Source organism: Ambystoma mexicanum, chromosome 8, assembly GCF_040938575.1.
Source record: "Ambystoma mexicanum isolate Mex_15411 chromosome 8, UKY_AmexF1_1, whole genome shotgun sequence".
NCBI lineage: Eukaryota > Metazoa > Chordata > Amphibia > Caudata > Ambystomatidae > Ambystoma > Ambystoma mexicanum.
The window spans coordinates 1532705108-1532777196 of NC_090929.1; positions in this window are offsets into that span (position 1 = coordinate 1532705108).

Genomic DNA, 72089 nt, shown 5'->3' on the forward strand with positions numbered 1-72089 from the left:
AAGAGCCCTCCCTGAGTCATGGGTAAACTCGGTGGTGGTGCCGATTTTCAAACGAGGGAGCCGAGAAGAACCGAGCAATAACAGACCCATCGCCTTACTCGACATAATAGGCAAAATCTTCGCAACGCTCCTTCTGATACATTTTCGAAACTGGGCCTGATCATCACCGGCTAATGACCCGTTCCAAATGGGTTTCCTAAAGAAGGGAAGCACAACAGTTAACATCTTTATTCTCAACCTGATAAAAGCTAAGGTCAAGCAAGGGTCGCCGACTGTGTTCATGGCATTTGTGGATCTGTCACAAGCTTTTGACAGAGTTGATAGGCGGATCCTCTGGAACAAACTGGAAAAATGGAATTTCCCTGGGGAACTGTTGGACCCTGTGATGGCTCTACATACTGACACCAAACTAAGAGTTTGCTTAAACAATCAAGGCCTTCTGTCGCAAGAGATACCAGTGGAGCAGGGAGTAAAGCAAGGCTGCCCTCTGGCCCCGGCTTTGTTCATTTCTTTTTTGGGGGACCTCAAAGAGTCGGAAGAAGCAGTAAGAGCCTTTCCACCAAAGTTGGGTAAGGTCAACATATCACGCCTACTGTATGCAGACAACTTAATATTACTAGATCAACCCAAATCGGCCTACAACGCCAACTTGCCAACCTGGCGCAATTTATGGAGCAGAACAACTTAAAAATAAACAAATCGAAAACCAAAATACTGATTTTTGGAAAAAGTGCGAAGAAGCCCCAGGCTGGCTACAATTGGACGTTGGACAAAGTAGAAATTGAAGTGGTCCAAAGTTTTAAATACTTAGGAGTCCACATTGATCACTCGGCAAAGGAAGTAACAATGCAGAGGATCTTATGGGAAAAAACAAAAAATCTTGCGGTCCAAATGAAAACCGTAGACCGAAAATATGGCAAATACTCCTTAGTCCCAACGATAAAGTTCTATAAAGGGAAGGTGGTGCCAACCTTGATCTATGGCATGGGAGCTACTCTGAGCATGCCAAAGGACATCTGGCGGAAACTAGAGAGCCATATTTGGAAAATGGTTCCAGGATAGCCCAACACAACCTCAATGGTGCTGATCAGAAGAGATTTGGGCCTACTCTCCCTAGAAGTGACGGTGGGGCTAAACGCTATGCAACTCTGGAGGAACACTCTTATACAGGACAGCTTGCCTATTTATAAGATAGTCGCCGATGAAATAACAAACCGTCACCTAGATATCTTAAATTAATGGACAGATAAACGAGAGAAAAGCTTACTGAGATTGCTTGCAGTGAAGAGGATCTAAAAAACAACCCAACGAGAGTGAAATCAAAATTGGAATCACAGGACTGGATAGAAACTTTGGAAAAAGCCCAGGTGAATAAATTGACCAAAGATCTTCCACCAAACTTCAACGAACTAAAGGAACCAATGGGATAATGTATTACATTTCCAAATAAGCAACTAAGAAAATTGTTTATGAGAGCGCGCTTTAATATCCGCCCAAGCCGTGAAATTCAGGCTAGCAGGAGACAAACAAATGAGAAGGCCTGTCGACTCTGCAACCAACTAAACAAGCCAGAAACGATAAAACATCTGCTGTTATACTGTCCAGAGTTAAGAAAAGCAAGAGCCACATACCTGACTAGCCTGTGTACAGATCTTCCGGGAACATTAGAAGATGCAGACATACCGTGGTGGAACAGGATGATGTCAGAGAGAAAACAAAATGGACCATAGCGACTGTAAAAATCCTGTGCATTTGACACAAGCACTTTAACAAGGAAGAGCGGCTATTCAGGGAGGAATTTTCCCTGTCAGATCTTCAACTGTTTGACTGTTGTATTCTTCTTTTCATTGTGTGGCTCTTGTAAGATGACCAGCATCAGTTTTGTAAAAATTGCAAATGCAATTACACACGAATAAAAATAAAAAAAATATATATATATATGTTAGATCTAGATAGGTTTTGCAAAGTTTGGTGGGATTTTGTCGAGAAGGGGATACATTAGAGGGGCTTTGGGGTATCAACATTTTTGGAAGGATTATAATTTTGGTGCAGTTTGACGAATGTGAACAAATGTTTTCAGAAAGATTAGAGACCCAACCTTCAATGTTTGTGCAAAGTCTTAATGGATTTTGTCAAGTGGATGTTAAGTTATATGACTATTGTATGTACGTACCTTTGAACGCTTTTAAAAAAATAAAACATGGGCGGGTGTCCAGCAAACTTGTGTAAGGAGCATTGGCGAGGCCCTGAAAGCATGGTTTTGCAAATGTGACTGTGGTTGTTTTTGTTGACAAGTATCATAATGTAAGTACAAAAAAATAGTGATATACCTTTGGTGACTGGGGTAATGCCTGTGGCCATGGGCAGAGGCCAGATTGTCCGGGTCATGGTATTAGGTCATGACCAGGAGAATCTGGCTACTGGCCATGACCATGAGGGACGAACAATGGGGATAAAGTGGCCATGTCCATCAGGGACCAGCTATGTGGTAAGGTTTTTCAAAATTGGGATAGGTAATATGATCACAGGGTTCTCTATTCGCCTTCTGCACGCGGCCATGGAAAGGGGAGAGGGGCGCTGTACAGAGCCCTTCTGCACGCCGCCATGGAAAGGGGAGAGGGGCTCTGTACAGAGCCTCGCCTTCCCTTTCCATGGTGGCCATCTTGCAAAAGGATTTTCCTTCCTACAGTGGGAGGGTGCGCGTCCAAGCTGTAGGAAGAAAACATCTTTTTTATTAGCACGCTGGGTTACCACTTTGGCAACACAGGGTGCTAATGGCCTTCATCCCCCATTGCAGGGGCTGGAATGGGGATAATGGTCCAGGGCCCTCGTTATCCACTCTTGCTTTGCCTGGGCTGATAACTTGGGCTGGCGGGCCATTATCCCCTGTTCCATTCTCTAGAATGGGGGATGAACGCCACATTATTCCCATGAGCATGACACAAAATACTAATGGAAATGTTTGGAGGTAACCATGGAGAAATTTGCTACATGGCTGCCTCCAAACCGGGCTCCATTACCGGGTTCCTGCAATGGGGACTTACCGGGTCATTCCGACATAGATGGACCCGGTAAGTGCTCCTTGCAGGAACCATTCCCCATTCCCATTTGAGCCCCCGTAGGGCTCAATGGGAATGGGGAGGGAGGTAACAACGGGCACATTACAGGTGTCCTGTTGTTACCTCCCTCTTCCCCTCGCGGGACCCGGAAAAGACGTCTGGTTTTTGGTTTTACGAGACGTCTGATCCAGGTCCCGCAAAAGGAACCTCGTAATCAGCCCTGATGGAATGAAGGGGGCCGGTCCCGTACCGGCCCCCTTCATTCCGTCAGCGCAAGGGTCATAATGAGGCCCTATATACTTTACTGAGAAATGTAAAGTAGATGGAGTCTATAAGATTTTTTTTAGTTCTATTGTTTAACTGTGAAAGGTGATTCCTAAAAGAACCTTTTTTTCGTTGTTTTTTTATAAAAAAAAATTATTTTGCAGGCGAGGTTAGAAAGTAAGGTGGTGTGGGACATGAAGCAAGAGGCACCAAACACTAATATGGAAGGGCAGGTGGACAGGGGAAGATGTTGCTCGTGTGTTACATCTAAGGTAGGGGGCAGTGTTTCTAAGGTTCCTTGATTAAAGCTTCAAAAACACTTCTATTGCTCCCACTGCAGAGTGGTGTGGTGCGGTATATTCAGAAGACTCTTGTCTTCAAAAGATATGGATCAACAGACTCTTTTATTGCCTGCAAGGTAGCTGCTGGGATGTTGCGTCGAACCGAAGTAGGCTGTGTGTTTACAGTATTTGTTGAGGAAGATGAGGTGGAGGAAGACAGCCTACTACTTGCTGCTACTGCAAATAAATCCCTTCCTCTCCCTGATTTACCTTCCCCCTTTGGAGAGCCTTAAGTCTGTGGACATTCCCTCTCCAATAGAAATTTCTCATATCAAGAGCAGACCATCCCCTTCATCCATTTCTCAAAACCACATTGTAATGTATCCTGAAACACATATGTTGTTCATGTTTACACTTCAGAACATAAGATCCACTCCGAAGCATAGTTACCTGTCTAGATGCATAGATATGGATTGGATACTAGGATCTCAGCTGAAACCAATGACCAGAAGCCATTTTCAACATAATACATTAAACACTAGTTATAACTCCCGAGAAGCAGCTTGAACAAACCTTGCTTTATACTCACTCCACAACCCCTCACTCTGACTATGACCCAATGGTCCAGATCTGCTGTGTTTCCATGTAATGGGGACCACAATAATGCCAGTATCCACTGTTCCTGCCAGATTTTGGGATCCACGCTGATGGGCAAAAAGCAGTTCCTCATTACAAAGTATTTGGCACCGTGTTGGGTTTTACTTATTTTGGTCTTTCCCTGTTATGTGTGTGTGGGCTTGTAGTGTGGAATATAGAGTGTTGACTGTGGAATGTTATTGTGTGAAGCTGCTCTGATTCCACAGAGAGAGAGTTGAGAACTGAAGCCTAAGAGAAAGGGGACCGGTGGATGCTTCTATCCTTTGAACTTGTTCTGCATTATACTTAATGTACTTACCCATGTTCCTGTGGACTTACTAAAGATACCTAAACCTAACAAGGCTCCTGAGTGGTTATTTATAACCCCAACCCACAGCCTAACACACTGCAGCAAACTCCTCTAAAACAAAGTGAGAATCCTTACACAAATGTGTCTGCTCTAGGGTCATGGACCATGAGAGCAAGATTAACACCTACAAATTACCTTTCTATGAGTGGGACTGCTGTTTGACCATAAGGACACTCTCAAGTGGTGATGGGCTGTATTTGCGAAATGTTGACCTGAGGGTAGTACCCACTGCATGTTCTCATCACAGACCTTGTACTAACCATTTTCCTTCAAAAGATTAGTTTGTAGAAACTGTGAAGAAATCAAATAAAAACAAACAAGCACATTTATAGATGAATTTATTTATTTATAACATGTGTGTAGTGCCCACAAACAGAGGTATCACAACATATGTACCAGGAAAAGATGTAAAGACAAGACACAACAAAACAGTAATTAAAAGCATATTAGTGAAAAGTCATGCATCAGAAGTTAAGGTCTGGTGGAAGATAGGCACACAAATGATAGGTCAGAAGGGATCGCAGAAATGCAGCACGGCTGGAAAGGTTACTCGTATGTATCAAATAACCAGGTTTTTAGCAGTCTGTTGAATGTAGCATGGGAAGGTTAATTGCTAATGGTTGATGGTAAGGATTTCCAAAGGGTGGGTGATGTGACACTGAAACACACACCACCTGCTCTGACATGTTTAAAGCATGGAGTGGACAGTGAGATGCTGCAGGAGGATCAGAGGAGTTGCTTCTGTTGTTGCCTTGTAATGGTGTTTTTCCTTTGATCCATCTATGCACCAACGTCAGAGCCTTGAAGTGGACCCTGTCTTCGATTTTTAACCAGTGTAGCTCTTTTCTGGCTTCACTGATGTGCTGGGTTCTGTTTTTTTTTGTTTAATGATCCTCACTGCATTGTTCTGAACAACTTGATAGCTATGGAGACATTTCTTATTAGATCCTAGAATGAGTGCATTACCATAGTGAAGGGGCGATAAGATAAGATAGAGGGCCTCATCATGAGTTCCACGGTAACCCTTAAATGCGGCGGTAGTGCTATTACCACCAAATTTAAGGGTCCGCCAGATCATGGACTTGGCGGATTTGGGGGAAATCCGCAGCAAATTCGCTGATTTTCGGCGCTATTACCGCCGGCAGGAAATCCACCGGCGGTAATAGCACAAATTTTCCCCATTAGGCCCACTGGGGAGTGAGGAATTCACAAATGGGCCCAAAGGGGAATGGGCACTAACCGTTCAGCCAAACCCGCTATCTGGCGCTAATAGTGCTGGGGATTTGGCGGTAGGACTAATAGCACCGGCGGTAATAGCGCCGGTGTTACCGCCCAACTCGTGATGAGGCCCAGTGGCTCTTGCAATTGTAGTGCAGTTATTTTCTGATATATACAAAGCTTCCAAAACATCACAAGAAGCGAACGAGAAGCCATATCCTCTCTGAAAAACAACCAGCAAATTATCCTGAGACAAGCGGACAAAGGAGGAACAATAGTGATCCTCAACAGACAAGATTACATAAATGAATGTGAATGTTAACTCAGTGATAATTCTTTTTATCAACCCATCGATATTGATCCCACTAAGAAATTACAACTCTCAATCAACTGCAAAGTCACCAAAGCACTTGAGAGACAGTGGATCTCTAAACAAGAGGTTGAATACTTGATGTCACCTAACCCCAATATCCCCAAATTCTACAGTCTGCCCAAAATACATAAGACATTAACAAATCTCCCAGGCAGACCCATTGTGTCAGACATAGGCTCATTGTTAGAACCGTTATCTAAATTTGCTGTCCGCTTCTTGAGCCTGTATGTTAAAACCATGGACTCTTATATTCAAGATACTACACAGGTCATCAGATTGATTGAGGGTTTTCCAATCAATGAGGATGACCTCCTTGTCAGCCTTGATATCGTGGCATTGTATACTAAGATCCCACAAAAGGCCACTCTCAACATGGTTGAGGAAAAACTATTCAGAACAAAAGGTAGAACTCCAAATTCCTTTATACTATGGTGCATCGAGTTAGCATTGTGTGAAAATTACTTTTCATTTAACAACCAGTTATACAAACAGATTCATGGCATAGCCATGGGCTCTTCAGTGGCACCGACACTGGCGAATCTGTATGTAGAAACAGTTGAGGCTCACAAAATTCTGACTGACACTAATCCATATAAACACCACATTAGACTGTTGAAGAGATTTATTGACAAGATCTTGTTGATTTGGTCTGGTTATGTAACCTCATTTGAATCCTTTTTCATCTGGCTGAATGATCAGAATCCTTTCTTGAAATTCACCAATACCTACAACAAACATACGATAACTTTTTGGGATGTGACAATCTATGTTGATACAATAGATGCAGTACTGAAGGTTAAACTTTATCATAAGATCACTGATAAGAATGCATTACTACATTTTTCAAGTCATCACCCAAAACACACGAGACAAAACTTGCCTTTTGGCCAGTTCCTACGTTTAAAGAGGAACGGTACCACCAAGAAAGATTTTGATCATGAGGCACAGATTTTGAAACAACATCTGGTTGATCAAGGATACCCAGCTAAAACTGTAAAGAAATCATACAAGCGAGCATCGAAAACCCACAGGGAAACCCTACTAGAATACAGATCCAAGAACACTGAAGACGATGGGTTAGTTTTTGTTAGTTCCTATAGTCCGTTGTCCAATGATATCACGAGAATAATTAAACATAATTGGCATATTTTGAAGGAGGGTGAGAGCCCACTAAAAGATCTGAGGTGCTCCTTCCGTAGAAGCAGAAATATCAAAGAAATGACAACATGGAATGAAATTACCAGCAAATGCGACTTGCAGAGAACACTAACTGAACAATGGAGATTCACTAAACCTACTGGATATAGCCCTTGTGGACAGTGCAGTTGCTGTCCACAAACCAGCAGATGCAAGACAATTGATTTAGGACACCAGAAACTGTGGGAATCGAGGGGCCTAACCAACTGCAACACAGCAATGGTTGTTTATGCAATCTGGTGCCCGTGCCAACGTCTATACATTGGCAAAACGCAAAGGAAAGTAAAGATCAGAATAGGAGAACACAAGAGCGGTATCCGCAATCACACATTAAGTGCTCATTTAGTGGTCCATTTCAATTCCTTGGGCCACAAACCAGAAGATCTGAGATGGACAGTCATAATGAAGATTGGACCTACTTATAATAGCGCGAACGACAAACATTATTGAGTGTTAACAAACAAAAACGTATTTTCTTGACAAAGAGTTACCCCCATGGCCTAAATGAGGAAATTGATTGGAGTGTGTTCATAAGTTAACTATGAGGAACCATGCCATATATCGTTCATAGCAATATTCATTGAATATCCCATTTACATTTGGGACGCAAGCCTTTTAGTTATACTACCCGCTCCATTGCACTTGATTTTGGATTATTTAACTATGCACCCCAGTCTTTCTATGCAGTATTCTGTTGACATACAGTTATTAGATCTTGGTTCACCCTTTTGCCCAGTGATTTATCACCAGCCCACTCTGTTACCGTAGTTGTCTATTGACACATTCAATTGTCACAATTTGTCACAACATTAACACAATATATATGAGCTATTGCGATTAATACACGATGTTTGGTATATACTTCCACAACCTAGTTCTTTACGAATATTGTTAATGTGGTCCCTGCAATTGTTATTCATATAAGAGGAATAGTTCCACCCATTAGGAACCCAACATAGATTCTATTCATGTTTCTATAGTTTAAGATGGCCAACACCTTTTCCGGGCCCGGTTCCACTCCTCCATTAGTCCATCATTTCTCGCAATGTATGTACTCACGGAGAAACTTAAACACTAGTCTGTGCCAGACCGCCTTCTCGTGAGAGTTTCCCGGGCGAAATTGATTGCAGCAGCACCAAGGGCACTTACAGCGACCACAGTAAGAATACACACTGAACACAAGTGTATTGCTTTTCTATTCTACACCTGTGTCAGTTGGTGGAAGAACGCGATTACACCAGTACGTCCATTTGATTGCCGACAGGTCGGGTTATGCAAAGCATTCACTTACACTGCATGTGCGATTATGTACCATTGAGGATGATGTGGATACATATAGCATTTTCCAGACCCCATACTTTAATGTAGGCCACTGATGTGGGCTAATTTTTACATCTATACTGTTGGTGAAACTCCCGAGCCGGACACGTTACAGTGCAACTCTGCGGGCACTTACTATTCTGTCTCAATATCCGATTCACTCTCCGTGGTTACTTTCCCCATTTATGTTTGGGGCATGTAAACACCATGCTTTATCACAGATATTCTTGTTATCTACGAGGCATGCAGAATTGTGGCACAATTTGTACACCTGCTTCATGTCTGACTGACAACTAAATTGGCGAGGTATATAACATTGGTTTACATATACGTTGTATGACTTCCTTTGAATTTTTGACACACAACTACAGAATTTGTGGTGTGGATCTGCCTCTACAATTATCATGAATACACAACGTTAGAGTAAGTTTCATTTCTTTTCTTTTTTGGAACACTCCAGTCATCAACACCAGCCATTGTAAGCTCCATTAGAGACTTTTATGTAGAACACTGATATGAGCTGTATTTTTATGCTTCTAGAGATACACTACCTGCTGCACTACGAGCAATACAGATTGTGCAGATGCATTTCAGTTTACTAGGAATGGTAAGCATTCTTGATACCCTTTATGCATATAAATCATTAAGTATGCATTTAGGATGCAAGCCCCTTAAACTAATTAGGTCCCTTAAGGTTTGGTCTAGGATCACACCTAGTACGGTTAAAGGTGTGACCGAAGCAGGACGCTAACAAGATTACTTCTATGGACACCTACTGAAAGATACATCACACTACTTAACAAGTCTTGAATTATAGAGACTGTTAAGCACAATTGCAGAGCTAACGCACGCCAGCTTGCTGCTTAGACAGCCCTTTCCTATTTAGTTCTTCCCCCGAAGAAGTTCCCACAGTAAACTGACCAATTACACTATAGAGGAATGAAACATGTAGGGATGTTAATCAACACAAGAATAAGATTTGTGTTAGGCTACAACAAGATGCCTTGTGTTCTATAGGTATTTGTACCATCACATAATCACCAGAGGGATTACCTCTACTGAAACCCTGTCGTTTACAACAGTTGCGGTTGTTTGCTGTTTTGCTGTATCAACAAATTGTGCTTCTTTATTGTTGGTATATTGTCTTTCACATTTTTGTTCTTATCAATGTACTGTATGATGTATGCACTTTACTAACAATTGCGAGATACCCTAGACGGGAGTTGTTGATTTATGAATTGTTTGTCCCGTATTATGTTTTTTAGTGGTTTTAATGTATTTTTTAACTAGCATTAAAATATTCTTATATTGTTATTTATGTTGTGGTATAGGTTTATACAGTGACAAGTTTAATTTCCTTGTACATTTTGATTGCCTATTAACATTCATGGTGAGGTATCACCAATATGTCCTGTCCCCTTCTCCTAGTTATTGACTCTTCCAAACTCCTTCAGCGAACATGAGTTCTTTTTTTGTTCTGATATATATGGCCTAATTGTTTTTAACAGGCTGAGATGATATGCACAATTTTTGTTGTATAAATTAAGCTTGTGCTTCTGTCCCCAGGGAGGCTTCCAGCATCATTCCAAGGGTTTTGACCTTACTCAGAACTTGTATCTGCATGTCTTTTATCGCAAATGAACTGTATGTTGTAGGTAGCATCATTCTAGCCGAGTGAGAACCGAAAACCAAAAGCTCTGTTTTTTTGCCGGTAAGGCACGTCCAGTTCGTATCCATCCATTATTCTACCATTTGTAGACCATGGATAGCTGCTCACTGTCTTTCTGAAAATCCCCACTTAGTTTGATCACCAGCTGAGTGTCATCAGCGTAATTGATGAAAAAGGTGTTGATATGGTCGAGGACTAGGCAGAGGTATCTCAGGTACAGATTGAATAAGAGTGGTGACATGCTGGCCCCCTGTGGTACACCACAGATAATTTCTTTTTCCAAGGAGAACTTGTCCCCCCAGTGTACTCTAGACATCCTGTTTTTGAGGAAAGACATTATCCAGCCAATAGCTTCTTCTGAGCAGTTGGTAGTTTTCTTTAGTGCGGTTTTGAGTAGATTATGATCGAGCAGATCGAATGCTGCGCTCAGATCAAGAAGGATGAGGAGGCCTGCTGTCCCCTTGTCTGTAATGCTAAGCATTAAGTGTAGCCAAGGGAGTCAACAAAGTGAAAGGGTGGTTTGGTGTAGGTGTTGTAATGAGTGGGAGAGAGGCAAGAGCCTTGTGGGACATCAAGGGTCAGCGGCAGCATTGTTTATGGAAACTCTAGAGGTGCCCTCACTAAGAAAGGATCTGATACTTCCATGGAGAAGTGGAAGTGGGAGCTGAGGTGTTGACAGAGTTTGTCGTGGTCTATAAGATCAAAGGCTAATGAGAGGTTGAGGAGGAGGAGGAGGAGAGCTAGGTTACCAGTGTCTCAAATCCTGTCAAGCTGGATTTCAAGGTTCAGTAGGGCAGTTTCGGTGCTGTGCTTGGGTCGGAAGCCAGACTGTCTGACTCCATGTAGTAGGTTATGTTCTAGGAATTGGTTTACTTGTGAGTAAGCAATGCAGTCTAGTATCTTGAGAAGGATGGGCACAGTAGTGCTTGGGCAATAGGTGGTAGGTATTGCGGGGTCCAGAGAATTTTTTTTAAGGAGTGTTTTGACCCAGGCTGATTTGATACTACTGGGGACAGACAGTACAAGCTATGAAGAAGGCGTTTACAAGTCTGTAATGATGGGGGTCACGGTCTGGGCACAGGGTGTAATGATGTACGCAGGGTATACATCTCCTTTGCCGTTTGATTGTTTTAGAGTTTGGGTGCTCTCTAGTACTGTGATTAGGGACACTTGGGTGAAGGAGAAGGTTGGTGGAGTGGTCATGGTAGTAAGGGTGACTGGGGCTGAACGTACATCAACGCCAGAGTGATGGTTTTGACAGAAAGTTGAGGTTTGTTTAAGGTTAATTTTGTTGCAAAGCAAATCAACTTTGTTGGCTATAGCATCTTGAATGGTAGGGTACCAATGTTTGCCAGCCCTAGTGTGGGTTAGGGGTAGGATAGTTGTCTCCAATTCTCTAAGAATAGCAAAGAGTTCTTTACGAACTTGAGTCAGATTTTCTGTTGTCATAAGAGGTGGCTTTGTTGGAAATGACTGCTTTCTTATAGGCAGTGATGGCATTGGCTAGGATGAGTGAGTTGCCCGGGGACGGATGTCTCTTAGCGAGGTGCTCTAATGATCTTTTGGTTCTGCAGAGGGTGAGGTGCTTATCTGAGAACTAGACAATTGTGGGCTTGTGAGGTTTGGATCGACCTACATGCCCGTCAGTTTTAGACTATCACCTGTAATCTTCCGACCCCTCTGCCCGCCAAAAAAAAAAAAAGAAAGTAATTATTATCCTGCCCATTTAGGCATACCATCAGGTTCTCGCTAGGTAGCCCTAGACCAACTTGGCAACGTCTATATGTCCCGCCCTTGTATCCTCAAATGCTCTTGATTCCAAAAATGCAAGGCAACACCCATTCTGAATTCCATACCTCTAGCAGTGATATATAGAGGAGATGAGTGTCCAAATTCTAATTTAAGTGTGTATTCCCAACTGTTACAGCAGCTGCAAATGATATTATTGTTTGACTTAATTACGTCTCATCTGTGTATTCTTAATGGGTCAGCTGTGGAGACGAAGTGCAATGAAACTTTTAATTATGAACTGTTGAGATATTAATTAATACACGTTTTAGTCATAACCACTTCTGGGATTTGGGGACGTTGCTGTTCATTTTAGCACTCTTTTTAAAATGTGAAATGGTTTGACACGTTTGACTCAAAGCAGAATGTCTTTTCGATAATGAAAGATTGTTCCAGTGCTGCAAGATAATTAAATAGCACATGCCCTGTTCTTCGAAAATAGAGTTTCAAGTGGAACATTTAACTGTTACTGAAGTATAGTTAATTTTAGCATAAATTGCAATTTTAAGTAAAGACTGGTCTAATACCAAATGAACAAGGCAGTGAAGTGATGTTGCCCTCAGTTTCACTGTAAAATGAGTTTATGAACAGTTGAACAGTCTTGTAAGGCAAGAACATTTCTCTGTGTTTCTAGCATTGGCATGTACTGGGCACTTTATTTACATTATACTAAACATAAAATGAGTGTTCAATTAACTACTTGATGATGCCTGGCAGAGTTTCTGAAACAATGTTCAGAGCCGGAATTTTAGCCGTGGTGCCTACTAATAGTTGGGACATTAAAGAGGTTATGTGCTGGGGTCCTGTCAGCTGAGTTCATGGCTAACACACTCTCAGCTCGGGGAAGTTGGCAGTCTGGGGAACGCAACACAGACGTGGCTTTCCTGACCCCATTCCCCAGGGCTTCCTATGGCAAAGAGGGGAGTACATTGTTGCTACTCCTGGCAGCGGCATTGAATCCCCAGAGTGACAACCTGGAGTGTGCGCATTGCTATTTGCCTGAGACATGCATGGCCTGATTTGCTAAACGGTTGTCAATGGAATTGCATCATTGATAAAAATGCTTTTGTGAATAAGGCCATGTGGCAGTGTGTAACAATGCACAGCTATCTTACTAAAGCTTCGAGCAGGCCCTGTAGAAACCAGGGGTCAGATTACAGAAACTTTGCACCAGTGCAAGTGCAAAGTTTGCATGGTATTAGCACAAGGGCAAAGTTTGCCCTATTTTTAAAAACCTTGGGACATATTAGAACACTATTGCACCATGACAAGTGCAGTTTGGCATGGTATGAGGACCAGGGCAAAAATTGCCCCAGTGCAAAACCGAAACAATTAAGAATTGGGGCATTCAGAAATTTAGTATTAGTACATTGTTTAATTAATTATTTGATTACATGTAGTAAGAAGGAAGATTCATTTTGATGAAAGTAAATTTAGTTTTTTTTAGATTTTGATAGATGATGATGATGTATCTGAATTTGGGAGTAAGGTCATTTGAATTATGTATGTACCCACGTTCGTAATTTGAATTCTGTATGTACCCATGTTTATATCAAGGTTTATGGCTGGTTTGTGGAACAAATAGGCTACCACAAAGGTCTACAGCCCTTCAATATGATATGAGGTAAGGCTAGTGATATCCCTTACCTCTCTCAATCTTCTTCTTTACACTCTTAAGTGGGTGTAGTTATTGCACCCTTTCCCTCAATGTATTAGTGCTGCTGTTAAAGGCAGACCACACTAAATAAAATATGTATATGCAGAATGGCTGATAAGCAAGCATTGGCTCATTTAAAATGATTGTAAATTACATTGTAAAGTAATTCTGGTAATTGCACATATGGAGGACAACTATTTTTGAAAGGCCATTGCGTTTCAATATTAGATTATCCATTAATGAGGTAGCTGCAGCACATCTGAGATGCTTATGGCATATCTTGATTTGTTGCAGTTCAAATATTTGTGATTCTGAACCTGTGTCCCCAAGTAGAAATGTCACATTTTCTTTTAATCCGCAGCACTGACATTGGAGCCTGATTCTTTTATTGTGCCCTACTTCACACACATATCATGCCCCTTGGATTCCTCCTCCTCCTCTTAAAAGGAGCCAAGAACCAGGCCCCCTTGTAGAGGAAATATATTTGTATTTATTTACATTAAAAGTAATGGAAATCACACTGAACTGCATGCACGACCTTCTATGTGGCTCACCATTAACTTCCTGTGACTCAAATCAATTACACACATTATTTTCTTTAAACCACAAATCACAATTATTTACTTTCTACAAATTTCACTTTAAGAAATAATTAAAAAACTGATCAATAACCAAAACAATTATAAATGGAGTGTTGTGCAATTTTGATTGTCCTGGGTGCTTAAAAGGCTAGCAGTAAGGTTTCAAAAATGGTACTAATACATATGGCAATTATGATTTCACCCACACTTTTGGTTTAAAATGAACACAGGAGGATTTAGCAGTTTGTGTTTCAGACCCCGCCCCTCCTACTTTGGCCCGTGTTGGGGAAGTCGGACATAAAGATGGGAATGATTTGGGATTTCTGACCCCCCCTCCACTAAAAGGCCTGTGTTAGGGGAATGTTGGACAATAAGATTGGAGTGATTTAAATACAAAGACACCCCTCTTCCTTAAAGATGTCCGGGTCAACAGGGCAAAAAGGATTACCCAATTAGATTTCAGGCTATAGTATTTCAGCACACACTGGGAAGTGAGCTTTGTTAATTTCGAATTTTAACAAAAATCTCCCCATAGTACCACCAAATGGGGAATTAATTAAATTAATCTTTTTAGTTAAATTGGCTAAGGATCTATACAGTTTTGCCCCCACCCTCTATAAAGGGAAAGGATTTAAGGCAAGCAGACTCCCCACCTTTTCGTTTCCATGGCTCAGTTCTACTTACATAGAAAGGCTCTGTTTAAAGTTCCGGACAACCAGCTGCATGTCAGGACCCTCTGGAAAGATAGGGCAGGGGTCTGGTCAATCCACTCTCAAAGATGGCCTCCCGCTCTCCACCATAGGACCCAGTCAGTGTCTAGGCCTTCCTCGAATATACAGGCTCCACCCAGAAGCACTCTCAGCAATCTCCTCTAGTGTTTCGTTGCAGCTGTCAGATGTTAAGTTTTATCAATGCTATTTGGTGGTAAATTTCAGCAGCTCTTTCCCCTCCTCTAATCCAGTCCCCCTTATATAGAAGTGATGACACCACCAGTTTTACAATCTTGGGAAGTACCCTGCAAGAAGTCACCCAAATAGGATTGGGCAGATACACTTCTCTCTCCTCCCAAACACAGCTTCCTAGTCAGGATTGGTTGAGTGGTCTGGAGCAGACATATGACAGCTTAATTTACAAGCCCCATGTGTTCTCATGTCCAATTGTTGCCAAATCTAGTTATGTGGCAAAACTTTCTAATTTTACTAAGAACTGCCATAATATTCATATTTTCAGATTTTGCTAATAATGGGGTCTGCACCATTTTGAACGGCTGTATGGAACTTTTGTGCCCTTTTACCAAAAATGTAACAGTTATGAATATGTACCTTATTACCCATATTCCCAATTTCACCCTCCACATGTTCCCCAACTCTCACATTTGGAACATTTTCAGATCATCCCAAAACATATCTTAGACGGCCATTACAGTTCCTGAAGTCACAGGAGAATGACTTTTATATCTCCAAAATCACCTGGAAATTACCTAATAAATGATAGATAAATGAAGAAAAATCTTCTTATGGTTGCTAGAAAAAAAATGCCTAAGTTACAATAGTCATTTTAAATCAATTGGAAATCTTCATGTGGGAGAAATGGTAATTCTTTTGCCTTCAGGCCATATGGTCTGACTGGGTCAACCTGTAACCAGAGTTGTTATTATTCACTTTGTGTTTGCAGCTTGCAAACACAAATTTTAAAGTTTAAAGTTGGTTCCCTGTTAGAAGTTGTAGCCCCCAGTCTTCACACCTTTTAGTCATGCTCCAGCCAAGGGGAACTTGCCCTGCAGTAACTGCCTTCAGAGAAAGCAATGCTTGGGAACACTGGGCTTTTCACATCTTTAGCAGGACACACTTTATTGCAGTTGTAATTAGATGGGGGATGACACTTTCCAGTGGGTGAGTTTATGGTGACATGTGCCCAACAGTCAGGAAAAGGGTTTTCCTAGAGACCCTTTTTCATGAAAACAAAGGGGCTGTTCAAATATCACTGGTATTTTGTATGTGAAACATAATATTCAAAGCTTTTTGTCAACACACCCCTTGTCTTTTTCCCTGACATTTGTTTTGTTAGCAGTGGTGTATTTTCATATTTAAACTGCAGATACACATGTCAAGCAGTTCTTGGTGTCAGTGTTTAAAAATCCTGCTTTTCAGGTCAAGGGGACCTTTAGTTTTCACTTGCAGCCACAAGCAAAGCGATTTTGTGTCAGTGTTGAAGCATCCTGCTTTTCATGTGAAAGGGACTTCTGTTTGCGGCCTTTGAATGTACCACACAAAGGCAAGTCAGCCAAGGTACTGCTTTCAGATTTAAAATGCCATATTTTAGGCATTTTTAATATTTTATATACTTTATGTTCTGAAAAGGTGCTTTTTCAACATGTTTCCTTCCTGGTTTTCTGCAATTCTATCTGACAATTTCTTATTCGGCTCATTGTATACTTTCCATCATCGCAAGGTGGCCAGAAAGGGAGAAGAACGGGATGGTGAAAATGGTAAAGTGATGGAATCATTTTAGAAACAACAAGCCAAGCAAGAACAATAAGACCAAGGAATGTTGAAGAATGTTTGGGAGGCACAGTGACAAAAGCCAGAGTAGAGCAGAAAGAGGAGGGGCAGGAGCAAATTCCATGTTAAAGGTCACATGTATTATGGGTTTGACAAAATACAGCTCTGGCTCAGGAAAAGCAGAATGACTAAATCTGGGATGGGGCAGTAATATCCATAAAGGAGGCAGAAAAATGAGGACATAATTCACAAAGTGCAAGCATTAGGCCAAAGGGCAAATGTCAGCATCCATGAAAGGAAGTGTACCGTAGTATATTAAGGTGCACATACAATGGTTCTAGTGCAAAAAAAAGACAAGCTGTGATACCAGCTGTATTCTGTAAGATTACTCTGCTGTATACTGTGATTGTGGTGTGATGAGCCAATCATAAGACAAAGGGACTGGGGCAGTAAGACCTCTAGGGCTGGGGAAGTTTGCATGGAATGCCTAGATTGTAGACATCAAGGACAGGGTAGGCCGTATGAAAGCACAGGAATCACAGGTATAAATGTGCAATATAGGGCTGGGAATATATCCAACTGCAGCATGTGACTTTCAATGGCAATGGTGAAGAATGATCCAGTGTTTGCTAAACTATTCAAAGTGCAAGGCTTTAGCATCCTTTTCATGAGATGGAACCACAGTTGTCACATAATAATATTTCCCTCTCCCCACACCACATATCGCAAGGCACCTCCTGCTCCTCTTCCTCTGGTGTGCTACATTTTATTCCCCTCTGACCACCATCTTCAGGGATGCTACCTTCCTGTCCACAGGTTCTGAGGGATAATAACTCAGTCGACATGCTGAGTAGCGAGGTGCGTGAGTAGGTGTTTATGGCGGCAGTGGTAAGGAAACATGATGGCATGGTTGCATGTGCACTCTAAACTGCTGGTGATATGCCCGACTGGCTAGTGTGCCATTGGCTTTATCATTTTCCTGCAATTGCATCACAACACACAAATGGGAAGTAGGAAGTGAGTGGGCAGAGAAAAAGCTGAATGGCCAGAGGCAGGGGTCACCTATGCACTCCATACATACACCATTGCTCCGGTGACCTTGAAATATGAGGGTTTAATCCATCTCTTGTGTTAGATTTTGAAATGTCCACAATGATATTGTTGGGGCGTGGCATACAAAAGACAATGGCCCTCATTACGAGTTTGGCTGTAGTCATGCCGCTATTGGCGGCATGGCTGCCGCCGAAATCGCGTCCGGTTCCGGGTCCTCAGAATGAGGAATAACCAGGCCATTCTGAATTCGGAAGGCCCGGTAATTCCTCCCTCCAAGGACCCGGACCCAGTCCTTCCCCATTCCCATTTCAGCCCCCATAGTGACCAATGATCTTGACGGCCTGGGTATCACCTACACTAACTATGCAGATGATACCCAGATCCTCATAGCACTGATGGGAGATTATGACAAGGATTTGGCCTTGGTGAACAGGATGTATCTCATCATTCAGGCATGGATGGCCTCACATGGTCTATGCCTGAAAGATGACAAGTCTGAGCTTATCATCCTTGGCACAACCCCCAACATTAACAAGATAGGCCACACTTACTCCAGCTTCTCTATCAACAGAAACACTATTGAGGTAGCCAAGGAAGTAAAAACACTAGGCCTCTATCTAGATTCAACCCTCTACTTTAGAAAACAGGTTAGCTCCCTGGCCTCTTCTACCTCCTACATGTGCAAACTAATCAGAGCAGCTAAACCTTTCCTCTCCTCCAACAGCTGTACGACCCTTGCCAGAGCCCTTAATCTAAGTTAGATTATTGTAACACCCTCTACCTAGGAGCCAATAAATACATCATAAAAAAAGATTCAGATCCTACAAAATGACACGCTCAGAGCTGCATCGAGCTTTCCAAAAAAAAGAGCATATATCTAATTTAAGAACAGCTCACAACTGGCTTTCAACCAAAGACAAAATTGCTCTAAAAGTTGCATCACTCACCCACAAATGACTCAATAAAGCCGCTCCACGCTACCTCACCGACAGATTCATCAGATACTCCTCCAACCGACTCACTAGAACATCCAACTCCAACACCCTCATAGTGCCCAGATACAAACGCTCTAAAACCGGAGGCACCAGATGTCAAGTACAAGCTGCACAACACTGGAACTCCCTCCCTTCTTCCTTAAGAGCCACCCAACCCTACCCACTCTTCAGGCGCAACTATATCCAGTGGATCAAGGAAAATGACATCTAACTTTCCAAACCCACCATGTCTCTCTCCAGCTTACCTCACAGCACAGTACCTAGCCCCTGATTACACGTGTTACATCAACACTGCACCCTGCACCCTGTACATATGACCCATACTCCCTGTATATATTATATAATCAACTGTATATATGTCCCTCTGTACGTTTATGTATATTCCTCATTGCCCCCTTTATTATTATTTCCCGTAGTTTCTTAATTGTATATTAATGTACATCAATGTAACCAAGCTGAGAATATTCTTTTCTGCCTTTTCTGCGCCCTGATACCCTGGTGTCTGGTGAGCACTAAAAATATTAAAACACACAAAACAAAAACACAAACAAACATCATGGCTCTGGGCCTTTGAAGAGTTTTAACAATCGTACACAAGCATGAAGGTTACTGAGTGCCCTATTGAATCAGCATTGCTAAACGGCAGTATGAAAAGACCTGGGGTGGTCATATTAGTGCTCTTTCACGCTTTGGCAGTCATAGCAGCTCACAGTGCAGACCAAGACAAGATGGCCGCTCTCCCATGTCCCTGCTGCTCATGATACAATAAGCTCTGTTCTTCTAATACCTCTAAATCCCTCTTAGCTTTATCTCCTGCCAGCAGCTCTTGTTCCTCCCTGTCCTCCGCCGCCATGGGCACAGATTAGCACACTCTATTTACTTGGTGCATTCATTAAGTCCTGGCGTAAGTGTGACATTTGTGTTTTACATTATTTACACATTGCTGTGCCTCTATTAGGAGCAGAGCCAAGCATCTGGACTGCAAGAAGCCTCCAGTGCGCCTCCCCTTTTATTTACCGAACGCAGAGTTGACAAAATGTCAACAAAATACTGTTTGCGAAATGTTGAGATAATTGTCATAAATATTCACAGCGGAAACATGTTTATTCATTCATTTAATTTGTAATAAAGTCTGCCATTATTAGCATATTGTTTGCGTCTCTTTTACATTGAGCCTGGCTTCTGACCAATCGAAATGATGCCCTACTTATACGTGTCAGCAAATGACTCTAGTTTGAATTCTTAGCGGAGCTGTGCGCATTAGCATCCAGCTTGTGTTGTAAACTAGACGCTAATGAGAATGTTGTACATGCCAAGGGATTGATTATTTGTTAAGGCAAACACGGGTTGCATCTTTATTACCCAATTGTTATCGTTAGATGATCAGATGAAAACAAAACAAAAAAGTTCAGGCTCCATGAGAAATTTCTCCATTCCTCGCCCCTGAAGGCAACATCATTTTCAGCTGACAAGTGACATTTTGCACAGTCACAGCCGAAAAATGATTGAGCTCCCAAGAGCACAAAAGGGCTCCCGACTGTATTTGAAGTCAATTCATTTTTTTTTAAAGGGCATTGACAAATTCCCTTTGACTGACCCGGTAAAATAGGAACATAAAGGCAGCCGATTGTGTAGTCATTTGCGGTTCTTGTCAGAAATGTACGTGTGGCACATATATTTTGGCAATGTCGAGAGTCTGTAAGCAAGGCATGTGCATATAACGTATGGAGCGCAAGGAGAACCAGGCGAAAACCATACATAGGAAGAGCAACAGCCGAAATATGCTGCTTTGTAACATTTTAACAGTTTTTTTCTGATCTGTTTATTTTGTATCACATCATTATTCGGTTCGAACCACCACGACCTATTTTGGTGGACCATTTTGCCCACATTGCTTGGGTGATGTATAAGCGTGATGCAGAGGCGTTGCTAGGGGGGGTGGGCTAAGGGGGCTATAGCCCCTGTTCTTTTGGTTGTAGCCCTGAATATAAGCTCAGGTGCTACAACCAAAAGGCTAGCTAGCCCCCAGTCCTGACAGTTCCGACATTAGCATAGCCCCGGGTTTTTTCCAGACCTAGCAACACCCCTGCTGACAAGGCACACATGGGTCATGGTCAGTACAACAGCTTTATTCCAGTGCGCCTTGAAACACCTTTTGCCGTACAGGCGCATTATATATACCCAATAAATAAAATTAAAATAAAAAAACGACTTTTCGACAATGGCCCCACTGCTCCATTCCCCTCGTTTGTGCTGTCTGCTCCTCTTCAAACATCCACCCTCACGTGCCAGGACCACTCATGTCACTTGTTTAAAACAGCACCGATATCCCTTTTATGGACAAAAACAGTCAACTGCATCTTTGAATCCATCACAAATTTGTATAACGTCAGTGCCCTTGCAGCCACTTGCTTAAGGCCTTCTTCAGACACACCAGGCATGTCCTTACACCCGTCATTTACACATCCCTCAAAAATGCTGTGTGAAAAGTTGGGTATACGTCAGGCATAACATTGAACTAACCACAGAAAAGACATCAGCTGGTCTTTGGCCTCCGGTTCGTTCATGTTGACATTCAATGTGACCAGCTCTGGTTTGAGATGAAGATGTGACCTAGGTATGCAACTTGTGGTACTTTGAATTTGCATTGCTCTTTCTTTGAACTCAGAGCTACTTCACTCAAAACACACATCACGAATTGGCCCCATTCTTACTCATCAGACACAATCACTATGATGTCATCCTTGAAACGCTGGATCAGTTAATTGCCCGTAAGATTCTCCATCAATCTTCAGAATACCAGACTAGCGGATACTAATCCGAAAGGCATGTGATCATACCTGTACGCGCACATGGGGGCTATGAAAAAAGTAATGTATCATGAATTATGGAGATAGTCTGTCAGGTGTTTAGCCCAGGCTACATCAATTGTGGAATACCAGCAAGTCAATACAAACCCTGATTCTTCTGTTTGGCTTCTGTGTGACAACCAGGTGCTAGATTCAGTAGGCTTAGTGCTACCCTCCATGCACAATCTTTGGAATTGAGACTTCAGTGCATCTCTTACACTAATGGGAACTTGGCACACCGTGATAACCACATGTTTGGCACCATAGCTCAATTTATTCTGACTAAAATCATTAAAGTTCCCTATTTGGTTGCTGGGAAATTCAGGAAATGACACAAACAAACTTTGCTGTGCTTAAAACTTGGGATGTCTCTTGTATCCGAGACCCTGAACTGGTTTGAGCTCTACATTCAATTATCCCTGCTGATGCCACCCTACGTTTCTCAGTTACATATGCATCCCTGTGATTTTAATCTATAATGCATTGTTCCATGTGTACCCTATTATGTGTATTGGGACACACCCCAGTGCAAAGGGGTTGTTATGATTTCCATCATAGCCTGTATGCCATAGCCTATGACCCTCCTAAAAGGAAATCCACATACCCATCTGTGGCAGTGGCACAGGCTGGACTAATGTTGTACCCAAAACAAGGCTCTGGAAAAGTTTGGTCTCAGTGTTTAGATCCAGAGAAACTACTACCCCTGAACATTGGACAGGCTTATTATTATTATAAGGCAATATGATCATGGGATTACCTCTGGAACATGTTGGAACCAATGCTTGTTATCATTGGGTGTATGATAAACATTACATGTTGTAAATATGTTCGATACAGTTTCATCACAAAACCGTAAGTATTTTCAGTTGATGTAAATTGCCTTTTATATTCATGAATGGAAGCACATTAAGAAAGTTCTCACTCTCTTGTTTAGCATTTGTGTTTATTCTCTTGTAGAGATAATAGATGAGCATTGAAAATACGATACCCAACATTCTCCTCTTCTACAATGTTAAAAATACTAAAACACAATCAGATCAGCAATTTCTGTGTAGTTTGTGTGTGATAGTAAAACTTAAACTCATGCTCGCAATTGAAATGCTGTGGATTGGTAAGCCAGGGGGTGAGTGATGATACACAGACCAATGCCTAAATAATCGGTTAGGTTGCAAAGGATAAACATGTGTCAAAAACGCCTGGCTACTATGGACAGTTAACTAAGGACAACCTAAAAGCAATCTACAGCCATAGATGAAAATTAATAGCTAGATCCTTTTAAATCCACCAGCAATTATTCCTCCCTCCCATTTAATGTGCTTTGATTGAATCACTTATCCTCGCAATAGAAGGAATCAGGGCAACACAGGCTTCCTTTGGATACAGTTCTGAAACACACACTGAGCTAAACTCAGTGTTTTACCAGCACAGGGAAAGATAAAAAGCTTACCTAACTTAAATGTATCATGGTCCCTCTTAATTGTGTAATCATGGAAAAGAAAAATACATGTTGCAAATATGGTTAAACATGGTTTATCCCAGCCAGCAACATAGGGAAACAATCAATTCGAATTTGGAAATACTCGCAATGTGCCAGGTTTTTGTTTGCTCCAGTAACAGTATAATCACACAGGGAGAAAGCATTGTGTTATCAAAGCAGTTCAGCTCTGTAATTTATGTTTGGCTTGAAATTATGGAAGCAAGCATTGAAATCAGATTTTTGAATAATTGGCCAATTTCTGAGTCATTACATGAGCTGCTTGATTGCTTACCTAGGCAGTCATGTCCTGTGGAATGTGCTGGTCCTCCAAGTTTTCACTATATCAAGATATAAAGCGATGTATCCTCTGGCCTGTTCTGTGAAGTGAATCCTTGATGACTGATAAGCCGGTTTATAAAAGATTGGGACCTCTGATTCAGACCATTTGTTTCATTCATGTTTCTGCTCTTCCAATACTAACAAAATGGATGTCATTCATTCAATTAGTTACACACGTCATCCTGTTTGTTTCCATTGACATTAAGCCAATGGTACTCTTTCAGCTGTGCACATATACCTTAGTGTTTGACTGAGATAACTATGTATGTTCGACTTTCAACAAGGATACACAAGACCAGTTTTGCCCATTATAGCCTCTCAGCAACTGTCCTTGAAAAAAGAACTGCTGCTTTTCCTATAGAATCATAATTTCTGCCTGCATTAGCTGTTTAAAAAACACATTTGTGCCTTTTCAGATTTAATTCTCATTAACTAATTTAGATTAACTAAAAAGGCAAATTTAGATTAGGACATGTAAAACCCCCCATTATAGTTGCAACCCAATAGCATCTGCTTCTTATAACTGACAGTGCGTGATGTATTCTCCTTGCATGACTCCACATTTAAATTTGGCACGGGTGTAATCTGGAAAAAAGGCAATTCTGGCTCTGTTATGTCATTGACCCTTTGGTACGGGCCGTTTGTAGGATGGCGTCTGTCGCGGTAATTAAGCAGCTTTGCGATGATTGTTCTCGGGGGAAAACTAAATATTTTAGTTTTTTATAACATGGATCTTGAAGAAAAAATGATTTAAACTACCTATTTTACAAATTATAAAGCCATGTTATGAATGAGAATATATATGCATTCTGTTGCAGTGTAATTAAGTCTTTAAAAATACACTTCCCAAGTTTAACGAATAACTGTATTTTGTTTAGAATTGCTGTGCACTGGTTTTTCACAATCAAGTGAGGGAATAAGAGATAAGGCTCACTTTGGCAGAGCAGAAGCCTGTGTTTGACAAACTGATCTTTAAACATTACAAGTTACACATGAACCCTTTCCATAATTTCTCTATCTCTGTGCTTTTCACATAGAAAGAATGTTGTTTAAATTGTATTGTATTGTAGTAGTCATTTATTTAGTGCCTTTTCCCATCTGTAGGGCCTCAAAGTGCTTTGTGGTAGAATCGCCCTCGGGAACGACGTCCAGGTATGGGAACATTTGCAGAAGAGTGCATTTGGCCAAAATTAAGAATTAGGTGGACTCCAGTAGGCAACGAGAGAGGTCAGGCATGTAGATGGGTGCTGAGGGAGGACATGACAGAACACTAGTGCAGGAGACTCGATATGTGACCAGTTAGACTGAAAATGGTAATGGGTGTCACTGTATTCTAATGGCAGAGATGGTAAAACAAGTCTGGTCTATGGGTGAAGCCATTGTGTGTCTAGCTAGACCACATTTGTCATAGTTGTAGCTGAATTCTAAAGTGTGTGGATGAAGAGCTGTGCCTGCCGCATTTGTCCACCGAAGTGGTGCAGATATACATACCTTAAACTCAGAGGGAGTTTATCTTAGATGTTGCTGTGTCATCCGATTCTCTGTGGGGAAAAGAAACAAGCTACCCTTGTAGACTCCTCTAGGCACTACGGACAGGCTGCCCTCAAGTCTACTAAGTGCAATAGACTGTTTGTTCTAGAACATCTTCTGGGTGTGACAGACAGGCCACCATCGAATCTGGTGTAATATGATTCTCTAAACGGAAATTAACATTACCCATCTAGCTACAAGTTTACATGCACTCATGTAACTTTGCAGAGACCGCGTTTTAAACCTCATTTGCAATTTGAAAGGGTTTGATAATGGTTTAAATAGTGTACCATGCTGAAAGCAAAATCTGTTAAAGTCAATAGTTGTGAATACACACGTTTCTAATATAGCACTCTCAAAGTCAATAGGAAAGGTCCAGGCATATTTTTGCTACCCATAGATTGTGTGCTGCTTCAAATCACAGGTATGAGTAAGCAGTGAATTACAGGATCTATATTGGTTTCCATTAACTCACCCCTTGCCTTGCAATACCGTTTCATATGTCACCATTGACACTAAAGTGTAGTGATAAACAGCATCAGGACCGGTTTACCATCACTTTGGTGCTATGTGGCCTATCTTCCTCATCCTCCTCAACCTTACTCATTGAATATGAAGCATCACCCATGACACATTCCTAACCCTCTTTACTAGATACCACATTCAATGTGCTGTTGGCGGCTTTTGAACAATTTGCGCCACCACCCTTGCATGGGTGTTCATAGAGCCCCTTCAGTTACATTTGCAGCACTACACCCTTGCTGTGGGACTCTCCTTGTTGCAGGAGATATCAAGAATTCAGTGTGTTTTCAATTACTTCAAATGGCACATGTGCCATGAGATAAAATAATTCTAGGAAGTAGAAGGAGTAGCAGAGATTATCTATGTCAGCTTGTTCAGAATTCACACCTGTGCGCTATCTAATGAGTAATGTAGCAGGGATTCGGGAATCTGGGAGATTCCAGACTGTCTCTGTGTCTTAATGTGATGGAATGACACGTGTGCCATCAGGTGACTCTTGTGAGCAGGTGCAGGAAGAGCAGAGAAACCCTGCAGGCAGCTGGTGTGAGACTCATGCTTGTGCATATTTGGCAGAGGAATAGTGTATAGATTTAGGGAAGCAGGAGACACATTTCAGCAGCTGTGTCTTGAAGTGAGCAAACAAAACATGTGACATGTGTTGACACTTGGGTAGAGGAGGAGTAGGAGGAGAACATTATCCCTAGGGGCAGCATGTGCAATACTAATGCACACATGAGTTTTGTGAGTGAAAGTATGGGAGATTTAGGGAGGTGGGGACACAGTCCTTGAAAGAAAAGAACATTTCAACAACATGGCTGGATCACCCACACATGCTAGAGGAAGGGGGTGCGTGATGTCTGTTGTTCTTTTCACCTCTTCAGCAGCACTTGCTGTTTTCACTGGGGATGCCAGAAATGCATGTGGTCAATTGATGGTATAATTTAATTGCTTTCCACACTCCCATACCAAGTTATTTTAGACTGTATCAGCCAGAATGTATACATACCTGGGTATTGCACCACAATGATGAATGTCAACGAATACTGAGGTTTTAATCTAACTTACACCCACTCTTCTAGTTGCAGAAGGGGTGCAGTGCAGATCCCAACAACTGTAGTTGAATAGTTGGAGGAGATTGTATATTTCAGCTTTTGTCCCCTTTGTCTATCGATAAGTCAGATAATAATTATGATTGCATTTCTAAGGCAAACTCCATGAACGCTCAAGTCATATTTTGGTAAGTTGATGTTTTTTGTTACTTTCTTAGTTTCTTCTCAAGTCCAGGAAACAAGAGCTGGACCCTCTGGTGCCCAGTGCACAGTGTTCACCCTTCAACTGACAATCCTGCAACTCTGGGCCCATAACCTTCGACTCAACAGGACATTCCACATGCGCACCAACATCTCACTAATGACATTGTACAAAAGGCGGATGAATACATGTAAACCAAAGGTTTCTATCTTTTCTTCCTCCATCTGCTGATAAATCAGAGAATAAATATGATGACAATGGCATAGCTGATGACCAGGATAAAGATTTGAACTGAAAATATATGATAAAAACAGTTTTCTGCCTATCATACAAGCAACTTATCACAACCAGTCAACACAATTACCCCTGAACATGATGCATCTGTCTCATTGCTTGGTATTCCAAACCCTACCCCTAGATTCACCGATGCACAACCCTGATCTCTTGTTTAATCAAGTCAGTCTTTGGAAACTGCTTCAGCAGGAACAACAAATTGTATGTCACATGACCAATCACCCCTTCTCAGGATGGCTACAATGTTGGCAACAGACACCTTGAACTATTAATTTGTGGAAGATCATGGATTATGGATGCTTATGGGCAAAGTCATTCACCTCTGCAAATGCTCCAGCTGTCATGTTTTCTCCCGGTGGTAATGACAGAATTGTGTGATGAAGTTAGGTACATGGTGGGGTGAGTATCACCAAACTCCACAGGCCAATGCATGAACTTCACCATAGACAAGTGGAGCAATGGTCAGAGCACTGCCTACATCGTCATCACACCACATTGGTTTGCATTTCACAACCCTACAGGTCAAGAGGGATACCATAGTTAAGCAAAGGGGGCAGCAGGTAGAGGCAGTCCATCGCTGGGGGAACACTTTATATTCAAGGATTTCAAGAAAAAAAAAACAGATGACCTTTAATCAGGGAGAATGCCTCCGAAAACCATCAAAGTTGTAAAAAAATGTGGATGGAATTAATTGCTTAGCAAGCTCTTTAAAATTGTGTGAAGGTCAACCTAGAGGAGGGAAATGAATAAACCAATCCTCTAAATAATTGTATAGGTCTCATGTGATGTTTTCCTCAGAAATGGTATATTCAAGCTACCAGGTATAGATGACTGGCTAGCTGAAATGAGGACTGATGACAAAAATGTAAATCATTTAAAGAGAAATCGAAAAAAAGGTCCAATGTGGAAAAAAGACGGACTCAGAGAAAGAGATGGAGCAGAACGCTACGATGTGAGACACTAAAATACAATTAAACAGACATTGTTTCAATGACGCTGTGGTCCAGAATTATCCAGATGATACTGTAGGCACGACTGTACACCTACAGAAGGGTGTGTAAAATGATGACTATGTAGAAAACAGAGACTGCACAAACCTGAGCTTGGTGGGTAACAGGTAGGGAAGGGCATGGAGGTGATGATATCAAACATACCGCCTGGAATCTGCTGGGTCTAAGAGAAACACTGGTTAATTAAGAAATTAAGATCATCTAGATTGTATTTTGCATTTTTTTATTTTTTTATTTAAAATGATATAGTTTTTGTGTTATAAAACTTTTCATTTATATTCACAGAAAAAAAGAAACTTTGATCAAATGTATTTTGTCCTTCAGTGTCCAAGTTTCCAATTGGGTTCTTTATTGGTGTCTTGGTTTATACCAAGACTTATTTACATGGTTCTATGATATTATTACAAAACTGAACGATAGTGATGACCAGGTTTGTATGTGTTCCTACAATGATTTGGGCCCATCTTTCCTTTGGATCAAGAGGTATGTTTGCAGTAGTGAGCATCTCTCCAAAAATATTTCATTTTTCTGTTAGACAATGACATTCCATTATTATTACAATAGAGTGATTCCACAATGTACTGTTGTGCGCAGAACTGGCAGTATTGTCACATTCTTGGAATTTGCCTTGCCTTAATAAGAACTTCACATGTTGGTAACTGGTTTAAGCAAAGTCTGAGAAACTGATCTCTGATATATCGATGTGGGAATATCTTCAAGTATTGTTGCAAGCAGATGAGTGGTCTAATGGCAAGATCACAGTTAATATTCAATTGATATTTCATTGTGCGTTCAAATGTACTAATCCAATCATTTTGCAAAATTTGCTTTATTGGTAGTTTGGGGCGATGTATACGCATTTCCAAACTCCTGTAATTCCCTCTCTGCTGCCTGTTTCCATGTTTTAGTGCCATATCAGCAATCGAGTTGTGTTTGTAACGTAATATTTTCATTGCCGGTATATCGTCATTGATACAAGTCTTTCTATAAAGGTCTAATTGTTTCCAGATAACAATGGAGTGATTGTATGGCCATCTCGTATCAGATTTGGGGCATTGGGTAGTTCATGAGTAATGCTAAGATTTTACACCAAAATACCCCTTCGAGCATCTCCCAGATTGATTGATCTAAGTTGATCACCGTTTTGCTCCCATAAGTTAAAATTGACACAACCTTCTGTCTGTAAAAGTTGCTGATGGGTTTCATAGAGAATTTCCTGAATTGATAATGAATAGATAGACCTTATTGTGCCAGGGATCTGACCTTCAATTTACGAGATTCTGCCCATCCCTTTTGAACTTCAGAGTGGCTCAACCATATTCCCAAGTAGGACCAATTGTTTTCCATCAATGAAAAACGTATTGAGTTTTGATTTGTTTTTTGGCAAATTGGTCAAAGTCATGATTCTTGTTTTATTCATGTTGATTTGTAATCATTCATATTCATGTAATTTTCCAATTTGACTAGGCTTCGTTGTTGGCCTATAGCGGTTTTGATATTCTGTATTAGAGTATAGTTGTTTAATTGGTTCCAATATTTCTGACGGACATTTCCAGCTTCTGAGTCTGTCCCACAATTTGTCTCTATTGACCAGATCGAAACATTTTGCATTTTAATATTATTTGTTTTCAAGAAACCTGGGTAAACGTTAAATGGGACACAAAAGGTTTTCAAGTATTCGTTTTTTCAGGAAGTCTTTCCAAGTTGGTGGGGAAGGAAGAGTATGCTGCTTGGAAATTACGACCAACCTGAACCATATCTTATTAGCAGAAGAAGATTGTTGTTGACCTCCTCTCAATCAATTTGCATGTTTAGAGTGCAGTCAATAACTATTGGTATGGACTGAAGTATGAACATTCTGTGTTCAGAAGTAGATAAGGACACAACAATGTAAGTCCTAGCCTAGATTTTGTTTCAGCAAGCCTCTATCTCTATGATGACAATTCCTTTACTGCAACATACTATTTAACACACAAAAGACAAAGAGAAAACACTGGAAAATGCATTCACTTTCTTACAGAGACACCGTTTACTTTGACATGACACCTAGAGCATGTTCATGTAAAACATGTTGCAATTAAACAAAGGTGCACGTAAAATGCTTAGGGAGACAACCATGCTATTTAAATATTACAAAATGAAGTAACAATTAACTCACTAAATAAGTTTTACTATTTACTTTACTCACTCTTAAAACAGAATGTTTTACTTTACTGCCAAAACTCCAAAACATGTACGGCTACTACCACTGTGTGGTAATAACGTTATAGACCTCAGGAGAGATCATTATCGCTTTGGATAATGAACCTTCCCCAACCTATGGCCCTCAGGCTTTTGATTGGGCCATAAATTGGTGCTGTGTCATTATCCTGCGATAATGACCCTCCCTCGGTTTTGTAAGGCTATATTAGATAACTCAAGAGAGGTGTGTCCAGTGATATAAATTGGTGATTTGTTATTAGGGTTGTAATGAATAGTACATTTACTATTCGGCCGAATACCGAAAGTATTCAGCTGGAGCAGAAGAGTGAGCTGAATAGGAATGAACTACTAGAAATGTCCCAATATATGTATAACATGCCAAAACAGTTGGCTTTGCCAATGCTTGTTTTAACAGGACATTAGTGAAAGGCATGAGTAGTGCTTATAAATGGACAATACCTGTAACTTAGCTTTAGAAGGGGAGTTGTATTAGTGCTTGCTTTAATTTCACACTTGCCAACATGACCCATTCTAATCTGTAGTTGCCTATCCAGTCCTGTTTTTTTTACTTTGCATTCTTGGATTGTAGTTCTACTTTTCCTATTATAAAACCTGGACTACAAGTCTCAGAATGCAAATAAAAAAACAGGACTGGATAAGCACCTACAGAATGGATCATGTTGGCAAGTATGTCATTGCCTAATACAAGGTTCCATAATACTTCCACTTACTTGAACATTTTCATATTCCTATAGGCACTGCTAATAACAAAGAAACAACTTAATTAAAACAAGTAATTTCCCAGTCTTTCCAAATCAATCCTTGCTCCATCAAGTAAAAGGTGGAGCCTACTTACTGAAATGGTATTCCGCGCCTAGTGTGCTGAGAGCATGTTTGTCTTTCCTTTTGTTCTGCAGTGTGTGCCCTAAAGGAGAAATTATGGGCACTGTGGGTGGTTACCGGGAAGCTAGGTGCTGGTAGTCCAACTATACCTACATCTCTTATATTCCTTTTCATGGTTTTATAGTGCTGATGACATGCTGAATTTCATGACTCTTCTTGAGTCATTTATCATCACAGCAATCTCTGCTGTACAGCAAGATGTGTCCTCCTCACTGGAGGCAGACACTCCTTGGTTTGAATTGTTTTAATGTAAAAGGCAGAATGACATATTGATATGTTTCGAAAAAGTCTAACTCGGATACATTGAATACTGTATTTTGGAATTATTATAATCGATCAAGCGATAGGTCCAATGATAAATGTGAGGATGTCATGTTAGCACCATTCTCATTTAAGATGTTACTTTTGAGAAACATGCATGGTTTATGTGTTGTCTGTAGAGTTTGTATGGGCAAAGGCGTTTGAGAAGAGATCAGCATCTTTGGCTCTCCAAATATTTTTGACTGGAGCTCCCATCAGCTCTAAGCAGGATATCCAATGGTGAGGGGTTTTGGGATTTGTAGTCCAAACGTCCTTAGTAGCCATAGGTTTTAGGCCCCTGCTTAGAGTTGTGTGCACATCTGCACACTATGTGTGAAATTTTAGAACTCAGCGATATCAAGCAGTGGTATCATTGTTTCTACTAGTGCAATAGTTTGATTTCTTGCTTTAATCAAAGTTGCTGGTGAGTGAACTGAAGTTGATGAGATATAACAACAAATTAATTAAATGCTTGCAACATATATTGATTGTGTGTGATTCTTAATAATATTAACAACGTGTTATTAGAAACCTCTTTTTGCAGTGATAGCAATATGGTAAACTCTGTATACATATGAATACTATTAGCAATTGGATATGTGAATGTATTGTGATATTTTAAAGAGTTTGTAACAAACAAGAATGGACCAGTGGATGGGGATGACACGGATATTTTTCAAAACATAATATTACACATTTTAATCAATAAACACATCTTTCATTGTTACATGCAATGTTTTAAAAACCATAAATAACAGTTCATAATCATATATTTCATCTATACTTCTCTCATTCCAAATTCACACATTCATTCAAAACTTTTCTTAAAAAACAAACAAATTTGGCTCTTTCCAGAAAATGTATCATTCACTTAACACAAACATTTCTACACACAAAAAATAAACACATTCCAAAAAAATGTCAGTGGGGTTGGCAACAACAAATGTTCTCGGGATTGGATAGAGAAAGCCTTTTTGGAAAGCACAACAGTAACGGACACCAAAAAACAACTAGTACTGGAGGAAGAAATTAAAAAGTTTAAACAACTTAATTTAGACCGAAATATTAACAAATTACAAAAAGACATCGCCAACTATAAGAGAGAACTTACCTATATTTACGAAAGGGTTTCTTTACCGATCCACCGATTGGGGGTCATAATTACCGACGGAACAACAGATTTGCCACCTTCTCAAATACCTCGGGCTCCTCAAGTGGTTCAGATCCATCTCTTAACCAATTAGGTCCTAGGGCCGGAGCGGCAACGAGAGGACAAAACCCACAACAGGTTTCTTTCAGAGGGGGCCCAAGAGGCAGACCCAGACAGCGACAACAACAATACGGTCAGAATCAGGGGATGAGAACCAGACAGTGGTACTCAAACCAATGAATGAGGACAACCAACTGCCAATTTTCAATCTATTTGTCTACCCTCTAGACCACTTTGATCTGACACTCCTTTCCAAGGGGCTCTCTCATGTTCCTACCACCAGAGCCGATGCCTTTAAAACTGAGCTTGAATTACAAAAAATCTTTAGAAATATACGGCTCAAACATTTTTTGAGGTCTATCTACTAGCTCATCAAGGTGAGCAGTGCACCTCCTCTGACGCGATACCAAATGTGAGTGGTCTCAAAGTGAAATCCACTTTTGTCCCACCCGCACACACGTGCACACCTGAAATCCTGGCTTTTGAGAATATTGTTACACGAGAAGTTAAAGACACAATCAAGAAGAATAATCATAAACCTGACAACTTGACCAGAGAGGAGAGGAAAAGTCTGACGAAACTCTGTGGGATTGAGTCTATTACCATAAAACCGGCAGACAAGGGGGGTGGTATTGTGATTTTGGATACTTCCGCATATGAAAATGAATGCATGCGTCTACTAGAAGATCGTACATCATATAAAAAGTTAGACAGAGATCCCACACTGAGACTACAGGAAGAAATCAAAAGTCTCACTAATCATGCAGTATGTGAAGAGTGGATAAGTGCAGATGAAGGTCGGTTTTTGAATAAAACTGCCCCAAAAAAGTCAGCATTTTATATTCTGCCCAAGATTCACAAAAGTACCACAAAACCACCTGGGAGACCCATTGGGCCTCATTACGACCCAGGCGGTAAGTTACCGCCTGGGTCGTACCTTTACCACCATGGCGTAAACTACATTTACGCCATGGTGGTTGGCGGACTTACCGCCCCATTCCGAGGTTGGCGGGGCGGTAAGTCCCCAATCCCCATTTACCCTTCCCCATTCCCATTTTTGCCCCATAGGGCATAATGGGAGTGGGGAAGGCGTTAATTACGCCACCGTAAATTACGGTGGCGTAATTAACAACAAGGTCCCTTAGCGCCATGGATTTTAACACCTGCTAAAAGCAGGTGTTAAATCCTCCATGGCGCTAAGGGACCTCGGAATCAGGCGGTAAGGGTCGGCGCTGTTTACGCTGCCGTAAACCCCTTACCGCCTGGGTCGTAATGAGGCCCATTGTCTCCGCCATTGATTCTTTGCTGGAACCTCTGTCAATATACTAGAATTTTTTCTAAAGCCTTTTATGCTTAAAATGCCCTCTTTCATAAAAGATTCAACCCATATGATTGGGATTGTTTGAGATATTGCTGTAGGGGATGACAACATACTTGTCACCATGGATGTCGAGTCTCTTTATACAGCTATTCCACAGATAGAAAATACTGACCGGGGGCAGTATTGGGGCAGTATTGGCTAAGTTTTATTTCAAAACATCCACTCCATTCAAATCAAACAATCTTTTTGTTTCAAAGCATCCACTTTAATCAAAACCGAACACCCGATATGTGTTTCGACCATAGGTGTTCTTCCAGGCTGCTAACCATGTGCCATACCAAAACACATTGTATGCCAAAATAAAAATCCATGTTGTTGTATGATCATCCTTATAGATAAAGAAGATAATAGTGTCAATTTGATACACAACACCATGCACAAATCATCATGGGCATAGAGGTGCAAATAAACATCAATCATATCAATCAGATCAAATAAACATGAAAATCTTAAACCAACCTCATCACATCATTAACAAAGAGAAGAAAAAATTGTGAAATGGACCAACAACCTTTTTAACAATGTACCAAATGCCATTATAAGCACACACGTGGTTAGTCCCATTGATTTACATCAGAGCCATGTGAGTCATTATAACATGCAACAGAATGCAGGCAAGTGACCCCCTCTCATGCATTAACCAAAGAAGTGTGTGCTGCCTACAGAATCAAAATATTTGTCAAAGAGGTTTCCAAAGCCAGCATTCACCAAAGTGCCCCTTTATTGAGACAATTGTAATGTACAGAATGAATAAACTTCCAAATACAGTCAAATGAGTTTCTGTGTTTAATAGATCCTCTAGTGTGCCCCAAGCCAATTATTGAGGTTACCATCTAGTTGGCCCATCACCAATGCCTACCTGTGTTGTGTGTCTATCTAACACCCCAGATGGGTTAAAAGGGAATGGACTGTAAAGACAAATGCTGTAAGTATTACTTGGTGTTGTGCTAACTAGCATGCCATGCACCACCCAGGTCTATAGCATACATGAGCAGTCTTGCAATGTTACTCCACCAGTGCGGTATGAGGTAGCAACTGCAGAGAGATACATTGTGCAATATTAAATATACCAAAAAGGCACCGACTGTTGTATGTATCCTAAGTTCACCTTACGTCTCCTGCCAGTTGGCCTGAACAAACATCCACTGATTGTCCGACATACTTGCCGGCTATCAACCTGCAGGCCATTTTCAGCTGGAAGTGTCTGACATGTAAAGGCCGTCCGCCATCTTAAGACGGCGCTTGCTCTTAGAGAACTGCTGCTGATCTGCAGACCTACTTGGCTCTGATGTTTTTCAAGGGAATATTTACTGGATCCCATGTATACATAGTAACTGCCTGATTAGGCTGAACAAATACAATATTGTCCATGTTATACTTATACAGAAAGTATCACATTCTTAATGGGGCAGACCTTGTTAAAAGTACTCAGTGTTTCATGCCCGTACATTATAATTACATTTCCGAAAAGGAAAACATTTTTCAAAAATATTCCCAAAACATTGGTATTTACAAGAAACTGACACTTCAAATGCGAACAGGAATATCAATGAATATACAACATGTGTCACCAAATTATACCATGTCTATGCTGTGTAGGCAACTTAAATAGAAATATTGCCATCAATTGGATATTCACAATGTGAAATTGAATATTTAAAGGAACACTAACAGCTCCTTATCTGTGTTTAGGCCTTGAGAAACAGTTATGTACTTGCAAATCATGCGAGATTCTAATTGCCTTAATTTCAATACACAATTCCCTCCCTGGTGGGAGTGTCACCTGAATCAATCCCACAAACCGCTAATCTTTGATGATTAAAGAGCACCTCTCATGAAAGAGGGACACACTAACTCCCTAAGAGTGAGAGCCTTGTTGTACGTGATGCTTGGAGTAGAATCACTCTACTTCATTAGATCTTTGTCCAAACACAATAAGCAGCAATGCTTTTGTAAGATGCAGCAGATACGCATTATAACATGTGATAAATCTAAGTGGTTTGAAATCCAAATCCTGATTTTTGCTTTTGGGTGTCAACAAAGCATCTCTCTCCAACTTATTCACGTGGAATTGTGCTGGATTTAGTACTGTTGGGCTGTAACCCCTGGCCAAGAACCTGTTGTGACTGCAATTCCTTTTGGCCCTGATCAATTCACCTTTCGGTATGTTGGCAGTTACAGATTTCCTGTGAAAACTGGTAGCATGTAGAAATGAGTTGCCAGCTGTCACTTTCCTGAAATTATGAATCAACAAACCCATTAGGGGTCCCAGTAATTCTTAAATCTAGAAAATCTTTAATTTTCCAACTAACTGTGTGGGTGAACAATAGTCCCCAATTATTAGAGTTAAGAAAGGAGACAAAAGTCATTACTTAACATTCTGAACTTTACCAGATTAAAATAATGTCATCAATGTAATGTTGTCATAAATGTGTTTGAGGTGAAAATACAGGATTAATCAATGCAAAAGATTGTTCGAAATTGATGCATAAAAATGTTGGCTAAATTCTTTATTGGACGCTTGGGGCTCAGTGTTCATTTACATGACCACCTGCAGCAGATATTTCTATTATATAGCTAACTTGGCGAACCAATTAGTCTCTGTAACAGACCAGCACTTTTGGTTCCTGCGCTCACGCCCTAAATTGTTTAAATTGATGTAAAGAGAATCATACGGGAGGAGAAAAGGTGAAGCTGTATATTTGCTTGCAGTGTGATTCCCCAGGATAACGCAGGAGGGTAGCACCTCATAGTTTTTCTTGGTGAGACATCACAGCCATTTGACAATGCAGCATCTGGCTTTCAGAATGAGATTTACTACTATCACATTAAGCATTATCACATTAAGCATGTCACTACCAATTCCCACTTTAAATATCTAAATATCTTCTTAATATCTTAAATATCTTCTAACACTTTTAGAAGTAAATCCCATTTCTTTGAAGTAATCACATTTTAGTTAGAGATAAGAACATTGTATATGTATTTATAGGTCTGGATCTATATTTCTTTGGCAGATATGTGAAATTCAGTTATCCTAAATTCACACAAATTGTAAATGTAAACTAAAATGTAATACATTTTTGAGTGTTATATGGTGGACAAGCCAGGGCATCGTTGTTACTTCTACCATTCAGCTGACATAAACCGTGTCCCTCCATAAACCTATTCAGATGGTGTCCACACTTTTTGTTTTTTCATTAATTATAGCAGTTCACGCAATTGAAAGCCCTTACTCAATCTCTTCAAAAATATGATCCCATATATTTGTGCAAGGTCCCTCAGAAGGCATACAGCATAATTGCTCTTAAACTATCTGTTTTTAAAGTCTCATCTTACACAGTGTGAGTGATAATGGTAGGCATTCACCAAAACCCAAACATTGTCTTTGTCTAACAAATAGGGGTGTGCCAAACTTTGGTTTCAAGTAAGTATTCGCCGAGGTTCTGCTGAAAATCAGGTATTCGGCTTCAGCTGAATAATTACTCAAATCCGTACTCGAAGCCGAAATTACTCCCCTAATCGGTACATGACTCATAGGCCTGGGATGTGCGTTTGCCACCCACAGGAACTTCCCAACTGTTCTCATCTGAAACTGGAGCTTGCAATAGAACACCGCCAGTAGCTGAGGATCAAGAGGTGAGTGGGTGGGGATGGAGTGTTGATGTTGTGCTGGAGAGAAAATGAATTTCCTCCCATATGATTAATAGTTTAAGCTGCACTGTTGAGAAAGGCCCTGAAGCACCAGTGTCTCCAGTTGCATAAACACTCATCTTACAAAAGCTCCCTTCAGGATTTCTAGAGGGTGCCTAGATTGGAGATAAAGTTACAGGCACCTTTATAATATAAGTAGATGAGCAATGACTCTCACTTCTAACTAATATGAGCTATGACTGCCAGTCCCTGGGCTCGCAAGACAGAGTGCTAACTGTGAAGCATCTGGGCCCATTAACTGGACATGGGTCAACTAGCAATGTGTAATATCCTGGTTAAACATGTCAGAAAATCGACCATTCTTAGTCATACTCAATACAATCTGCATGCATTGATGTTTATGATTTAATTAATGGTAGTGTTTTTAAATTTAGAAAATTGTTTGCTTTATAAAATGTGTTGGAATACAGATGGTATGCAAGAGGAACACAGGATCTTTCAGCGATAATTACTTTCAGTCACTTACAAACATGTGCTCTGCAGGTTTTGAATTTTACATTGGGGTGTAAATGGTCCTGCACCCTCCTGCTGACACCGACTTTGTCTGCAAAGAAAAGTCACAGCCTTTGTAATTAGAGCTTGACCCTTTCAAATTGACATTCTAACTAACCATAAACACGGATGTACAGAATTCTTGCAAACTACAGCCTGGCTCATTCTCAATAAAGCACCCAGAAGCTTGTGGCTAGCTCAGACCATTCAGAGAAAGACAATTAACTGTAAAGTACTGTTGGGGGTTTCCTCAAGGGCGGCCCCTTGAGGTGTCTCCCTTCTTTCGCCCACGGTTTTAGTTTTTGCCAAGACAGACACAGAGACAAGAAAAATCGGGTATACACTACTTTATTCCCTGTGTACTCCGGCAGTTTTCCCCACCTCCTCACATCACATCCCTCACTTCTCCCCTACCACAGGTCCTACCCATTTCCACAACACTACACCATTCCCAGTACAACACTGCAGGTATGCTTTCCAAAACAAGAACGAACTAGTGCGGCACACCAATAATTTGTACTATGCTTTTACCATGCATTTATGAACCCTCAGATTGGCTGTACCAGTAAGGGTCGAGGATCACATGCATATTTGGGGCACAACACCGGGTAGGCACTTGGAAATCCTGCATCTGTTTATTATTATTCTGAGGGTATTCAGTGGGGATGTGCAAATTAAACAGCTTTGGCAGTTTCACCATAACTCATTGCTATTAACAAATGAATACACTGTCTCAGAGTGTATTCAATGTCAGACAAGATGGGTGGGTTTATTTTGGATACTAAATAAATGAATCTACCCTAGAACTTGTTATGGTACTTCTGCAATAAAAAAGTTCCTTCCAGAATGTTTACGTATGAACACAGTATGCTTTCTACCTGCTAAGGATTGTGGTGTGCTACATAGTGTGTTTGATGTGTGTCATATCAACTAATATCTTTAAAATCTCAGATGATCTTAGGATAATATATATATATATATATATAGACAAAATAATATGAAATGAAACTTGCTCCAACATTACCAGTACTGACAGGTTAATACAAACATTGATATATACTCAATGTAAATGTACACAATCTAAACTTCATGAGTCAAAATTGTAACTCAACATATCATCCCAGTACAGGCAATTGCAGTATATGCTGATGAGGCATTACACATAAGGGATAGGATCTGTATTGGGCAATTGATTTTCAAATTAAAGACAGGAACAGGGGGTGTTTCTAGAATAACCTGACCGAAATCAAGGCCGTCATCCCGGTTTGTCCCAGTTTCAACAGACATTGGTGTGAGATCGAACAAAAAACATTCTTCTTTCGGCTTTCTGACACTAGTGAGGAGGCAGTATTTGCCACCTCTGAATATTTAATTAGGGCACAAGTGAAGCAAGTTTCCCTTAACGAGGGCGGAGATGCTGTTACCAACAGGGTTGACCTCCGCACGAGGAGCCTATTGCCATTATCACCAGTATAGTTCCCTACACGAGTGCTAATGCTGTGTATTCTTTTAACAAAACATTCTTCTTACCTTGGAGCATGGCAAAGCACCACACCATGGTTTCCAAAAGACAATTTTCAGTGTTGATGACTGTGATGTCATCAACATTAAAAATGGACATGTGTAAACCATGAAGCATAGCCGGGTTGTGCACTAAGGTAAGTTTCTATTAAAAAAATTAAAATAAATACACACTCTACACACCTACACAGAAAGCTGCACAAGTGCTAAGAGGTGAAGGGAGTGGGCAAAGGAATGAGGAGTGGTGAAGTTAAGAGGTCACTGAACAGTATCACCCAAGCTGTTTGGAATAGTGGGTTGTACCATACAATACAGCCCAAATTGCATGCCTCCTAATTCCAGGGTGTATTAATAATGGAAATACAGATGCTTTCTCATTTTAGAGAAAATAACAAAGGGGATCCTGGGAGTCCTTCTGCCAGACATTAGTCGTGGTTTTGAGAGCCTTACCCAGAGTCTTTAGCTCACTATCTTTCACAGAGGAGAAACATCCAAACCAGATCAGTCTTTGTCCTGCCCTGGGGCAGTCCAGCACCAAAATGCTAGGCAATTCTCCTCTGAACAAGAGTACCAACAGTTATCCCAGACACGTGTGTCTGTCTGGTTGGACCTCATCAGTAGGGTGGAGCTGTGCCTCTCTAAGAATAGTGACCATGGGTTCCACGTATGGATTCCCCTAGTAACTTAGGGGGAGACCTAAAAATACTTAAATATGCAAATAACTCCTGGGAGTCACTCTGCCAGACATTAGTCCTGCTAACGAAGGACCAAACAAGGTGCACTATTAGCTCTTTGCTGTTAACAATATAAAAATAACCCCCTGATGACATATTAAGATTGAACATACATGTGGATATGTCTAATTATTTTAATTATTTTAATCAACGTCAACCAGCATGCACACAAGGGGCCGCATTACGAGTTACCCGGTAAAACCGGGTTCTTTACCGGCATGCCGGAATGAGCGGGTCCGTGCTCATATGAACCCGCTAACAGCGGGTGATTACGAGTGCGCAAGAATGCGCCTTACCCCATGCCGGTAGTGGAAAAACCGCCATGCCAGTAACGGGCAACCAACCCCCCTATACTGGCATTGCGGGTACCGCCCATTCCGTAACCGCGTCATAACAACCACTAAACACCGGCACGGTAATACAGGCACGGTATTACCGTGGTTGCAAAAAAAGACCCGGAAATTACGTCATCGCGCAGGAACAGGAAATGAGCCGGCGGCCATCTTTAAAAACACAATCCATTGCCATCCTCCATAACCACCACTACACTCGTGTTGTTGTGTGCCACAACTGAAGCAGGATGTTGAAGGCCACCAGTAAATCCTCCCAAAGGAAGAGGAAGCAGCGTTTTTCTGATGCTGAACCCACTATGCTTGCTAACACCCTCGAACAGCATGCAGACACAATCAGGAGCACAGACCTCAAGCATGCGGCACAAACTGAAGAAAAAAAACAGGTCTGGCAGGAGGTCGCTCAGAGGGTGTCGGCAGTGGGGTGTACCCCAAGGAGTGTACGTGACTGCCGGAAGCGCTGGGACGACCTCCGCCTCTGGGTCAGGAAGATCCTGGCGGAGAATAGGAGGGCCGCAATGGCGACAGGCGGTGGCCCACACTCCCCTGTGAAGCTCACCGCATGGGAGGAGACCGCAAGTGCATTCATTGACCCGGAATCCATAGAGGGAATAGGAGACCAGGAGGTCGGCGCTGCAACTACCACAGAGGAAGGTGAGTGAACCATCACATCCACGTATACCAAAACATCATGTGGCACAAGTGAGGTGGAAGTTAGACTAGGCAAGGCAATGCATGTTCCAAGGCTACATCAACACATCCATAGAATAATGAGTGCCACACCCTGCACCACACGCATGCTGAGAGAAAATCCCAATCCCAACAGAGGTGCAACATGACCCAACCATGCCCATGGGACCCACCACACAGACACCAAACCAATGCTATGCCACCAGCCATGAATTGATTGCCAACATGTCCCCTCAGTACACCAAATGCCACACACCAGAAATGAAATGATGCCTGAATGTATGAACATATCACACCGCAATACATCATAGCTGCTATTTGACAACATCACTGATGACCTGCATCTCTTCTATCTCCCAGGCACCGATGACGAAGGTGGAGCACAGGACAGAGGTGCAAGTACATCCAGTGCACGCAAAGGGACCAGGGCCACCGCCATCCCCGTCCAAGAAAATGCCTGCAGCAACACCCAGTGTGCCACGCAAGGCATCAACCCTGCAGGGGGCACCTGCAGCGACAGAACAGCAGCAGGCACCCACAACAGTGGGAGCCGTACCGCCAGCCACCATGGACGTTGTGTCCACAGAGGTGGATAATGAGGCTGGAATCATGTCTGGAACACCCACCCCAAGCCCCATTGCCAGTCCCCACCCACCTGCGGAGTCTGAGAGCCTGGACGATCCGTGTCTCCATGACTCTGACCTTGGAGAATCAGACATTGGGATCTTCCAGGAGGACAGTGCCCAGGACGAGGACCCCACGCAGGTGCCTTCCACCACCCTGCCAGCCACCAGTACACCTGCGGCCGACACCTCCTTCGAGGCTCACCTGGCAAGGGTAGAGGCCCGCCACGATTCAATGCTGCAAATCATGCGTCAACAGGTCAACGCTGGGAATGAGGCCATGAGGGCCATAGCCACGGCCATTGCAGCCAATACAGCTGCTGTGGAGGCATCTACGTGTGCATTTAGGGAGTGCATGGGGTCACTGACACAGGACCTTCTTGCAAACATCCCGCAAATGCAGCGGCCACACCTTGGCCCAGCCATGGGACTGACAATAGACACCTCCACTACAACAACCCCTTCCACTTCGGTGCAATTGAGCCCTGTGTGGTTAACGCGGAGGAGCGCACAGCACTCAGCCATGGCACCCCCAGACCCAAAAGTCTCAAAGAAATAACAGTATGGGCAATGACAATGTGAAGAACTACATTGGTGAAGTGAACACTGTTTGTTGCACACATGGGGACATTTGGGATCTGTGGGGTGGGTGCGGGAGTTTGTTGGGGTATTTTCTGGGGTTTGTGGGGTGGGTGAGGGAGTTTGTTGGGGGGGTCTGAGAGGGGGGAATGGGCACATTTTTGCAGTTTTAATAAATACACAAGTTGTGAGAAGAAAAATCCATGGCTATTTTTCGTGTGCATCCATTTAATGTGTTACGGTGTTCAGTGCCTAACTCATTCATTCCCTGTGTGCATGTTCACATTGGCCCAGTGTCTGACTGACACAAGTCTTTCATAGTCCCTGTGTTTCAGAAGTATACTTGAATTCGTGCTTGCCGAACAGCATGGCCATCCCGTGCATCACATACTGGTAGTGGGGCTACTTCACCTCCGTCTCCGTCCTCATCATCCTCACCCGGCCCATGCATGTCAATGTCAGGTGACAATGGTACATTTCTCCGGATGCACATGTCGTGCAGCCTGACACAGGCCATGGTGATCTTTGCCACCTTCTCAGGCCTATGTAGGAGTGCCCCACCAGACCTGCTGAGGCAGCGGAACTGACCCCTCCGACAGGCCAAAGGTCTGCTCAATGACAACACGGGTACCAGTGTGCACACGATTGTACTCCTCCTTATGGCCATTCTGCGGGTTAGGCACAGGGGTGTGTAGCCACGGCCTCAAGGGATATCCTCCATCACCTGCAAGCAGATTCAAATAGGTGTGTTACACTCTGAACTCCCGTAATTCAGGGAGCACAGTCATGCCGCCAGCTATTTGGTGTGGCCATGGACATGTCCCTGTAAGCATGAAAAAATGTTATCTAGGTGCAATCTGTACTGTCATGAGGTGTGGTAGTCTGGTTGGCATTCAATAGATGATGCAGGGTGTAATCATGCATGCTGAGGCAGATATGCTGTGGTAGTGCAACAATGTTTTGACTCCAATTCATGCTGTTCATTATTTACTATGCATGGTCACACTGCCCACATAGCCACACTTGCCGTCCTGTTCATTCATGCATTGCTTGCCATCACCATGGTGGCCTGGTTGTGCCTCTTACTTGTTCTCATTGATATGCATTATTTGTGATATGTGGCCCAGTGAAGTGTCATGTACCGTTTGACTGGTTCAGGTCAGGAGTGTTTGGTTCTGCATGCATTCTCCAATCACCGGCTATTCCCACCCAGGTGCAGTATTGCCCCCCCCTCATGCATCCCCACACATCAGTACCCCAAAGCACTGCCATGGGATGGTTGTGTAACTCACCAAGCAGCCAGGCACGTGGTCCGGCATGTCGCTCCTTTTGATGGGGTACCGTGGATTTACCCAGAAACATGGCATCATGTGTTAATCCAGGAAATCGGCCGCAACAATGGGTGATGATCTTCCTGGAGTCACATACCATTTGCACATTGATGGAGTGGTATTGCGATTGCGTACACGGCCTCTATGGCATGGGGGACTATCAATTCCACATGGTTGCAGTCGATGGCACCGACACAATTGGGCATGCCTGCCAGTGCATGGGAGCCGACTTTGGTTTCGGCTATCTCCTGGGTAGTCCGTGGTAGGGATATGTGGGTGCTTGCATGCTTCAGGAGGGAATCCAGCACTTGGTTCAGCATGTGTGAAAATAGTGGTTGTGAAATGCCATGCAGCTGGCCCACTGTGTGTTGGTAGGTGCCTGTGGCCAGGAAGTGTGGCACAGACACCACCTTTAGTAGTGGGGGGATGGCAGTGCATATTTGTACGTGGCTGGCAATGTCGTTCTGTATCATGTGCACTATGGTGGTGATGGTGTCACGGTCCAACCGGTACAGGGTGTGGATCTGCTCAGGGGTAGGGTTGAAGGGGCTGGGTCTGGTGCGAGGGATTGGTGGCTGCCTGTGAGGCACTGGTGGATGCGCTGGTTGTATTTGCTCGGCCCGTCACACCCTCCTTCTCCTCCTGCGTCTCCTCTGTGCTGCCTGTTGTTGCTTCTGTAGTTGTTGTTGTTGTTGCTGCTGTAGTTGTTGTTGTTGTTGCTGTGGGGGTGGGGGGGTTGTGGTGTGTGGGTGTGCTCAGTTTATACTGGCACAGCCTCCATTGACTCCACCTGTGGGGATTGTGTGTATCTGTGGCAGATGCCTTGAATCCTTCTTGCTGTTTGCAGGTGGTCTGAGATGCCTGTATGGCCGGCATCGTGCAGGCCGTGATTACCGGCTTTGTGATGCTGGTATTTGCATGTATGCGTGGGTTGGAATTACCCCCTATTTCCGGCATGCCGGTATTTGCTTGAAGGGGCGCGTGTACACGCCTATGCCGCTATTAGCGGCACCGTTGTTTAGTGTTATTACCACACCAGCATCGTTTTTGACTTACCGGCATACCTCGTAATGAGGCCCAAGATCTGTTAGTAAACAATGAGAACATGAAAAAGGATTGACAAAAAAATCAGACATTATGAAGGATTTTAGTGAAGTATTGGGGTGCAACAAACGAAAGCAGACATTGTAGTTGTTACATTGTAAATATTTAAAGTCAACAGACAGTAATGAGAAAAGCCATGTTTTTTTTAAAATTTGGATAACACCAAAAAGCAAGACATATATAATGACTAAAACCGGTGAGGTGAAATTAATGCCCTTTTCAAAATGCTTCCAAATATTGTCCAGGCTATATCAATCCTTATGACTAATATATTAATTAATCATAATCTTGACCCCAAAACATAAAATTCAGCCATCTGTTCAACTTGCTTACCTATTTCTTCTCAGGGCCATGATAAGCACATGGTATCAGCATTCAGAGCTCCAGAGCACCATTTTGAAAACCTCTACTTATAGTGATGACCTTAGTCCATTGTCCATATAGGACATTGTAAAGTATAGTGATGACGATAGTCATAGAAAGAGGACTCAACCATCTTTATAGACATGATTATAGAAAGAGAACTACTATTTATAGTAATAACAATTGTCATAAGAAGAAGACAAACACTCCTCTAAGATAGCTCACTGGTGCCAAATAGGGGACGAGTGGGTGCATATTCTTTTGACGTGATTTTCCTTCTAAGTAATCCACATTATTGGCTGTATCCCAACGATTTGCCCTGTCGATAAGTCTTCTTATAGCGATGGTACAATTTGAACAGTCCACATTCCAGGTCTAGCCTTTCTGATTTTGAAACTCATTAAAATTTCCACTTAGGCAAAGTCACAGCGATCCAATGTCCCAAGATTCATTTACCAGCTGAGCATGGTCTCTCCCTTATCTTCCAATATTTTCATAAGCAAAAAGGATCTTCTAATTTTAACTTGCGTCATGAGGGAAATGAATCCCAATTCCAAGTGAATAGCCTGGATAGGGATGGACTGCGGGATTCCAAGATTATGCCACCACAATTTCCCATATAGGTCTTGAGACCATACAATATTGCTGGTTGGTACCATGCTAGTATTCTATATAACCAACATGCCTTTGATCGGGTTTCCACCCTTAGCAATTTTGATTAGGGCTTTGGGTGTTACATACTGTTGAAGTAACTTAGGTGACAAATTAGAAGTTATGAGGGCGCTAACATATGCATATGAATCCACCACTTTGATTTGTTGTTCATTTAATTTCCACACACAATTGGAATAGGGGTGTTTTTTGTCTAAGATCATTATCTTGGTGTTAGGTCCATTGATTTTCAAGTTATTCTCTCTTGAGTATGGCAATAATGCTATCAAACTATCCTGGAGCCAGATGGGAGTTTTGTCAAACAATGCAATATCATCAGAGCATGTCAGCAACAGAATTGGAGCTGATTTAGGCCTAGGCGGGTAGTTGTGGAATTATTTGGCACAAACACACATCGACCGATTGTCGACTGCAGGCATCCTGGATTGGGCCGAAAACTTTTACCTGAGGAAAAGATTACTGGTTGTGCCAACATTTGGTTGGAGCAAACACAACCTACTCAGTTGTGCAATATTAAAAAGAAATGATTATTGAATGTAAATGAGGCATGATCTGCATAATAATGAAGATTACCCCTGCTAAGTGCGCAAGGAGTATTCATTCTATTAAAGACTAGGAGGCGATCATTATGCTTCAACTTCAATGTATTACTACTTAGCAGTTTCAACTAAAAACACAAGAAAACACTGAAATGTATCTTCATACAACTTTTATTTTCTTTGAAACCTCTGTAGTCCTATCCTGTTTAGACCAGCCATGACACTCTTCCTGTCCCTGGACTCCTCCTCTCTTTTATATGCTCTGAACCATCTCTGAACTTTTAACCATGTCCCACCAACAGGGCAAACAACTTCAACTTGTCGCAGACTCAATGTAGCTGCTTCCACCCGCACTGCACTCCTTCTCCCAGGTCCTTGTGCCTGCTGATCCTTGAAGTTCAATTGTTCATCTGGTCTTCCCCTAAGGATCATACAATAAACAATGTCAGGGTGGCGTCCATGTACTGTCATAATCATTTTCCATCACATAAATATTTAGACAATACATGACAGGATGGGAATTTAATGCTTGCCTCCTAGTCTTTAATAGAATTAATACTCCCTGTGCAGTTAGCAGGGGTAATCGTCATTCTATGGCAAGACTGGAGGCGAACATTATGCTTGTTCAAAGCTTCCCAATACAGTTGTAGGTAAACCTTCAATCGGCTTGAAATACAACTCTTTAAATGTATTATTGCTAGCCCAATCTGCTGCTTGCATAATCTCCTGCAGAGATACACACGCTGTGAATGTTCTGGAAGCCATCGCCCCTCTCACGGAATGTGCGCCATACCTTAATAGATCAATGCCTGCTGTCTGCATCACTTTTCTTACCACCTTGCTATGGTGGCTGTCGCTACTGCCTGAAAAGGTCTCCTACGCGCTAATAGTAGCTGAGTAGTACCGACTGCTCTGTTCTCTGCTGTCCTATTCTTGTATACCTTAATGCACCTCGCTACACACCATTTGGGGTTAGTCAGAAAATATGGGTAATGCACTGTGGTGGTCCCTTTCTTAGTCGTTTTCACTATTGAGAAAGTCACTCCTTCAGGACCGAAAGAATTCCTGTTAATCTCAAGTGCCCTGATGTCTGCCACTCGCCTGCAGGATACTAAGCATAAAAGCATTGCTAACTTGACGGTCAGCTGCTTTAGCGCCAGATATCTATCTGCTGGCTAGCTCGCTAACTGGCGCAGCACCACTGTAACATCCCACATTTTATTATATCTTGGCCCAAGTGGTGCTTTATATCTTGCTCCTCTGATGAGCCTTGCTACTGGCAGATGTTCCCCTGCTGGGATTCCATCGACCGGCAGGTGCCCTTTCTGAAATCGCTGACCTGTACACCCCAATGGTACGAAAAGCTTTCCCATCCTGTAACAGGTGTGCTAAAAAATTCAATATGCCCACTATAGGGGCTGAAACGGGGTGAAAATCTCTCCCTTTGCACCATCTCGACCACTTGGCCCAAGCCGTCTCGTAGCTCCTACTAGTGGATAGTGCCCAGGATTCTGCGATGAGTTCTGCAGCTTGAGACAAAATGTCTGGCAGTGCCAAGCGTTTCCTGATATCATGCACGTCATGAGCAGGAGAGTCCCTCCTTCTCTCAGAGGATGAGACGACTGAACTGGGTCTGTGAGAAGTCATTCTCTGTCTGGAAGAACTCGCGGTATGTCTGTCATTAGCTCCAATAGTGTTGGGAACCAGACCTTTGACGTCCACAGTGGCGCTATTAACATCAATTCCACTTTATCCCTCCGACACTTTGCTAGAGCCCTGCTCAGCATCACAAAGAGATGGAAAGGGAGGGAAAGCGGAATTGGTGTTAATAGCCCACTGCTGGAGATATGCATCTGTGCCTTTTGCGTCTGGATTCAGTCTCCAGCTGAAGGAGCTGGGTGCTTGTGCATTGAGTCGAGACGCAAATATAGTGTGTGAACTGGACCCTTTATCTGATTCAGGTGCTGCAACACTGCTGTGTCTAGTCTTCAGTCGCTGGAGTCTGTCAGGTATTGGAGTTCCAGTCGGCTAAGGCGTTTAGTGAACCTGGCAGGTATTCTGCCATTACTGAAGTACCTGACTGAAGGCAGAAATTCAAAAAATCCTTCGCTAGTTCTGCTAACAACCTGGATCTCGTTCCTTCAAGGTGGTTTATATAGCTGACCACTGATATATTGTCCATCTTGAGTAGGACACACAAACTCCCTCTCCCTCTTGTGAACGCCTTGATTGCGAAGGAACCAGCTAGAAGTTCTGGTCAGTTTATATGAAGGCAGAGCTCTTCTTCACTCTATCTGTCCAGCCTATTCGACTGGCATCTGATTCTATCACTATTTCTGGTTGATCTCTGAAAATGGCATGCCCATTTTAGGCATCCATATTCTTCAACCACCTTTCCAGTTCTGTAATGGACTCTTGATCTAAGGGAATTTGCTGGTGGTATTTCAGGCCTTGCTGCAGGTGCTTGATCTTCAGCCTCTGAAGCACACGATAGTGCAAGGGGCCTGGAAAGATAGCCTGGTTTGAGGCTGCTAGCATTCCTACTACCCTTGCTATAAATCTGAGAGAAATTGTCTGCTTGCTCAAGCAGGCTCTGATCTCCCTCTTGATGTCCCTTATCTTCCGAGCCAGTAATTCTATTGTCGCCTTTCTGGTATCCAGGACGAATCCTAGGAAATCCAACCTTTGCTCCGGCACGGTGTATGATTTCTCTACATTTACGAGGAATCCCAGGGACGTTAGGAGGTATTGGACCCATGCTGTCTGGTACACTAGTGTCTCCCAATTCTCTGCTAAGGAGGTCGTTTAGGTATATAATCATCCTGATGCCCTTCTCTCAAATAGCTGCTGCTACTGGTTTCATCAGCTTGGCGAAAGCCCAGGGAGCTGAAGCCATCCTAAAGGGCACTATTCTGAATTGCTAGAGCTGCGTGTTCCAGCAGAACACCAGGAAGGATCTGAACTCCTCCTGTACTGGAACTGTCAGGTAGGAATCCTTCAAATCTAATCTTTTCATCCAGTCTCCATATCTTAGGGAATCCCTGAGCTGTTGTATATCTTCCATATTGAAGTGGTGGTAAACAATCCAGCTGTTTGCCCTTTTAAGTTTGTGACTGGTCGTACTTTATCTTTTCTGTGGACCAGAAACATATTGCTCACACATCTGGGAGGTTCTTTGTATCTATCTATGGCTCCTTTCCTTTCCAACTGGCTGAGCTTGTGATCTAAACTCTCTTGCTCCACCAGCGCTAAATGTGGCTGATGGGGCCAGTATTACTTTATGGGCTGCTGAATGAACTCTAGCTGCAAACCTCTGATGGTTTGCAAAACCCAAATATCGCTGGAAAGCACGCACCAATTGTTCTCCCCCCCCACTGGTGGGTATTTTGTGACTCTCACCTGGTGTGAAACTTTCACCTCGGCTGGCTCCTCTTCCTCTGCGTCCTCTTGGAAATCGTCCTCTGGTGGGGAAGAAGGAGTCCTGCTGCTTATTCTCCCAGTAGTGCACTCTGGTATTATGGGGTCTTCTTCCTCCTTGAAAACGACCGGCTGCACAACCCCGATAGCGGCCGGTCACGGCAAAAACTCTGCCCAGAAAAATCTTTCATATAGAAGCCTGCGCCTTTTCCAGTGAAGTGTATGTGCCGATGAACCAGGCCATCTCCTTGGCAAAGGTCTTCCCGAAGAGGAGACCCTGTGTCGCTTCACCAGCTTCATAGGAACCAAGGTCGCTCAATTTGGAGTCAATCTTGAATAGCAAAACTCTCCTTCTTTCAGAAGAAATGGTGCAATTTGCGCTGCCTAGTAGGCAGACCGTCCTTTGGGCCCAGCTAGCTAGAGCATCAGGATCTATTTTCCCTCCCGTATCCTTGGCTCTCTCCGCTAGAGCCATTATTTTTGCAAGGTTTAATACCTTCTCCTGGCAGCTCCTCCAGGACATGTCTAATCCTTTCCTAGGATCCTTGCTGTTCTTCGACAGGAAGGTCAGCATCTTAGGGTCCAAATCTGGCATTTACGCCACCTTTCCTGGGATATCTGGGTGCAAGCAATATATGCACAGGCATTGCCTCCCCTCTTTGTCTAGGGGTTTTCTTAGCCTCAAAGCCATATACTGTGTCACTCTGGGTGAGGGCTGCCAATCTGTGGACCTGGGGTTCCTGATACTGTCTGGGTCAAATATGTCCAAATTCCCTTCTGGCTCTTCGTCCAGATGCTTCTCTTTGCAGTTTATTTTACCCTCCCCCCCCGGGTCTCGCCCACTCTTCCTCAGCTGTCTATTCCTCATCATGCAAGGAGAGGTCTCCTTCTGCCGGCTCCACTTCCGAGACTGGGTCTTCATTGCCCATATTATCTTCCCCTGGGAAGAGGGTTGTGAAGCCTGGCAATGCCTGCCTTTGTATAACTGCTTCTTTGAGCTTAGTAAAGGTATTAACTGCCTCTGGGGTCTTCTGTTTCACCCAGTATGGTCGACCCGGGTGGATCAAGAGAGACTTTCCTATTCAGGTCTCATTACTCCCCTTTGGCCCTTTTTCACAGGGTCCTGTGGGCTTGCTATTAGTCTCTCTGGTGCTGTCATGGGCCTGGCTTAATATTGTTTCCAGTGTCGCCAGACTTTCCTGTAAGGGTTCCACCTCTTGCGCCACGGCATCTATCAACAAGCTCACTAGCAGCGATTTCTAAAGGCTGCTCCTCCTCACTCCACTCAAATTCAGCATTCTTTAGTGTGCTGTGTGCCTGGTACCTGAGTCAGGTGTCTTTGCATGTCCACGGCTCCGTAGACTAAGATGCTTTGTATTTTGCATTACATTATTATTATTCTATTTATTTTTATGTGGCCAGCACCAGTCTTGTTTATTCTTAATTCTTCTGTGGCTTCTTGCTTCACTATTAGGCTGTCTGAGCCAGTTAATTCATTGTTGCTTTATTGGCAATTTGTTAGGCTGTCTAGGCCCAATTCCTGTGGAGAGAGATCTCTCTCTGAATAGCGGGCTGCGCCGTCAGACCAGCTGGTCTGTCCTGCTGCTATATCCATCGTGGAGCGTAGGCTCCAATTACTCTGTGAATTTAATGTGAGCTACTGCGTTAGCTCTTTATTTTTAGATCACCGCCGAGCCGTTCTACCTCCATCACAGCATCAATGCTTCTGTGACACTATGATGTGCTCCGGCTATGCCTCCTCAAAGGAGGGGGCTCAAGCACTATGTGTATGCTTGGCCCCACCCCCCGAGAGTGGCGGCCGCTGTGGATTGAGGCAGCGAGGCCAGGTGAGCCCCTGGATGTGCCGGAAATGCGGCACAGGGCTACCCGCTTTGGTGCTCAAATGTAAACCTTTTTACAAATGAATCCCAATCGACTAGCGCACCGCCTAACTGTGAGCCTTTTCAATTAAACACAATCCACTATTGCGCCGAACTGCGGTTGTCCGATCATAACGTGTTCCAACATCCGGTCGTAATAACTTGCGACTCGCACATTATAACAAAAAACTAGAAATGCGTACCCGCGATACTGTAGCAATAAGCATATATATACATATACAGTCTCCTTTAAGTGGTATTCCCTCACATTCCGCCTAATAACTACCCAATCCTGCACAATCCATGGAGAGGTGTTAAAAGGTACTTATCTGCTGAAGAACAGTAAAAGAAGTGTAGGAGTCCAGGGACGGGAAGAGTGTCATGGCTGGACTAAACAGGATATGACTACACAGACATTGGGATTTGTATATTTTCCAAGAAAAGAACAGTCGGATGAAGATACTTTTCAGTGTTTTCTTGTGTTTTTAGTTGAAACTGCTGAGGAGTAATAAATTGAAGTTGAAGCATAATGCTCGCCTGCAGTCTTGCCAGAGAATACTGAACAGTGCCACACAAGCTTTCATAATTAAATGGCTAATCACCTGCCAAATAATCCAGATGGGTTGAAGTATAGGTTGAAATGTGTAATTTTCTTTTAAGCAGATGGCCAGATTTAAAAAAATCATTTTCTTTTTTAAGTAGCGGATCAATCGAAAGAACGATCTACTGAGGGATCCTCGGAATACACAGTTGATTTTTTGTGGACCTCTGTTCCACCAGCACGCTGACAATGATGTGTTAGTGCTTTTGAGCCCTTTCATATTGGGATCACAGGGCATATATGTGCAGACATGAGGGACACTATCGAATGATGCGGAGGCAGCTAGTGGAAAAATAATGTTATTGCCGCATAGACCTGTTGCAGTTCAAGGTGATTTTGGAGTCAAAATATTGATAACATCTGTAAAAAAGGTGGCCATTTCGGGTGAGAAAAATGATACATCTGTTCAAATGTTGCTTTCAATTACAGCAATGAGATACAGTTGAAATACAATGGGTCACTGATGGAATATCTTCAGGGCTGCATGTTATAGGTCAACACAAAACGAATTGCCCTTTCTTTAAAAATATATAACTCAATGGAACACGGAACTTCCTAAGAATATCAATGTATAGGGCAATTGGTCTATATTTTGATTTTCAATAACATAGACTAAGGTATCCCAGCTCCATAATAGAGTTGTTATGGGGGTCCAGGGGGAAATACCCACATTATTGAATCTGTTTAAACACAACAAAGAAATGTTGGCAGACTTGGACAGGTTTTTCAAGATTATTATGAAGGTCTTGACCATGCTGCAAAGTATTTCAATGTCCTCAACTAATTTGGTAAAAAACTAGTTTGGACAATTGCAGGGAGATGAAGGAACGTTTAGTATTATGCTTGAAGGAAACTCCCTCTTTCATCAAAGAGATTAGACTTGTGAGTAAGGAAGATACACTCACACTGAGCAAAAACCTTTGTGGGATCATAGAATACCTACAGGCAGCAGCTATAAAACATAACTATTATTTTGCCTAATGATTTGAACAATATGGTTAAAAATAAAGTACAACATAACCTTAACTCACACAAATCAGCTCACACCTAGAGGGAGTACCTTGCTTCAATGTTTGGCGGTTGGTATTTTGAGTGGCAGAACACTTTATCATCATTTGGTCAGTAAGAGGCAAGGCAGCATATTGATAAACAGGGGAGGTGGCTTTACCATCCCTAATAATTTCCCCAGATGAAATCAGAAATGTGTTGCTGTCTCAGGCTAAGTGTTAAAGCCCAGGACCAGATGGGCTATGCATTTATTTGTGCTTATGCTGCTCCATCATATGAGCCCCATTTATTACATTTCCATTCAATTCTATTTGTCATTTAGGGATATTTCCACTAAGCTGGAGTGAGGCTATTATCAAACAGATTTCTAAAAATAGAGACAATCGCAATCCTAAATCGTACCAGTCTATTTCACCCTTTGATAGATTTTATAAGTGGTTTGGAAAATAGTTTTTAAATTATGATATGGTTTGAAAGAATTTAGTTCAGAAGGGAGGGTTGTTCAGTTATGCAGTGGAGAAACTTCAGTTAATGGTCGGACATTGTATCAGGCCCATTGTGTGCTCAATTAATTTAGCCTTCATGGACATTATTTCTGCTTTTTATTGCGTTACTCGAGGAAATCGATGGCCAATTCTCAAATAAATGTGCCTCTGACTTTGATTTCAATCATCACTACACTGTTTAAACTATTATTATAAGTTTTGGGTGAGATTTGGAAAATTTGGTGAGCTGACACTTCCATTTACTGCAAAGAGGGGATTCAAACAGGATTGTCTTCTCACACCTCTCATTGTGTCCTCATATACCAACTCTCTAACAGAAAGCTTGGAGGATGTATCATAAGACATGACTTGTCTTTTGAGGCTGCACAGACCCCCAATTCTGATATATGCAGATGATGAGGTCTTGGTAACACACATTTGCATTGACGTTCAGGCCCTATTTTAGAATACACAGGCACCTTCTTGACCGTGACTTGATATTTTGTATTTGTATTTGTATTTATTTTATTTGTGTAGTGCGCCAGGCCCGAGGGCATCCGGCGCATATCTTAGAGCAGCAAGTACATGCATGGCATGGATTACATACACAGTCAATCAGTTACAGTAAAGGACAGTAAGGTACATAACAGTGCAGATAGTCAGAATGCTAATTATAAAAACAAAGAGAGGTGGTGAAAATCAGATGGTGAAAATCAGAGATGGTGGCAAGCCAGAGCTTGGCTTTGTGTTTGAAGAAGGTGGGTGATGTCAAGGATCTAATGGTGAGTGGCAGTGTGTTCCGTAGTTTGGCAGCTAGAACAGGGAAGCTGGTGCCTCCGGCTGTCTGTAGTTTGTATCTGGGGATCGTGAGGCAGTGAGCTTAGGTGGATCTGAGCGAACAGGAGGGTATGTATTGCGAAAACCGGGAGGCTAAGTAAGTGGGAGCCTGGTTGTTGACACATTTGTGTGCGAGGGTCAGTGATTTCAGTGAAATCCTTTGGTCAACTGAGAGCCAGTGAAGACTCTTCCTGGTTTCAGATATGTGTGCAGATCTAGGAATGTTGAGGGCTGCTCTGATAGCATTATTTTGAGTAATCTGTAGTTTGTTAAAGTTGCATTGGTTAGTGTCTTAATAACGTGCATTGCAATAGTCAAGCTTGGACATGACCAGTGTCCTAGCTAGCATAATACAATTCTGTGTGGAGAGGAATGGGCGGCAGGCTCTGATGAGCTTACATGTGTAAGCAGAGGCAGCGACAACCATGTTAGTTTGTCTGTTGAGAGAGAGGGTAGCATCGAGATAGCTTCCTAGGGTCTTTGTGTCTTTGGAGACTTTGATGGAATTGCCATTGATATTGAAAGTGTTGAATGAGGGGTCAAGCTTGTTAAGTCTCTGTTGGGTACTGAGAATGAGGAGCTCTGTCTTGTCATCGCTGAGACAAAGCTTGTGTTGGCCCATCCAAGCTTGTATAACTTGGTATATGTTATTCAGAGCTTTAGAGTCAGCAATGTAATCACCTGTAATGGGGATGAGTATCTGGGTGTCATCCGCGTAGTTAGTGTAGGAGACACCCAGATAGTCAAGCACATCAAACAGAGGTTTGGTAAAAACATTGTAGAGTGTGGGGGATACGCAAGACCCTTGTGGCACTCCACAGGGAACCGGCATGGGATCTGCGGATGAGGTAGGTGAAAATACTCTCATCTGTCTATTGGCCAGGAAGGAGCTAATCCAAGTAGTAGCTTTTTCAGAGAAGTGGGCAGCTAATTTCAAATGATGGCAAAGGATTTGGTGATTGACCAGATCGAAGGCTGCTGAGAGGTCAAGGAGTAGAAGGAAGGACAGTTTGCCATTGTCTTTCAAGTCCTCAATTTGCGATTTGTGGTCTAATAGGGCTGTTTCTGTCCCATGCCTAGGTCTAAAGCCAGATTGTCTTGTGCCAAGTAGATTGTTAGTTATGAAGTATTTCTGGATTTGTAGGTAGGCTGCTCTGTCTAGTATTTTTAATAGGAACGGGACCATGGTGATAGGTCTGTAGTTGGTTGGTATTGAAGGGTCAAGAGTGGGTTTTTTCAGCAAGGGGATGACCCATGAGTCCTTCAGATTGTTAGGGACAATTCCAGAAATAAATGACGAGTTGATGAAGGAAGTGATAAAGGGGGTAAGGTTGGGAGCAGATTCCTTGATGATGGGGGCAGGGCAAGAATCGCCTTGGCAGTTGGATGGATTTAGATTACTGATGATTTTTTCGACCTCTGGGATGGTAAGAGGTGTAAAGCTGAATGGGGTGTGGGTGAAGGAGGGGGTAGCTGTCTTAAGTGCCGTGATTTTGATTTGGGAGGAGGTGAAGTTCTGCTTAGCATTCATTTTGGTTTATAGTGTGGTTATTTTGCTGAGTAGAGCATTTTGAATATTGTTGCACCAAGTGCTATCTTTGTTAGATGTGTCTAATATGGGAGAGGGGGATTCTTGTTCTTTGAGAATTTTGAATAACTCTTTCATGTTGGATTGTGCTTGCGAAATATGCTGGTTATATGTCTCTTTGTTTGCTTGTAGGATCGCTTCCTTGTAGTTAAGGGATGCAATGAGAAGGTTATCTTTGTTGGTCGCACATGGAAGACTTTTCCAGAGTGCTTTGGCCTTACTTGTTTCTTTGCATAGTGCTCTGAGTTGCGGCGTGAACCAGGAATTCAAATGGGCTAGTTGTTTAGCTTTCCGTAGTTTCCCGTAGTTTCACGTAGTTCCGGGGTGCTATGATGTTGATGGCTTTGAGCAGTGTTTAATTGAAGGTGTCTACTAGGACTGTAGGGTTATTGTGGTGTGAAGCACAATTGTTAAGAATGGTTAGGATGAGGGGGAGTAGTTTGTCCCTAGTGATGTCCTTTTTTTCTCTAGTGAGAGTAGGGGGAGCGATGTTAGGTTCGAGGCACGGGTTGTTGGCTGGTATATGAAAGATGATGATGTGGTGGTCGGACCAGGCACAGGCGGATTTGGAACCTATCGAGGTGTTGCAATTTAAATCTGCAATCCAATTGAGCGTTCTGCCCTTGTTGTGGGTGGGTTCGAGAATGCGTTTTTGAAAGCCCATATTGGAGGTGATACTGGCGACCTTGGTGGCCATTGGATCGTTAGGGTCCAATAGGCCAAGGTTGATGTCACCCAGTAGCAGGACTTGAGAGTTAGGCTTGGTGTTGTCAGTGAGGATGGTTGTGATATCCTCTGCGAAGGAAGCGAGTGGTCCTTGAGGTCTATAGATGAGATGTAATGAAGTGGTGTTTGTTGGTGATAAGGAGGGCTTAACTGATGTAGATTCAGCAGAACTAAATTGAGTGTTAGGGATGAGTCTCATATTGATGTCCCTATGAATAAAGGCGGCGCCGCCGCCTTTGGATAGGTTGGATTTGCGGTCATTTCTAAGGATGCAGTACCCATCTAGAATGGCGAGGGCTAGGAGCGGGCCTGAAGCGGCATGTAGCCAAGTTTCCGTGATGGCAATGAAGCCTAAGCTTTGGGTGGTGATGAGGTCCGCGATGTCAAGGGCGTGTGCTGTGAGGGATCTAGCATTGATGAGGGCTCCCTTTACTTTTTTGTTGGAGGGAGCCACAGGGCAGGCGGGTAGGGTCTGCATGGTTGGATGTGGACTTGAAGTGTGATGATGGTGTTTGTTGCCCTGGGCACATGGTATGTGTGGCATTCTGGATCTGAGTCTGGCATTCCTGAGTTGAAGCGAGCATGGTTGATTGGGTGTGAGTTTCCTGGCGAACTGTTGAAGCCACAAGGCAGGTGCATTAAGTTATGGGTTGGTGGCGTGGTCAGTAAGGGAATTAGTTGTAATATTCTGTGAGGGAGTGAGAGGGGAAGATATGTGGTGCGTGGCTGTATGTAAGGTGCAGCAGATCATTTTGTGTGAGTACGTGCCTAGGTGGTGAGAAAATGGCTCAGAGGTACCGGAGGTACTGGTGTGTAGTGCACAATATACACTGGCTAAAAGTGAAAAGGTGACAAGGTATGTAATGAAGCTGGTGGTGGGGGCCCACAACGGCATAGTGTGGCACAAAACAGCCTAAGAGCAGGATAGTTAAAATGAGAACACTATAGCAGCACAATTGAATGTATACATTAGGAGCGTAGGCGTGGTGCAGGGCAGATTAGACACAGTGTGTCAAAAATAGTACCCAGCGTATACAATAGAGCAAAGATCATCAAGCAGTCAAATCCAATACAGTGGGTTCAGATAATATAAATCAAAATAAAGTTTGCGACAACAAAACTTGACAAGGCAATGGTAATCTACGGTGCGTGAGGATATTGAAAGCGAGTTATAGGATATGGAGCCGCTGTCTAACGGGCTATGAATCAATTCAAGGCAGGGTGCAGAGCAGAAGTGGGAAACAGGATAATGGGCAGTATGGCTGCTAACGCGCATGCAGTAAAACAGTAAATTGCAGAAAGCATGATATAAATTGTACTATTGCTAGATTGCATGATGCCGATCAGGACAAAGGGCAGTGCTACTATGGCTAACAGACATGCTGTAGTATACACAGTGGGATAAGCATGAGCACGATATGAATAGTATGCTGAGGCTTAACTACAATACGTAATACAAGTCAGAGGAAACAAGTACTACTATGGCGATCAGGACAGGCAGGTGTATGCGAGTACAAGGCTCATAGACAGTCTATACATATGTGCGCATGCAGCATTGTCTATGTAAAGTGTCTCACCATTATGGAACGGGACTTGGACGAAGAGGAATGGACCAGGCACGACATAGGAGCTTAGACCTTGAGCAGCCCACAGCACGGCATGCTCGGTCAGCTCAGTCAGGTGCCTTTTTGCCTGTGCCTTCTTTCGTGGGCCGGTGCTCGTCTGCCGGCAATATGTGATTGGCTAGTTATGCTTACCAGCAGCCAATCCTGAAGCTTCCTGGGTCACTGGCACAAGGTGAGGAGGGTATCAAGGTCCAAGAGGCATGGGGCGGCCATTTTTGAATATGCAGGGTCCTCGTGGTAGTCAATGGCGGATGCCACTCGTTTAAGGCCAAACACGGAAAACAGCGTTTCTTGATTGAAATGCTGAATAAAGGTTGCGGTGCAGCCAAGGATATCAATTAACAGATGAAAAAGGTCACAGAATGCGAAATCATCCGCAATGTTAGCTTGGGCTATGTAAATATGCCCCGAAGCTTACCTTGACACCCAGCCAAGTGAAGGTGCTGGAGGTACTGCTCCTGCAGCTTAGGGGTGGGCAGGCAGAGCTCCATCTGCCAATCCAAATCACAAGCCATGTACCTGGGTAACAGTTGTAACAGCAAAATGGCTCCATGTTTTCAGGGCACTCTCCTAACATGTTCTTATTTTGATTATATGTGTTTCAGAAGAATGTCTTTTGGTCAGCGCATATTGGTAAATATGTTAATAAAATGGTTCAGGCTAATGGTTCAGTCATACCATTAGTTGCCTACCTGGGTTGCTAGGTTCTAGTGGACACAATATTAAAGGTGTATCACACAACATCAGTGACAAGGGCTACATATAGGGCTACATTACAGGGATGATTAGAGTATGAGTGCTTAATCAACTCAAAATGTCCTTTTTAAAAGGCTGTTAGATGTCCCTAATTCCAGGTTGAATATTGTTATTTATAGGAAGTTAAATATGCCCTTTTAGTCAAACATTGTTTTGTCCAAACCTTGCCCATTTGGCATAATGAAAATGGGGACTTGAATGAGGGTATTGTGAAGGAGCTAGTAGCATGTGACAACATGCGAATGGACCATTGGTTAAGTCTTATAGCAACTTATTTGAACACAATTAACGACCTCAGTTGGTTTGCTTCGGAAGAGTCTTTGGCCTCGATTGATATGATGGCAATGTAATTTGAACTGCAAAATGTCTTCCTGATTCAAGGGAGGATACAGCATGAGGGAAAACTGTCTCCATTCTGTATTAATCTGTTGTAGGGACATGTTGCTTGATTTAGATGGATTTGTCATAACTCGTATAAGGGATAGATTTGGGCACATTTTAGACTCTTCTCCCATCGAAATCAACCTCAGGGGTATAGAAGGGCCACCAATGGGAGGATGTGTATAGTGGACACTTTGCTGCTCTTTGTAATTTATTTCCCTTTTATTAGCATACTAGAAGGTGTACCTGTGCTTTGCATGATAAATCCACTTCAGTCCTAGTTTGAAGTATATTTAATGTATTAAACCAATTCTTCTATGTAGACGGTATTGCTAGTGTTTCCTGTAGGAGCTAGTGTGAGCAAACTGTCTTTCTTTCCAACTCTGGAGCAAGCACATAAAGCTGACCATGAGAAAAGCATGAATCCCGTAAATCAATTGCAGCTACTCTGAGCGTTGAGATTGGACAGCAACATTATTGTTGTCCTGGTCTACAGACAAGGCAGCAGCGACCTCAATATCAGTGTTGTACGTGTAGGGCTGAAGCGTGAAAGCTTTGTACTGTTGAGATGGCATACATTCATCAACTTCCATGAAAAATAAAGTTCCTGTATTTATCATGAACAATTTGCCACAAAGTAGCAGACAACGTCATTGTGGACACTATTGAAGAGACATGCACCGTTACCTGTCAACCACATTACTATAAAACAACTGATTTCTATCACTTGCATGACTTCAAACGTGAGTGCCGCTAATGTCACCTAATTTGCTGATAATGTGGAAAGTTTGGAAGTATGAACTGCTGAAGATTTCATGAACTCCTGAACTTTAGGAACAATAAACGTAGAACTACATAAGAACTACGGTGCGGGGAGCCATATGGCAGGGGTAAGAATTGCAGACCACTTAAAAAAAATAAAATCAGAAAAAGATATATGTTATACTTGTTACATTGTCTACAACATCGAACTTACCCACATGCCAAACTGCAGGTTTGTAGCATGTTGGGAAGTATGCTGAACATTTGGAACACACACACACACGCATCCAAGCATTGAAGACTGCTTAAAAAATACTTAATTTTTTTGTTGAAAAATATAGATTTTATACTTTTTACATTGTCTACACCATGGAACCTACCCACATGCCAGATATCAGGTTTTTGGAATTTTGTGAAGTATGCTGAACATTTCCAACAGACACACACAGATATCCACACATTTTCCATTTATATATAGAGAGATTCAGAGAAAAAAAAAACTTAAAGGGACATTATGGTTAAGTTGCACTAATAAAAACCTACGAAATTCTGTGAAAAAACATTGTTAAGAGGACATTGGGCCTCATCACAAGTTTGGTGGTAGCATTGCCGGTAAAACCGGCAGGCTGCCCCCAAACTTGCAATATTATCCGGCACCCGTTAATAGTCAATTGCCGGGGCATTTCGGCGCCGCCGGACCCGGTAATTGCCCATTCGTGGCTGCCAGAAAAAAAGATGCTCCCCATTCCCATTTTGCTCCATAGGGCTAAATGGGAATTGGGAGATCGGATGCACGGTGCCGGTGCATCGGACATGCTGTGCTCGCGGTCCGACCTGGTGGGCAGAAAGTCACCCCAGAGCACAACTTGTAGTTTGCTAGTCCAGGAACTATTGTACCGGCAAGCTTACCAGTATGTAGTTCCTGGACCGGCAAACTTATAATGAGGCCCATTATATTTATAAGTAAAACCAAAAAAAACAGAAATTCACCAGTTATGGTAAACTAAGCAACCATAACTCGAGCCACCATCATGCACTGCTAAGAGTAACACCCAGGAAATCAAAGATGACATCAAAAATGTCATTGATGACATCACTGATGACATTGCATATTTAGTCCACTTGTTTTTGTTCACTGACATATCTAGGCCAAGTGTTTTTGTTCACTGCCAGTCAGAATATGGAAATTGAAAAGGTGCTACATATCAAGACATTATCCTTGTTGTATGTTCTTAAAGTACTTTCCTTATGGTTCGGTCTCAGCTCATGGTGCACATACAGTGGGCAATAAGCAGGCCTCAAATCCACAATTCATATGCATACATGAAGATGAACATGAATGTTATTGATATTTTCTGGTAAAGTTATGTGTTTGTACTTTACTTTAGTTTCACTGTATGTACCTCTGATTTGTATGCATTGTGTGTCTTCCTAAGTATTGTTTGTAGTAACACAAGTGTGTAGTAAGTCTTGAATTGTTAGCTATGTATTCCATATTTAACTTTACTGAAAACTCTGATAACGTAGCATTCATTATTTTACTCTCCAAAATTACCATATTCAAATTATTGTAGCTATATAGGGCCTTATTCATGGAACGTTTTCCTATGGGATTGCGCCGTTATAAAACACTTCCATGAATCAGGTTCATAGTGTATGCTGCAGCCATTGCCTATGTGTATGTATGAATTTATTCCTGTATTAACAACATCACTCCAATATAATGTTTTGTTTAGATGAGTAAATATTTTAATACGTTAAGTAGTTCATGCAAGGTATCCTGATCATCCCTTATATCTTGTTACCGACATTGTAAACAGAACCCCCTGTAGGGACTTTCATAAACAATATTTTCATTTGTGATGTTATCTTTGATGTCCTGGGTGTTAGTGTTATTAGTGCACGGTGGTGGAATGTGTTATGATTGCTTAGCTTACCATAACTAGCGAGTTTCTGTTTTTATTTGGTTTTACTTGTAACCATAACGTCTATAATCGTTTTGCAAACAGTTGTGCAGAATCATTAAATGGCACCACATTTTTAAGTTTTTCAAATATTTTAGGACCCCCCTCTAATTGTGCCCTCTCTTGGCGAAACATCACCAAACCTTGCAGAACCATTCAGTGTCAGGTCTTAAATCATATTCCAACATATCATTAAGTGGCACTAAAGTTTCAAGCCATCCAAAAACTGCTTTTCACTGACCCCGTAATGCAGAAATATGCATGGATGTACCTGAACATCGAAGATGTTTGTGAACATCACAGGAATGTCGCCGAGCATCTGAGATGTTCGCAGACGTGGTAGAAGAAAAAATGTCTGATTTGTTTTTTTTCTTGTCATATCCCATCCCATCCTTATCACACCTCACCTCCCCACAGATAGTTTCATTAGTTTGACAAGTGTAGTTGTGTTTTTTATTATCCTTTTACTGCGATGTCCAGGGACTACGGGTGCTGTTCGCGGATCCAACATGACGCCTGTTTCAAAAGTTTTGACACAGCTCACATTTTTAATTGAAGCACGTATGATATCTGCGAACATAACGGTGCTCTCTGATTGGTCCAGAGGCATCCGCAGACTCTACATCAGGAAATGAGTCTGCAGACCAGACACAGATATCACTTTTATTTTCTACTTTTTGCCCATTTAAAAAAAAAAAAAGAAAAACTACTGGATCGAGTTGAGCAACTTAACCATAACTAAAGGGCAGCTACCGCAGGCCATGTAATTAGTGCTAACACTATCACTGCCCCACATAGAAACAAAGGACATGTTCATTGCAGACCTGCCATGTATTTGTTATTATGTTACCCTATGTAGCACCATGTTGGACCGTGGAATCTTTCATGATACAATTACTAGCTAAAAGGAAAGATGCATTTGCAGGCACCTCATGTAGAACTTTTCTAACCTATGTTTTAAGTGGTTATATTTGCCACGCATATTTAACTTTTGTTTCCATATGCAGCTTACTGAGTCACAAGATTTGCTCATGTAGGTTAACTCTGCAAGAATACTGAGCTAGAGATGTCTTTCTAAGCTATACTGTTTTGATATGTATGTGAATTTATAGCGTCTGCATTAAATAACTGCATATTTATTGGAGGTTCTATCAATGCAATTCATTTCAGACGTTTTAACTGTTCTGTATTTTTGTAATGCATATACTTTGAATATATTTGATTTGATTTCAGTTGAGTTATTTGTAAGCGCGCACACAACAAACTAAATCGAATGCAGGCGCAGATGGAACAGTAGACTAGATGACATTTTAGTCATCCAAATATTATCGCTGTTGAAATACACAGATAACAAATGCAGCTTTTATTTAAAAAGGTGAGTCTTTAGACCTGCTCGAAAGGACAGGAGGGAATTTGATCTCCTTAGATTCATCAGGAGGCTGTACCACAGTCTAGGCCCTGCAACTGAGAATCTGCAATCTCCTCTTGAAACACAGTTTGTCCTTGGGATGGAAAGCAGATGTTTGTCTTCTGACCTTAAAGCAGGATAGTGCAGATTTAGTTTATTCATTAGGTAACTTGATGCCAAGCCATTAATAATTGTGACAATATGTAATTACCAGGGTCGGATAAACTCCTCAGCCTTTCAGCCCGTGGCCGGGCCGAAATCATCCCTGGAGAGTGGGCGACAGTTTCGGGCCATGCCAGGGGAGGTTTGTAAAAAATAATAGGAAAAAAAGATTGTTTTTTTCAATTTTTTTTTTCAAAAACCCTCTCATCCTTCTTAGGTCGATAAATGAGTACCAACAGTGGTTGTGTGATATTGTATGTATACTTGTTCTATAAAAAAAAGAGCTTAAGCGCAAGTGCTACACATTAGCATATTATCATTTGGCCTTGGACATCTGCTTGGATTCACAGTCATTTAGTGTACTTAGGAACAATGCTATTTGATGCCACTTCCTGTTTTGTCAAGGGGTGAAAGTTTGTGTTTCATCGCTACCCAGGATGTCACTTTGGGGTTTCCCTGGAATAACATAAGATTGCGACCGTCATGATGGGGCATCCTTCAACACAGTAAGAGCAAGAATATTGGATGCATTTAGAGAAACGTTTCCCAACACACCAGATTAACAGTGTGTAATGCAATACACTATGGGTGAGGAGAAATATGCAATGGCCTTCATTCTGCGGGTGCAGGAGATGTGGAGAGTGGAGACGAGCACAGCGTGGGACCAATCCACCTCCCTATTCTATTTCATAATGAAACAAGGCCTCCCCAAAGAAGTTCAGAAGGCACTTGATAAAATAGCTGGGATTGAAGCCAGAGGTTGGCCAGAAATACAGAGCATAATAGTACACCATTGCAAACAAATCAAAGAGAGAGAAAAAGAGATAGTACAGAAAAGACTGGCAGACGAGGCTAAATTAATTGAGACAAAACTAGTGAATGTCACAGCATCAGTAGCGGCCCACCCCACAGATAGAGAATGAGATCAGGAGGAAGGGTCAATAGCAATACTAGCGAGAATGGCAGAAAACTGGGCAGGAAATGGACATGAGCTTTGGAATGGGGAAGAGCAATATGGAGGGCCACAGTGGCAGGCAAGAAGAGCCCGTGGAGGAAGAGGTGGGTATAGAGGGTTTCGGGGAGGTGGATATGGATACAGAGGTTTATGGGTGACAGGTACCTAGAGTCAGACCCAGGAATTGCTGGAATTGTGGGAGGTGGGGACATTTTTCGAGGGAGTGTCGCACTCGACCAATGATCAATTATCAAAATTAACAGCAGTATGGTCACCCCCACCCAGGAAGCCCACATGGGCTGCCAATGGGCGGTAGGAGAAGGGAAGAGCAACAGGATCAGAGGTACACAGATGATCACGAGCACCCCCACAGAATGTACAACAACACCCACAGTCACAAGAACATATGGCCCCTGTCCGAGGTAACCCTTTCACCACAACGGCAAATGGTGTACCAACACCCTTTGATGGAGTGGCGGTAGTGGCAGGAAATGTTTTTGATAATGATGGAAAAACAAGATATTCAGCATAGGACATCCCACAGAAAACACTTGCGTGTCCCACACTATCAACAACCCTCAACACAGCAGAAGAACCACTGGTGGGGGCGGAGATAGGAAACAAACAGTTACATTTTTATGGTAGATTCAGGAGCTGAAAAGTCATGCCTACGAGAGGGCAGGTTTCTGCTATTTAATCTCAAACTCGAGACGTAAGGATTCTATTGGGTGGTGGTCGAGGTTCCATATACAGAAAAATTAAAGGTGACAGTGGGAGGGAAAACAGTGAAATCACTGCTATTGTATTACAGAGAATCTCCAATAAATTTACCGGGGAAGGACCTCCCTAGCAAGCTCAACATGACCATTTCTTTCACAGAAAGGGGGATAGTATGTGGATGTGAGTGGTGAACAGTGCTTTGTATCAATGCCAACATGCCCCTGAGAGATTTATCTGACGAGGAACTGTTCACTGACTCAGACAGTAACGGAGAAATAGTAATGGAGATTGCGATTCCGTGTGATATAATGATTCAGACAAGACAAGGGCCCGTACAACTGATGGCGGTGGTGGGCGCACCACCTACATTTTTCAATGATGACATGCAACTAGTGCCAAAGGAAGTGTGGACTACAGGCCCACATGACATAGGACTGTTGCGTGAAGTGACCCCAGTGAAAATAAAACTCAAACAAGGGGCATTGCTGCCCCGGGTGAAACAGTACCCCCTATCATGGGAAGCAGAAGAAGTGCTAAAAGAAACATTATCTGCTTTATTACAACAAGTGATTATAGTACCATAAAATTCACCCTGCAACACATGTATTAACCCGATCAAAAAAGCAAAGGGAGGGGCGTGGAGGATTATACAGGACCTACGCCCACTAAATGATCTCATACAGAAAGAATTTCCACTTGTCCCAAATTCAGCATCAATTCTGTGTAGTATACCAAAGGATGCTTCCTGTTTTACAATGGTGGACCTGAAGAATGCATTTTTCTCAGTGCCACTGGACCCCGAATCACAATATTTTATAGCTTTTACCCTAGGGGGAAAAAGATATGAACAATGTAGGTTACCCCAGGGGTACTGTGAGAGCCCCAGCATATTCAACAGAATTTTACATGAAGATCTTGGAAACATAGACAAAAAAAAGAGCACAATCATTCAGTAAGTGGATGATCTTTTGATATGTGGGAAGAATGAGGATGAATGCAGGCAAGACTCTGTGATGTTATTAACACTCTTGGCACACAAAGGATACAAAGTAGACAAGGACAAACTTCAGTACAGCCAGGCAGAGGTGTTGTATTTGGGTCAGCTAATATCCAAAGATGGCAAAAGAATAATCCCATGCAGGGTAGCTGCTGTACGAGCGGTGAATGAACCTAAGACAGTGAAGGACATACAGAAGTTTCTTGGCATGTGTAATTACTGCCGGGCATGGATCTCAGAATACGCAGGTTACACAAAACCGCTCCTACAGGGCCTCAAAGGAGCACAGAGAGAAAACGTAGCAATACAATGGACACCAGAAATGCACACTGACTTCAGCACACTGAAAGAATTGATTTCAACAGCACCCGTCGTAGCAAACCCAGACTATGAGCACACATTTTATTTATGTTCGCATCGTAATGCAACACTGATGACAGCAGTTTTGACAGAAAAAAACATTGTTAGGCCACAAGCATACTACAGTGGTACACTAGAAGCAGTGATGCAAGGACACTTCACCTGCGAACAAGCTCTCGCTGCCGCTGAGTTTGCCATTGAAAAGAATGCAACAATTGTAATGGGATGCTCCATGACATTGTTCATGGTGCATTCCCTCTTCACCATATTAGAAAGATCTAAAAGCACACTGACTACACAGAGAGCCACAGCATATGAAATCATACTCTCAAGCGCAAACATACACATAGTGAGATGTAAGACAGCAAACCCAGCCACTTTCATCACAGAGGCTTGCACAGTAGAAGACATGCAAACACACAATTGTGCTACATACAGAGGAGAAGATGATGGTATGCCCACAGCCAGGGAAGATGCACTGACTGAAGGAATATTTTACTTCATAGATGGGTCAGCTTCAATTAATTGCGAAACAGGAGAAAAACAGGGGATAGCTGTGGTACACCTAGAAGAAGATGAGTACGAAGTATTAGTACAGACGAGGGTGCCCTCCATTTCTCAGCACAAGCAGCAGAACTACTAGCACTAATTGAAGCATTACAGACTGCCAAGGGATGTGCACTGCAGTGACAGTGACAATATACACTGACTCTCAGTATACATGACCACAACAGTACATGGGGGTTTAGCATGCTGGGGAAGAAGTGATTTTCGAAGAGCAGATGGACCCCCAGTGTAGCACACTGAATTATTGGTAGAGTTAATTGAAGCACTAAAGGAACCAACGGTTGTGGAATCAGTGAAATGCCAGGCCCATACAAACACTCATGATGTCATCTCTTTAGGGAACTCAGCAGCGGATGCTGCCGCAAAAGAAGCATCATATTTAGTGAAAGAAGCTACAGGTGAGTACAGAAACATGTAGGAGAAGAGCAAAGGGAGGGATACAACTCCATGCCGATATCACAAATATTGGAGTTACAGCAAGAAGCTCTAGCAGAGGAAAAGGAATTGTGGGAAAAAAGAGGGTGTAGCCAGTCATCAACAGATCTTCTCTTGCAACAAAATAACACAGGTAAAGTAGTGTAGCCTCCAAAATTACTAGAAATAGATTTCCAACAATTGCATTTCCCGGCCCACAATGCAAAGCAACATATAGCAGCAGAGATTCAGGAAGATTTATTTGTCCCTGGATTACAAGAAAAAATATCCAAGTTGACAATGGAATGTACAACATGCCAAATATACAAATAGGGGATGACACTGAGAACACAGCCTAAGCCAATAGGACTATTTTGATTATGTTGATATGGGAGAAAGATGCAATGGATCCCGATATATGATAGTGTTAGTGTGTCCTTTTTCAAGGTGGGTAGAGGTGGGCCCTTGTGCCCACCCAGATGCTAGGTGTACGGCAACATTATTGGTATGGGAAGTGTTTCCCCATTGGGGAATATGTGACGTTGTACGCTTGGACAATGGGACCCACTTCGTCAATGATCTGTTCAAGGAAGTGTCAGCAATGTTAGGCATAACTCACAAACTGTGCACAATTTATCATCGCAATCAAATGGTGTTGTTGAGAAGATAAACGGACTGTTGAAAAGCAGACTGTCAAAACTGTGTTACACAATGAAGAAGAACTGGGTGTATTGTTTACCCCTGGCATTGTTTGAGTTAAGAAATCAGCCCAGTAAGGACCACCATTTGTCCTCCCACGAGATAGTGACAGGAAGACGCATGCACACAGCACACTCCACACTGAGAAGACAGTCTGATGCACACAGGAGCGCAACAATACAATGGGAGGAATTTCATGAATATATGACAAAGCTAACAAAAGCAGCACATATGATTGCAAAACAGCTCGCACCATCATTCACACATGAGGCAGCAAATGACACTGTAACACCAGCCACTGACAGCCCACATGGCAGCTCGATCTGGGGGAGATGGTATATGTGAGAAGTTTCCTGCATCAGTGGAATACTCCAAGATTTCATGGCCCATATAAGGTGGTGTATTGCAAGTCAACCACTGTAAAAGTAAAGGGGCTGAGGTATTGGATCCATTTGTCCAATGTACGAAAAGCTTATGACAGTGTAACACCAGAAGTGGAAAGAGGCAAGACAGAAGAGGTGACACAAACTTAAGAAAGAAATGAAAGAAAAGAAATGCATGATGTAATGTAAAAGAGAAAATAATAATGCAGAATGATGAAAGTAAGGAAATTGGCATGGAAAAATCTGATGGAAACTGTCTATCTATCTCTATCTCTCTCTATTTCTATCTATGACAAAAGATAAAATTAATGTGATTACTATTCAAAGTGAACAAGAGATAATGAGAAAAAACAGTATTCATGAAAACATTTTTTAGAATATCTATATGTGTATGCTTAATATGCTTTAAGTATCATTATGCAGGAACAACCATGGCAACGGAAGGGGCCCCCGACGTCCACAATGTTAGAGTAGATTGAAATGGAAATGTGCATTTTAACCTTAGAAAATATAGTTATGAATGTGGCCTGTTTGTGTGTGCAGTCATTTTCTTTTCAATGTTGTTCGGATTGGTGGTGTATTGGACAGTTGCATTTATATCCATTGATATAAATGAGGGGGGAAATGGAACAGGCATGGTACAAAGGGGGACTCATTTGATCTGGGATGGGTGAAACTGATTTGGGAACTTGGGAGGAAAAGGATTGAAATACATCATGCAAATAGTACAGTTGGCACTAGTATAACAATGTCCTCCACTGCCCCATATAATCACTCTGAGTTTAATATACTTGCAATGAATGACCCAGACCCCTCTGAACTACCCTGGTTAAATGATTTTCCTGACGCAACTGAATCACTTGAAGCTGACACAGCAGAGCCATACGAGATGCCCAAACGCTTAATGAATGTGAATGATTATGAAGAAACTGCCAAAAGATTTATGGCACTATATAATGAGTGGGAAGGGGGGCCAAGTGGAGTACCCTTAATGCAGCAAGCCGAAAAGAAAACTGAGGGGCACAAGGGAGAAAATAAGAAATGGAAAAGGAGGGTGGGACGAAGAAACTATGATGAATATCACATGTTGAGATTAGACACACTAGAGGACCCACAACACCCATACCAATCCAATAAATGGTACGCAGATATGAGTAACACTGCAAAACAAACAACAAACGAGAGCTGTTATGTGTGCTCTTTGATACCCCATGCCTCTGGTACTCCAGATTCGTCTATTGCAGATGCACAGTGTCTCCTTCATCTTGCACTATGCAGAATTGAGATCCAACTAGCAAACGACAAAGAAGAAGGATTTAATGTGATGAAGGTCGAGCTAAGGGCCCTGCGGTTGATGACAATGCAGAACAGGTATGTCCTAGACCTGTTGACAGCCATGGATGGCGGTGTTTGCCGAAAAATCGGGAGCGCATGTTGCACTTTCGTACCCTCTGCAGACGTGGACAATGGACCTCTGACCCATGTAATAGCATCTGTGCATAACCTTGGCAAGTGGATGGAAGAGGAAGGAGGGGTACAGCCAAGCACCTGGTTCGACAGCATGTTTTCATGGATACCATCGTGGCTGGGAATGACCATCAAGCTGCTTACACCTGCCATCGTTTTTCTTCTTTTAATTTTTTGTGTGTGCACAAACACAGTACCTAACGGTGCAATGATGATGGTTACAATGGGCAATGAAAAAGGAGTGGTGCAGATTACATGAGAGGCACAAGTACAAAAAGGAGATTACTTAGGACCAAAATATAGAATGACAGCCATATACAATGATGGGTACATTATAGATAGATCATATCATACCACAATAAAGGAACCCCATGAGCTAACATGGTACAACGAGGTATTTGTGGACTTGGAGGGAGATGGGGGATGTATCTATATGACTTGCACACCAGATGAGTATGCCAGGGCAGGGGAAAGCCTCCCAGCAGTGGAAAAGGAACACCCGCATGGGATGAGGCAGTGGCTGAGGAAGAGTAGCGTAAAAGGCTGGGTGAGTTGCAGTATTCGTTACTTTAGTAACGAAAGGGGGGAATGTATGGGAGGCAAGGTCTTTTGAGACCCCCTCCCCTCCATTCTAACCCCACGTGTGGATTATGTTTTGCCCACCACCCCCCAGTGCCTGTGGCCAGGGATGCGAGATGGCTGTGGGACGACGCATATGTATGCACACATTGACTAGAAAGCAGATACCAGACTCCATTTTGTGCCACAACCCAACACCATTTTGTACATGATACCACAGGCCTCATAGACAGAGGGTGCCTGCAGAAGCTGCAGCACTCCCCTCAAGATCACGCACAGCGAGCCTGTCATCTCCCTCTCCCTCCTTCCTTCTGCGTCCCTGCAGCAGGCCTGTTCCCATAGGAGACTAGGCACGAACAAGCTACATGACAAACACTGTATCTTTCACCTTCCGCAGTCCATCACT